This window comes from Microcebus murinus, chromosome 26, assembly GCF_040939455.1.
Source record: "Microcebus murinus isolate Inina chromosome 26, M.murinus_Inina_mat1.0, whole genome shotgun sequence".
Taxonomy (NCBI): domain Eukaryota; kingdom Metazoa; phylum Chordata; class Mammalia; order Primates; family Cheirogaleidae; genus Microcebus; species Microcebus murinus.
Genome location: NC_134129.1, coordinates 5,403,586 through 5,475,674, shown reverse-complemented (window position 1 = coordinate 5,475,674; position 72,089 = coordinate 5,403,586). Strand labels below are relative to the sequence as shown.

At 34.6% G+C, this 72,089-nt stretch overlaps 2 protein-coding genes and 1 pseudogene across 6 annotated transcripts in view; all 3 read right to left on the bottom strand.

Moving 5' to 3' along the window:
• Positions 1–13,992, bottom strand: part of UGT2A3 (UDP glucuronosyltransferase family 2 member A3) — a 15,403-nt gene extending 1,411 nt beyond the window's left edge. The window contains exons 1-6 of the mRNA XM_012785953.2: positions 13,236–13,992; positions 6,682–6,830; positions 3,127–3,258; positions 2,308–2,395; positions 1,691–1,910; positions 1–1,244 (exon numbers count right to left, since the gene is read on the bottom strand). The exon at positions 1–1,244 is cut by the window's left edge and continues 1,411 nt beyond it. Coding sequence (XP_012641407.1) covers positions 965–1,244; positions 1,691–1,910; positions 2,308–2,395; positions 3,127–3,258; positions 6,682–6,830; positions 13,236–13,959 — 1,593 coding nt within the window. The 5' untranslated portion in view covers positions 13,960–13,992 and the 3' untranslated portion in view covers positions 1–964. The remainder of the gene's footprint in view (positions 1,245–1,690; positions 1,911–2,307; positions 2,396–3,126; positions 3,259–6,681; positions 6,831–13,235) is intronic.
• Positions 13,993–20,843: 6,851 nt separating this feature from the next.
• LOC105864508 (UDP-glucuronosyltransferase 2A1) lies at positions 20,844–69,238 on the bottom strand. 5 transcript variants are annotated; one of them, XM_075997797.1, is made up of 8 exons: positions 69,175–69,238; positions 64,573–65,341; positions 55,530–56,159; positions 28,306–28,454; positions 25,763–25,894; positions 24,612–24,699; positions 23,928–24,147; positions 20,844–22,072 (listed from the first exon to the last, which is right to left on the bottom strand). In XM_075997797.1, exons 2-8 carry the CDS (start codon positions 65,285–65,287, stop codon positions 21,793–21,795), a joined length of 2,214 nt encoding a protein of 737 aa, XP_075853912.1. In that variant the 5' UTR covers positions 65,288–65,341; positions 69,175–69,238; the 3' UTR covers positions 20,844–21,792. The 5 variants fall into 5 exon arrangements, with proteins under 5 accessions (XP_075853912.1, XP_012641400.2, XP_075853914.1 ...); XM_012785946.3 differs by lacking the exon at positions 25,763–25,894; XM_075997799.1 differs by lacking the exons at positions 55,530–56,159; positions 69,175–69,238 and having other exon boundaries at positions 21,793–22,072; positions 64,573–65,287.
• Positions 40,213–43,432, bottom strand: LOC105883077 (casein kinase I pseudogene; annotated as a pseudogene).
• Positions 69,239–72,089: the final 2,851 nt, after the last annotated feature.

Below are 72,089 nucleotides of genomic sequence, written 5' to 3'. Positions count from 1 at the left end.
ACTTTCAGAGTAAATATCTCTTTATTTTCCCACAGTAAATTATATTTTTGATTATAACTAGTTATTAGAAATTATGAATGTTAGTGATTTTTAATGAATACACATTTAAATCTAGTTTATCAAGTATAATGTCAATTAAACATTTCATAAAATTAATTATTTTTATAAGTCTATTGGTTTCTTCTCTCAAAATAATATATTTGCCTTGAACATCTTGTTGATGTTTTCTCTTCCTGGGAAAAGATTGGCTCCTTTTATTGTTTGGTGGCACTAATGAGAAGTGGCTCTCTCATGTCAAGGGCAAAAGAAATATTGGTTGACCCAAGCCATGATAATTAGTGAGCTCTCTGGAAATATAGTATATCTCATGATATTTAGTGAGCTCTCTGGAAATATAGTAAACATTTTTAGTGTAATATGCTATCACCATTATTATCAATTCATGTTCTAAGCCCAGTAATGTTGGAAATGTAGAAGGGCTTATTATTATTATTGAAAAAGACCATTATATTTTTCATAACAGACTAATCTTGCAGGATACTTCCCTAATTTGTATGGTTTGCATCTTATGAATTTTACTCTTTTGACTTTTCTACATTTATTAAAATCAGTTCACATTTGTGCACTCCACAGGAATCAGCATATTGTGAGCCAGCAAATCACTTACTTAAACAACTGGTGACTTCATGAAAACAATGATGTCAGGAATAAGGTGTTTTAGAGTCATCAGTGTGCATGTGTCAGCCAACTATGAGAAGAGAGTAAAGAAACCAGGAGAAGAAAAAGAATGAATGGGAAACAATTGCAACTTGACGACCTTTTGAGGTCTAGGCTATATAGCTAGTATAAAATATTAGAATGGAAAATATAAAACATAAAAGAAGAAGACATGTTCTTTTTAAATTCTTTGCAACAGGAATTAAAAGAATTTTTGCATTTAGGCCTTTGCAAAACTTGGAAAGATCTATTCCCTCTTTTTCTTCTTTTCTGTTTTACCAAATTTTTGACAGGAAAATAAACAGCATTTTGTGATCAAGAATATAACAGCTGCCACACAGGCCAGCAGGAACCCAAGCACATCCAAAGAGTGGTACTGGAACCAGGAGAGGTTGTGGGCAGCTGGTCGCAGGTGTTTGGCTCCCTTGTGGCGCATGACAAACTCGATCCAGAAGACGGCCCGGTCCAGGGGCTTTTTGGGTTGATCATGGTGAATTCTTGATAACCTCATAGCATTCTCTTTATAACTGGAAGGCAAAAACACGTATAGAAATTAGAAAATTTTAGTTTTGTTTTCGTTAAAAACAAGTAGGTAAAGCGTGGTATATGTTATTCTAGCCAAAAACTTGTTGCAAGAAAAGATTAATTCTTGTGACATGAACTTTGTTGGTTGCATAGCATTTAACAGATATGGGGGGACATTGAAAATAAATATATTCTTAACAAAGTCGGGTAAAGTGAAGACATGGAAAAAATCTTAGCCATTTGTCAATCTAAATCTAACTTTTCTAAGAAGGAAATCTGACGCTGTATGAACTATTATTCCTAGAACTATTCTACCACCAAGATGATGAATGACCTAAGACTGTGGAAAAAGATCCCTAAACGTGTACAAGCATGGTCTCTAACATTTTCTGGTAGGATGTATAACATAAGGAATGACAGGTAAGCCTTTAAAAGCTGGAGTACTCACGAAGGATCATTAATAACCTCTTTCAAAGCCCCGAGCAAATCTGCACTTGTTATTGTGTTGAAGTTCACCTCCACGGCTGCTCCTTTGGCCTTCATGTGAGCAATGTTATCAGGCTGATCACCAAATATGGGAATTCCCACCATAGGGACCCCATGGTAAATGGCTTCATAGATCCCATTCATTCCACCATGAGTGATAAAAGCTTTGGTTTTGGGATGACCTATTGGGAATGGGATGAGAAATGGTAAGATGTTTATCATGAAGTGTTAAAAGAATTTCAGATACCTAGGGAAAAAAACCTATGGGATAACTCACTGAAAAAGGCAGCATTTTCAACAAAAGATGACCATATAGAGCATTGTTGCCAAAGAAATTTGTTATCTGAAGAAAAGGAGGTATTAATTTCCACTGCATTGTCTGAAAGTTTTACCTTAACAGTGGAAAATGTGAATCTATGAAATAAATGGCCAAGTCCTTAATTATATCTACTTTAAAATTAGAGGTAAAATGATATACTTCTATAATTTTTAAATATTTGTTTGAATATATTAGCTGTTAAAAAGATATTCAATTTGTCTCTCATCTACTTGCATGTTTTTAGTTTCTCATAGTCTTACCAAGAAGATCATTCTGGGGTAACCAATCATAGAGCTGGGTATTGGCTCCTAATGTGGCTGGTTTTTTTCCTTTGTAGCGCCACAAAACCTGTGGAATAAAATGTATGTATTTCATAAGTTGAGCTACATAATAATAACACTATTGAGTTCAACGTAATTTAATCAAATAAAAAATAAAATGATTTTTGGATAGTTCATAAATACCACTATCTAAAGAGTAGAAACATATATTTTTAGTAATAACAAAGTTAAAATTAATTGAATAACATGAATTATTATGTGCAGATTGTGAGTCTGTAATATTAAAATTATAATAGACTTTTAACTCTAGGAAACTCTAATTAATTAGAAAAAGTGCATAAATTTAAGCTTCTACTTCTATGCCTAACCCTATTGGATAGAGTTCTAATACAACTGAATATGTAGAGAATATTCTTAAGCATAATTCCTCTCTATCTTTGTTATATTTCTTTTCTCATTTTTTGTTCCTTGGAGCTAAGACACTTCAGAACTTTCTCTGGAATAGTCAGCACAGGCCCTAAAATTTCAAATCCTAAAATGTGAGGGAAGAACTCGATGTTGCATTTATATTGCAAACAAATGACAACAAAGTGAGGTCTTTCCATAGCAACAGCAGGCTCAGTAGAACAATGATCGATTGCACCCAAATACACTATTGTCATGTTTTATAAAATCTTTACTTAATATTAACTAATGCCTGCTATGCTAAGTGGAAAATGAGATTCAAGTTCAAATGGAAAGTCACATTTTTCTTCACAGTTTGAATAGCTACTTATCAGGATCGGAGGTGGTAGTTACCTTCTGTGGAATCTGGGCAAGGGCTGAAGCAATGAGATTACTTTTTTTTTCTGTAAGATTTTGGACAACTGACCCCAGAGAAAATACCACAACACCATCTTCACCTGAGCTCTGGACAAATTCTTCCATTTCCTGCAGAGAAAAAAAATTTTTTTTGCATTACAAAGGTGCAATATCACAAAGAATAAGATAGAGTTTGCATACATTTGTAAAATAAAGATTTGAGGAAGTTTTCAGGTGTGCAGTTTCATTGTACGTGTAGGCTGGCATGTGTTGCCATCTAGTCTCTTTAAGAAGTCTGGATGTGAAACATATAGCCTAAGTATATAATTATTAATTACTAGAAAAGAACACAACCATTCTACAAAAAAATAAGTGGTAAGAGTACAGTTCTTCTCATGTTTGGTTGACATCAAATTCAAAACACAATGGTTTGCTAACTCATAAAAATATTCCTTGAGGATTAATATCAACAAGATGGAAAAATAGAAGATCTCCCAGTATCAATTCTCACCACTAAAGTATAACTAGTAACTATTCAAATTCAAGAATGCCACTCTGAGTAAACCAGAACTCAAGGGAGGAGAAAAATCCTCAAACTCATTGGACATGAGAAAACCCATGATCAGTAAGAAGAATGAATATTTTGGATCACATTGCCCCCTTCCCCATATCAAGGCGGCACAACACATAGAGAGAATCTTCCTGTACCTCCAGTTACCAAGGTAGGACAAGGAAATTGCAGGTGGGTATTTGATCTTCTCATGAGTCTATAAATCTCCGTGGAAAGAAATTAACCCTTTGCACTCGCTTGCTTTTTTCTCGATTCCTTTATTCTCCTAGGGATTTAATTTTTTAAATACCCCACATTTTACAAAGCATGGCAGTAGAATACAAAACTGGAGTTTCTTTTCATATAAACTTATTTATTTGGATATTTTATATTTCAAATTATTGATACATTCAAAGAGTAATTTTAATCTCTATAATTTTTTGTGGTGTAATATTTTTTGAAACATTCACCCACAGGAAGACCTGGTTTACATTCACAAGTTTCGCAAATATAAATCATCTCTCTTCTTCCTCCTTTGATTTTTCTGTTAGAACAAACAACACAATCTTTGTGGGTTTTGTTAGGGTGAGGTGTGATTATATGGAGCTTTCCATCTAAACGTTGCTCTAAGTTAGTGGATAATAATCTACCCCTGGAAGTTAGTGGACCATCTCTGAATTCTCCAACAAGATCATGTACTAGTTTCCTAATAAATTTTACATGTGTTATCGGTTTTTCATTTTTTCTTTTTTGGTATTCTTTGTACAATATATAGGAATGTACAACACTGACCTTAAGCTTCCAGAAAAACAACATATGCCACCGTTTTAGAGTCAAAAAGCTCAAAAAGGCATGATGCAACGACTCATGCCTTGGACATTCCTACTCAAGACTGCTGCAGATGCAAAAGATAAGCTTAGATGGTGGCACCAGTTGAGACAGCATTTACATTTTACTTGTCCTTTCATGCTAATGAAAACAAGAAAAGATACTGGGAAAATAGACAAAAATCCCCCTTCCCCCCGCGGTGAAACTATGTGTCGAGTGTGGCTCGACATACGAGCTGCTACTAATGCCAACCGTGTAGAGTCACACTTGACATCCGAGTGCAAAGGGTTAAAGATGCTCAAAAACAACAAATGGGCCTATGAAGACATTTCTTGAGATAAATAAAAATGGAAACATAATATACCAAAAACTTATTCTAAGGTTGAATTTATATCAATAAATATCTTCCTCAAAAATGTAGAAAGATCTCAAATAAACAATCTATGATAACACTTCAAGTAACTAGAAAAATAAGAATAAAACAAATTCAATTCAAGATTAATAGAAGGAATAAAGATCTGAGCAGAAGTAAATGAAATATTTAAAATAATATAATAGATCAACAAAACAAAGAGGTATTTTTTGAAAGACAAAATTGACAAATCTTTAGCTAGATTAAAAAGATAGAAAAAAAACTGAAATAAAATGAGAGAAGAAAAAGGAGACATAACAACAGATACCACACAAAGGAAATACAAATAACAAGAAAGTATTATAAACAAGTATATGCCAATAAATTTGAAAATTTAGAGGAAATGGACAAATTTCTGGACACATACAACCAACCAAGATTGAATTACGAAGAAATTAAAAACAAGAACAAAGAAATACATAAGAAGATTGAAGCAGTAGTGAAAAGTCTTTCATCAAAACAAACAAACAAACAAAAAAAAACCCAACTCATTAACTTCTTTTTTCTTGCTCATTTTCCTTAGTTCTATATAGATTCTAGTTATCAGCCCTTTATCGGATTTGTAGCATGCAAATACTTTCTCCCAGTCTGTAGGGCATCTGTTTGATCATGTGATAGTTTCCTTGGTTGTGCAGAAGCTTTGCAATTTGATCAGATCTCATTCATTGATTTTTGTTGTTGCCTTTTTGGTCTTCTTCATAAGCTTTTTCCCTAGGCCAATGTCTATATGACCTTTCCTAACAATTTCTTCTAGAATTCTTACAGTTTCATGCCGTAGGTTTAAGTCTGTTATCTACCATGAGTTGATTTTTCTGTGAGGTGAGAGGTGAAGATCCTGTTTCTGTCTTCTACGTGTGGCTATTCAATTTTCCCAGCACCATTTAATGAATAGGGGTTCTTTTCCTCAGTGTATGTTTTCATCTGCTTTGTCAAAGATTAGATGGCTATATGAGGATGGTCTTTTTCTCTGAAGACTTAGGAATGCAATATACAATTTCCTTTTTTTACTCAAAAAGAAACCTGTTTTCAAGCTGGAGAAAATTAATTGAAACTTTGGTTTCTCATTTCCATAAGCTCTACTTTATGCTGATGACTCAGTGTTTCTATTGCTGTCCACTGAGGTTGAGATCTTGTTTTGTTCAAGGTATATTTATAAAATTTACCTGAAACTCCCACTGGCTCTTCTAAGCGGATAGTCACAAAGCAGAACTCATTGTATAATCACAAACACATTTTACCTTAAATATTTCCCATTTCAGTAGAAACCATTACTGTCATTAAACACTCAAAGTGAAAATCTAGGAGTCATGATTAATGCTTTTTCTTCCCTCAATACTTCTTTTCACTCACTGAACCTTGTGAAATATACCACAAACTGTCTCATGAAAGTATGTTTGTCTGTCTGCCATTATGATAAGTGTTTATTCATAACCCCAATATAATTGCAAGGAAAACTAGAGCAGTCTCCTTAATAATCTCCATGGTTCTAATTTCCTGTTACTCTAATTCACTATCCACAGTATAGTAACATTGATACTTTAAGATGCACTTCTTTCAAATCACTCTTTCGCCTAATTTTTCAATATAATGCCTTAAAAATATATTTAGTGCCCACAAGGATTCCTATGACATGGAAAATTCATATGGAGTGACAAACCGAAGGCATTCAGCTCATGTTTCTGAAATTGATGCTGTACTCTTTCAAGGAAATGAAGGTATCCTATCATAAAGTACAGAAAATCCCTCAACATAATAGTCTTACCTTGGGTAAAGGTTTGGCGGGTTTGCAGTGCAGTCCTCCAACAAACTCAAAATTAGGTAAGTATGGTTGAGGATACTCAAAATCCCAATACGTTCGTATTAGCCACATTTCGGCTTTCCCCAGAGTCTCACATAATGTAGTGGGTTTTCCTAAAAGAAATGAATAACAATTGGGTGGAAAGAATTAGTATATCTTTTTTTTTCCTTTTTTGAAACAGGGTCTTGCTCTGTTGCCCAGGCTAAAGTGCCGTGGTATCATTATAGCTCACTTCAATCTCAAACTCCTGAGCTCAAATGATCCTCCTGCCTGAGCCTCCTGAGTAGCTGAAACTACAGAAACATGTCATGGCTAAGGTGTATCATTTGAATGAAAAAAATTGGACCACTAATTTTCTAATAAACTATCAAGGGAAAAATAAATTTATGTCCTCTGGAATAATATAGCTTTTAGAAGTCAAATAGAAAGAGGAATTGGTGAAAGAATAAAAGAATGTAAGATGAAAAAGAGAAATAAAAAGAAAGCAAGAAAGAAAGGAGAAAAGAAGAAAGAAAATAAAGACAATTATATGTAAGTGTATTTTCACAATATAAAAAAAAACAATTAACCACAACTCCAAACTACAAATAAATTTATTATTCATTTTTTCACTCCACATAAATTGCAGATGATACATTAGCCCCATAACATTTGCAACATATCACATCTCTATGGTTTCTAATCTCTAGTCAGGGATATCTCATTGAAGGATCTCACTAAGATCAGTCCACCTTAACCTTCTGTACTATATTTTGTCACTTTAATTGAAGGATCACTATTTTATTAGTAATAATTTCCTGACTAATTTTTGCCCATGATGAGCCCTTCTCTGGGTTGTGAGATGCACACAGACATACTATGACTATCACAAACTTACCTTAGTTTTGCCCTCAAATGATGTGTTTTGAAGGGAAACACATTCTAAGTACTAATATTAGGTTTTTAATATAAGAAGGACTAACTGCATATAACCCAAGTCAATTATTTCTATTTACAAAAAAACAAAACAAAATTATATTTTGCAACTGATAGGGAAAAACTCAATGAGAATGTTTTTATCTTTAGAATTCTAATCAAAGTAGGTGGTGACATATACCACAGAGTGGAAAGCCTCCTTTCACAATCATAACATTTTAGTGATTGAAATTATGTCTGAGGTCATAAAATCCAATACCTTTAATTTGACAATGAAGAAGTTTTGGTGAGGAAGGTGAGTTTGAAATTGCCAAAAATTAAAGTAGAGCCACCTTTCAACTTCTAAGCAAGTACATTTATGTCTTCTAGGTTTCTTCTTCCCTATGCTTCACATACATCCTGAATAACCAACCCCTAGGTGATTTTAATTTACATGATCTTGGGCCTCATTTAAGAATGACTCAGTTTTAAGCAATTAAAAGCATTTGACATTTAAAGGATCAATTCACAATAACAAGAATAGAAGTAATCAAAGAAAAGAGAAGGAAATTAAATTTAGGTAGCTAAATAATATTATAATATTATTTGAAATGTCATACAGGTATACCTCAGAGATATTGCAGGTTCCGTTCCAGACCACCATAATCAAGCAAATACTGCAAAAAGGCAAGTCACACAAATTTTCTAGTTTCCCAGTACATATAAAAATTGTGTTTACAATACCCTGGAGTCTATTAGGTTTGCAATAGCATCATGTCTAAAAAAAAAAGTAAACACCTTAATGAATGCAAATGCCTTAATGAATGTAAATCTTAATTAAAAAATACTTTGGTGCTAAAAATTACTAACAGACATCTGAGCCTTCAGTGAGTCCTGATCTTTTTGCTGATGGAGTGTCATACCTTGATGTTGATGGCTGCTGACTGATCAGGGTGATCATTCCTGAATTGGAGTGGCTGGACCAATTTCTTAAAATAAGATAACAATGAAATTTTCCTTATTGATTGACTCTTACTTTTATGGAAGATTTCTTTGTAATATGTGATGGTGTTTGATAGCATTTTACCCACAGCAAAACTTCTCTAAAATTGAAGTTAATCCTCCCAAATCCTGATGCTGCTTTAACAGCTAAGTTTATGTAATATTCTATATCCTTTGCTGTCATTTCAGCAATGTTCATAGGATCTTCACCATGAGAAGACTCCATCTCAAGAAACAACTTTCTTTTTTCATCCATAAGCAGCAACCCCTCATCCATTCAAGTGTTACCATGAGATTGCAGTAATTAAGTCACATCTTCAGCTTCCACTTCTAATTCTAGTTCTCTTGCTGTTTCTACCATATCTGCAGTTAATTTCTCCACTGAAGTTTTGAACTTCTCAGAATCATCCAGGAGAGTTGGAATCAACTCCTTCCAAACTCCTATTAATGTTAATCCTTTGACCACCCCCCATGAATCATGAAAGTTCTTAATGACATTTAGAATGATGAATCCTTTCCAAAAAGATGTTGCTCAGGTCCATCAGAGGAATCACAATCTATGATAACTATAGTCTTACAAACTGTATTTCTTAAATGATAAAATTTCAAACTCAAAATTACACCTTGATCCATGGGCTGAGAAATGGATTTGATGTTAGCAAGCATGAAAACAACATTAATCTCCTTGTACATCTCCATCAGAACTCTTGGGTGACCAGATGCATTGCAAATGAACAGGAGAATTTTGAAAGAAAACTTTTGTTCTGAGCAGTAGGACTCAACATGGAGCTTAAAATATTTAGTACATCATACTCTAAAAAGGTCATTACTTTTGTTGATTTGAAGACTAAATTATCTGAAATCAGAACTGCTATGCCAGCATTCTCTTGGCTTCTATTTGCAAGAAATACTATTTCTACCCCTTCACCTTGAGTCTGAATGTATCCTTGTGGATTAGATGTGTTTCCTGAAGAAAGCAGATACTTGGCTTGTGAATATTTATCAATTTGGCCAGCCTATCTCTTTAGTGATCAGTTCAAGACATTTCATTTATTCAAAGAATTGATAAGTGGGGCAGATTTCTGTTCATCCTGTTGAGTTGAACTTTGTTGCATTGTTTTCCTTCTTGAGCCATTGTGGTATCTGGCCTTTGACCGTTAGTTTCTGGATGATTTTACAGTGGTGAATGCTTATTTTGCTGATCTATGTGTAACAGTGTTTTGAGTCCTTCCTGGAGGGCAGGTCTTATCTTGATGAATTCATTCACTATTTGCTTATATTAAGAATATTGAGAATCATGGCCAGGCGCGGTGGCTCACGCCTGTAATCCTAGCACTTTGGGAGGCCGAGGCGGGCGGATTGCTCAAGGTCAGGAGTTCGAAACCAGCCTGAGCGAGACCCCGTCTCTACCAAAAATAGAAAGAAATTAATTGACCAACTAAAAATATATATACAAAAAATTAGCCGGGCATGGTGGTGCATGCCTGTAGTCCCAGCTACTCGGAGGCTGAGGCAGTAGGATTGCTGAGCCTAGGAGTTTGAGGTTGCTGTGAGCCAGGCTGGCGCCACGGCACTCACTCTAGCCTGGGCAACAAAGTGAGACTCCGTCTCAAAAAAAATAATAATAATAATAATAAAAAAGAATATTGAGAATCAAATTTCAGCCAGGCATGGTGGCTCATGCCTGTAATCCTAACACTCTGGGAGGCCAAGGTGAGAGGATTGGTTGAGGTCAGGAGTTCAAGATCAGCCTCACCAAGAGTGAGAACCCATCTCTACTAAAAACAGAAAAAATCACCCGGGCATGGTGGCACATGCCTGTAGTCCCAGGTACTTGGGAGGCTGTGGCAGAAGGATTTCTTGAACCCAGGAGTTTGAAGTTGCTGTGAGGTAGGCTGATGCTATGGCACTCTAGCCCAGGTGACAGAGCAAGACTCTGTCTCAAAAAAAAAAAAAAAAGAAAAGAACCAAAATAAAAAGATCAAATTTCAACATGATATTTGGTGGAGATAAATACACCATATCTAAACTATAGCACTCACTAATCTTAATCATTTCTAGCTTTTGAATTAAAGTGAGAGACTTGCTACTCTTCTTTTCACATGAACACTTAAAGCCCATTATATACTGTATTGTTGTGTCTCAAGGTATAGGGAGGCCTGAGGTGGGCTAGAGAGATGGGAGAACAGCCAGTTGGTGGAATAGTCAGCATGCATACAATATTTATCAATTAAGTTCATCATCTTATATGAGCATAGTTTGTGGTACCCCAAAATCATTATAATAGAAACATCAAAGATCACCATAACAGATATAATAACATCAAAGATCACCATAACAGATATAATAATAATGAAAAACTTTGAAAAATGATGAGAATTATCAAAATGTGACACAGAGACACAAAGTATATACATCCTATTGTATTGACAGACACCATTGTTGATAGGTTGATAGGTGTTGATAGAGTTGCCACAAACCTAATTTGTCAAAAATGATGAAGCATAATAAAATAAAGCATAATAAAATGAAATATGCCTGAATATAAGGATGTATAAAAAACAGTAAATTAAAATGGACTGATACTCCTATTCCTTTAATATTTTTAATATACATAAATCTGATTAATAATCATAATTTATAACTCTGTAAAATATATGACAATAGATTATTAAGTTGGAGGTACAATATAAATATTATCCAAAAATATCTATTATTTAAAGCTACCCAATGATCAAGTAAAAAGGTTTTTTTTTTTTTTTTTTTTTTTTTTTTTGAGAGTCTCGCTGTTTTGCCCAGGCTAGAGTGAGTGCTGCAGAATCAGCCTAGCTCACAGCAACCTCAGATTCCTGGGCTCAAGCAATCCTCCTGCCTCAGCCTCCTGGGAAGCTGGTACTACAGGCATGCGCCACCATGCCCGGCTAATTTTTTCTATATATATTAGTTGGCCAATTGATTTTTTTCTATTTATAGTAGAGACAGGGTCTCGCTCTTGCTCAGGTTGGTTTTGAATTCCTGACCTCGAGCAATCCGCCTGCCTCAGCCTCCCAGAGTGCTAGGATTACAGGTGTATTCTCCTTTGACAACACTTTTATCATGCTGTTCAAAATTTGAATCTTACCAAAGTGCTTGAGTTATAATCCTAAAAATATTAAAGTTTTGTAGTTACCTACTTAAATTTATATATTTCAATTCATCTCTTAGGGTAGACTTGAGCCCAGGATCCTTGTACTATTTACCTATATTATAGAACCCACCAGGTTGTCTATAGTGATACAATCAGTGCTTAATGAATACTTAATTAATTAGAAAAAATCAATGCATATAAATTTAAATTATGTCTAAACCTGAGGATATTTGATGTGGGTTCCTGTGAACATTAATGCCATAAAACAGTTTTATCTTTTAGAATTCAGTGAATTAAATTGGATAATATTTTTGTCATATAATTTTTTGTTTCTTCATGTTTTTACATATTTTTCAAATATAGTTGGAGAAGAAACCTGCCTTGCATTGACCAGCTCAGATCACAGCTGTTTGTATAAAAATTGCAAATTAAAAACATTTTTTAGTAGAAAAGGCAAACAGTTAAAAGTAAGCCACATTAAAAACAAGTCAAGTAAGTGCACATTAGTGAAATAAAAGTTCTACTGCCTTTTACTTCACAAAACACAAAATATTTTCAAATCTACTTTTCTAATTTTTGCATAGCAATCATCCAGAAAGGCAAAGCATTTTAGAAAATGTTTCAATATAACCAGCCATTATGAAATGGTCCACAGAGGACTGAGACAGGAGAACCCTGGGAGTGGGACAGGACTTTGCCAAAGAGCAACCTGTGAACGCTGCTTGACCTTGAAGGAGACATTACACTGATCAGGGATGTCTGCAAACAGACCCCACCTTGAAGCCTGAGGACCACAGCATGGATGTCTGTAAAGAGACCCAGGCTTGTAATCCAAAGGCAGAGAGAATGAGCAAAGAATGTCAGCCCAGCAGATAACAGCAGTTTGCTGTTCTAAGCCTGAGGCTATGTTCCTGTCTCTCTCCTGAGTTCTCGTCTCAGTAAATGAGGAACTAGATAAATCCAAAAGAAGTACATGGTCCCTTTGTTCCTGTTTAGATTATGTGCTTTACTGCTGACTCATGATTTTTACCTTTAATTTGTGTATACTTAGCTAGTTTATTGTTACTTTGGGAGACCTTGAAACTTAAACTCAAGATATGTACATGTAAATTGGTGACAACTCCCGGCACAAATGCAATCTTTTTATTAGTGCTGATTAGTTGGTAAATATTCAAGAATATTTTATTTATTTTTAATTTTTTTGCAATCACACAAGAGGAGGTTTATTTTCTGGCTAGCCAGGGTCCAAGCCCCAGAGCACCAACGCAGTGGCCACTCTCGCAGGCAAGGACCAAGAATATTTTAGATATTACTGATATTAGGAAAGTAGCTTATATTACTGTTACAATAAATATTTTACTCTCTCTAGCAAGAACAGCTATAGCATCTTCTAATATGAGACCTCATTGATTGGACTCATATGTAATACTCTATATATTATAAGTTCTATATTTCTTTTGATAACTAGATTAAAATGAAGGGAAGATGCACTTACCTAATACTTCACTGTAAAACTGTTTCCAAAAATAAAAGTCATTATAATCGGTCCATAAGTTAAAGAAAACTGAAAACACTGTATTTTTTACTCTTTCCAGAAAAGTCATTCTGTTGGTTAGTCCTGTCATAAGCAGAGGTACATAGGAAAGTGGACTTGGAAGTTCCCCACAGAGTCTTTCCATAGTGTTTCCTATAGAAGCTCTAAGTGTAATTACAAAAGGGACTGCAAGCAACTCAGCCACCAGCTCCCCACAAGGCATTACAGGGTCTATAATCACTACATCATAGTTGGTTTCTTGCAGCTTCTTCATGAGCGTCTGATTGTAGACAACACTCTCACACAGAAGTTTAAAATATCCATTCAATTCAATAAAGAAATTATTCAGTTTTACTGCTGATTGCCAGGCTGGTAAGGGTGGCAAAACATTAATAATTAGGTCAAGAAATTTGTTATTTGCATTTTCAAAATCACTTTCATCTTGCGTTGTATAGATCACTTCAAATTTAATTGCAGAAGCCTTCCTATAATCAATGAGAATAGTCTGTTGCTGGGTTAACACAGTTACTTCATGGCCTCTTTCTATGAGTTCCTCCAGAATGCACTTGATATTAAGCCAATGGCTCATGTCACAGGGCCATACCAACACCTTCCCACAGAATCCACAGCCAGCACAGCAGAGCAGCAACAGCAGAACTGCCAAAGCCGACTTCCCAGGCATCATGACAGCAGCTCCCTCACAGGCTGTTCTACAGAGCTTGAGGCTTTACTGGGCACAGAATTGAAATGGTAATTTAGACAGAGAAGTTAAAAATTAATTTTTAAGATTAAAGTTCATGGGTTGATGCCAAGTTAAATATTGATCGAGAAAATCAGACATGAATCCAATATATTATGAAGGAGCTCTGAAAATTTCACCTCAAAATAAGGCTCCTTGGCATAGAGAGTATTTTGAATTAAAGGCTCTTAGAGATTAACTGGCCCTTGGCTTTTCCTCTACCTGCATAAACTGGACTGACCTGAACAAAGGATCAAAGGGAGCAAATGACTTGCCTTCCTCTGCCTGTTGTCTCAATACATAGGAGTAAAGAAGATCAAAAATGCAATCAGACCTGGCCCAAATTATTTTAAACACAATACCAGTTGCTCAGGTGAATTTAATTTGCAAAGAGAATCATTCACAAGTCAATCCGTCTGTCTAATCCATTTGTCCTCCTAGTACAACTAGTCACCCTTAAACAGAATTACCTGTACTCCACATTTACCCTCCCCTCCAAAAGATGGGTATGAAAATGTCTGAACTTCATTAGTTTATTGAGCAATGACCATGTGATTTTCCCCAGGTGCATGGCATTGTTAAATAAACCATCCTCTTATAATCTGCCTTCACTGTGAGTTGATCTGTCAGCAAACTGTTGAGGCAAAGGGCAAGCTTCTCCTCATCGCTACAATCAGTAATATGTTGACTCAGCATTCTTAAACTTATTAATATAACACATAGAGATATCTTTATCACCCAGATAGGTTATGAAAGAAATGGAAAAAAAGTATTTGGTGTTAATATTTGACACACAGAAACACACACACACAAACACACATCCACCCCACACTAAGCTCCAAGTGCAAAATGGTTTAGGAGAATATGTATGCTATATCCCATGCCCATGTAGAATACCCACTATTTTTTTTTTTTTTTAATTTCAGCATATCACAGGAGTACAAATGTTTAGGTTACATTTGTTGCCTTTCTCCCCCGCTTCCTCACCCGAGTCAGAGAATACCCACTGATTTAATAGTAATAGACTTGGATACCTATAGGGAGTATTTTGGTGGGTATTCTAGGGATCAAAAGCCACTGAAGCCCCCCAAGTTCACCAATCTACAGGTAGTAAAGGCCCCTAGCCCCATAAAAGTTCACTCAAAAATCACATAGGCAGATTGATTAATAGAAGGAACAAGATATGGATTTGTTTAATGTATATAATTGGACACCCTCAGAATGAAGATTCAAGTTTTAATGAAGTAAAAATATTTTACAGAATGGGAGCTTGAAAGTAGTAAAAGAGGTTTTTAGAAAGGAGGAAGGAAGTGGCTTAGTGGTCGTATTATGCAAATGAAACCTTATAGGTAGCAGCTCACAGAGAGTGTAGATGGCTAACTTTCTTTTCAGACCTTTCAAAGTGTCAGACTCTCAGTGAATTTTTCCTAGATCAGATAAGGATAGACCTGGATGTATTAATGAAGATTCTGTACAGATCTAAATTTCCCCTAACATAAGACAGGTTTTCAGTGTTACTTCTATCTGTGAGACTCAGCAAAATATCTCTAATTTCCTTCAGTCCTCACTTGGAAACTAAAATGTTGCATATATAAAAAAGCTAAGCAGATAGCTTGGGAGAAATTTGGGTTAGAGTTATTTAGAGATAGATATAGGAGTGAAGGAAAAAACAAATTGGTATAAATAAAAAAGAGCAAATTTAAACATCATCCTATATCTTCTTTTGTCAGCGTCTTAGTCCTGTGTACAGATCACTTCAATTAAAGTTCCATGCCCATTCCAGAAGCTGGCATCGCACACGAACTTTCAAACAGAATAAAAACCAAAGGTGATATTTGAATAAAAGTTAATATTTTAATGTGGTTTCCTTGGAGCCTGGAGAGTGTCCAGACAAGATGGCTAGATGTTAAATTCAAAATATGATCAGTTAAAGCGGAAGTAGGCCATGACAATCTGACAGGTTTTCTTGCTTAGAGTTTGTGTGCCACAGAGTATGCTTTCAGGACCTCAAGAAAGAGGTAGTGGCAATTTTATTGAGTCCAAGTCATAAAATATGGAAGAAAATTTTGAAAACATTATTTGGAGACTTGTAGCCAGAAAACAAATTCAGGACTAATTCCAATTTATAGGCAAATAATCAAAGAAGGCCTTAAAGAAAAGGCCGCAGTTAGAATTTAATAATGAATTTACTATAGTTTCTTCTGAAATATAAATCACATATTTATACAAATATAACCCAAAGAAATGTAAACACCTTTTCATAACTGACAATACTTCCTGTATGATTTTTACATGCAAAATAAGCCTAATATGTCTCTCTGGGACTTTCAGTGACTCTAATAGTTTAAAAAGCTAATTGTACTTAAAAAAAGTGAATTTAGAATTTTGATTTTTGGAAATATTGTCAATTGTCAAAGATTTAAAACACCTGTTGTCATAAAACAAGATCACAGGTTACTATAACATAGTCCTTCATTTAGCCAAAATGATGATTTGAAGATTTAAAGAAAAACAAAAATTTTCTCTTTAATAGAGAGGAGATTCAATTTCCAAAACAATCATAAGACCTAATAATGGTAAACTAAATAATAAGAAAGGGGCAAACTAAATCTGTCACTCTTCCTACTTGTTTTCTTTTTCCAGTTTATTCGCAATTTGACTAAGACTTTTACTATATCTATTAATATTACATGAAAATCTTGTTTAAAAGAGAACCAAATTTTTCTGAGGTGTTTGTGTTTTAAATGTTAAAGCTAATTTTAATACAACTTTACAAAAAAACTATTCAATTTTTATCAATTTGACCAAGAGGTAAGATTTTTATAACTCTTTTATAGTCTTTTATAATTTTTATCATTTTTCTTTTATATTCACTTAGTTTTATCTGTTTTTATTTACTTGATTTAAAACACTTTTTATTATAAAACATTTAAATTAGGTAATATTTTTTTAACAAAAAACACATTTTTATATCTCTTTATAACCTCTTTATAAAAAATATATTCTACTTTTTTTATGTCTTTTGCACATAGAACTAGATTTATTTCTATCCAGTAGTTTTAATTATATGTATTAATTATAATATTAACTCTTAGTAACCCTTATTTTTGTAAAAAACTTAAGTAAATTGACACATCTAAACAACTGAACACAGGAGACCTGGGTGTTGTTCTGAGGCCTCACCATGATTATTTCTCTAGACCTCAAAATCGAAGGGCTCAAAACTAAAGACAAGCTCAAAGCAAGGTATGTGTAAGACTTTGGAGGAGCCCTGCAGTCAGCCCCATAGCTTTAACTCATAGACATGTTAAGCACATATTAACAGTGTTCCAGAAGCAACAATTTTATGGACATAAACCATCCAATTGAAATAACATAACAAGTAAGCTCAGGCAAAAATGTGTACATCAAATTTTGAGACATTTTAAATTTGTTTTGCCAATAATTTTAAACTATCTTTATTTACCAAAGCTTATTACAGTCACATGAACTTGAAAAGTTGGGCTTTTCAAGCATTTGAGCTTATTTACTTAATATAGGAGTATTCCATCATAAGCCCAACTCAGGACTGTCTCTGAAAGATAGTGGTAAAAACAAATCTTCCCTATGGGCAGAATATGAAATATTACATCAGGATATTTGGGGGAGGAGAGGTGGCTGCAATGCAATGACCTGTATTGCAGATCTACAGACTCATGGGCAGTGACTAATGAGTCGATCGCTTAGTCAAATACTTGGGAAGAATTAAAGTGGATGTAAGAAAATCTGAGGTTGAATTAGTGGAAACATCTTTGGAATTGGCACAAATTTTATAGATATTCATATTTTATGGGAATTCCCACCAGGAAGCATGCATTCCACAGGACTGACTCGGTCGTAAGGTGGACTAGATGCATTGCCATGTGGATGGCAGTATCTTCTTCCTGACCCTCTAGAATTTGGTACTGTACAAAGCTCATATACAAAGAAGCCACTGTGGCTTGGACAGAGACCATGAATGACTCCACAGCATAAATTTCACTTCACCAAGTTTAACCTGGCTAGCAAAGCTGCTACATGCTCAATCTGTTAATTGCAGATGGCTCCCCAATGACTCTCCAATGTGACATCACTCCCTAGTGTTCTAGCAAGGAATAAGGTAGCAGATTATACTAATGACCTTCTATCCTGGAGAATGCGTCAGTATTTGTTCACAGAAGTTATAAATGCCAAATAACAGATTTATTTCTGCCAGCATCACAATGTATACAAATGAAAAATAATTCATTTTGAAAATGATGTTGATCTTAAGATTAAGTATTACCAAGAAATACATTTATAGACAAAAATGCAGCAGGGTCTAATTTCAATGGAATTTGCTAATTTTAGCAAGTTTACAATACCTAATGACAACTCTTTAAAGTTTTGGCTAGGAAACAATACTTCAGGTATCTGAGGTGCTGTCTTAAAGGATGTGGGATATGTTTTAAATCATAGCCTGACATATAATTTATTTTTTTATTTTAGTTTGAATACAAGGGTCCCGAACTCTAGAAGTTGAAAGTGGGAATGGGCCCTATTAGTCTTTGCCTTGGATACACTTGGTTTTCATTATCACAATCTCTAGTCAGGTAGTTTGGAGGTTGTAGTTTTCAAGGGAGTAATAATTCTACCCATGCATACAGCCATGAATTATTAGATTGGAAGCTGTGAGTACTTTGGAATTATTTTGAGCTCCTCTGCTTCCAAATTCATTCAGAAAAGGCATTACTGTCCTGGCTATTTGTTGATTGATCCAAAATGCTAAAGGAAATCTATGTTGCTAAAACATGTTAACTGTAGGCAAAATTACGTGTAATATTCAGTAGATTACTTGCATGCATCTTAATTATCTGCTGTCCAGTAATAAAGGTCAGTGGAAAGCTGAGAGAAATTATAGATTTGGAGTTGAATTTTGAATCTACCTACCAATTAAAGAACCCTGACCAGAGAAGATGCTACCAGAGAATAATAGACACATGGAATGTTTCAGAAGAAAATAAGTTAAATAATCAACTTTAGCGTCTTGTGCAGCTCTAAGTGCTGAGAATGTAAGAGCTTTGTGACAGTACTGTCATTGATGTGGCCTGGCCTCTGCGTTAGGATTGAGAATTTCCTCATGGGAACAGTTTCACAAATGAATGTTAAGGGAAATCCATTCTCAGCTTTTTGTGATTTGTTTGGTGTTTGTTTCACTTTCAATCCAAGCACATATTAAAGTTACAGTGTGTAATGCAATACACATCACCCAGGAATTTCCCAAGCTGCAGCTGGCTTCTAATTGTATTTAATCAAAGGAAGAGACCAGCAGAATACCAGAAATTAGGAGGAGATAAATCCAATGAGCAGGTTCTAGTGAATGGCGGTAAGTCTCACATGCAATGAGTGGCTAGTCTCAGGCATCAGATGGGTGCCTGAGAGCCTATGCAGTGCTTATGCCCAGAGATGGCTACTCCACAACTCACTGGATCTTAGCCATTAGCATCATTCTATGTCAGGAAATAGGGTTAAGAGACATGGAACATTTCATGAGTTTTGCAGGGCTTTGCATTGAAGGAATCTGTGAGCGTGTTAGTTCACAGACCAGAAGCTTCTTGGCAACAAATGGGAAATTTCATCAATCAGGGGCGACTGCAAGGTGGCACCTGGAACTTGTGCAAGGCAGAGCTCAGGCTGGGGCCCAAGGCTAAGAAATTGATCAAGGGATGTAAGCTGACCAGACAATCTGCAGCTAGAACTATTGTAAACCTCAAGGCTATTCTTGTTTCATTCCTGACTATATGTCTCCATATCTAGAGAAATAGATTAGAATACTATACAAGCTCAGTGTTCCTGTTTTATGCATTTTTATCTCTCGCTTGTATGCTTTGTTAGTCTATTCTTAGCCCTTAAAATGTTTATCCTGGAGAAATTTGTAAACGTTTACTCTCATAGATACAATTAGGTAAGGGATTTCCTGAAACCTTTGGGAAACCTCAAAACCTAAAACAAATAATCTGTACAAATAATTCTATGACCAAAAACAACTGCTTGCTGTACCAATAAATACTGATGTGGGACTTCACTTAGTGCCTCCTGGCTCACAAAAATCCTGCAGGACCCATACTTTCCCATCACTTTAAACTACACTTTGTCTCTGTCTCTATTATTTTGAAATCTCTTGTGACAATCCTGCCTGGGACCCGTTTTATCGGGAGAGTGGTGAACTCCAGACAATTCTAATTGCAGAAAACAAACTGGGCTACAGCAAATATGCAGAGCTCTGATCAAAGTGTAATGAAACTTGTAAATCTCAAAACAGATGAGGGTAATCACTTTTTTAAAAAGTTAACATTGAACAAATATATTTCGAGTCTTCAAAAAAGTTTATGAACAATTTATTTCCATTTTCATTAATATACATATTTTAAAAGTTTGTGTTCCTGTCCTGTAGTTATTTTTTAAATGGAAGTAAATTTCAATACATCATTTAGAAATAAATGGAGATTTCAAAAGTTTCACTAAGCCAAACAATGTCATTGATGTTCTTGATTATATATCAAATACTGGAATTAAAACTTTAGCTAGACATGTCATTAAATTTATAAATGGTAAATAAAATGTAATCTTTAATATATTTATTAAATTAATTCAGAATTGATCCAAATATTAATATTTGCCTTCAGTTAGAACTTTGCATTGATAAATATTTACTATAACATATTACAAGTAGAATATATTTAAAATTTGGTCAAACTGGTAGACTAATATATACTTATTATAACAATTAATTGATGAAATAGGTAGAAGATAAAGACAGGAAAATAATGATCTCAAATTTCAACTAAATATTTTCCTATTTTTTCACATAAAATTAAATTTTTGATTATAAGTATTGATTACACATTATGTGTAATCATAATTTTTAAATATAATGAATTGACATTTAAGGTTATTATTTGTACTGTGAACTAAAAATTCTATAAAATTAGTATTTTTCTATATTTCTTATTGTTATGTCCTCTAAAAATGTCTGTTCATCTTTACCATATTGCTGACTTTCTCCTTGAGAGAAAAAAAAAAATGTCTCAATTGATCTGCTTTTGAGGACAGTGCTCAAACTTTCACTAAAAGAAACACAAGAATATTTGTTGAAGAAAGGCAGGCACATTAGACTATGATTACCTAGCTGTGCTCAATGAAAATTCTTAGACATTTAATAGGCATGCACTATCACAGCAATAAATCCACACTTTAATCCCTGTAACACTGAGCAATCAGAAAATTAGTTTTTATTAAAATATGAAATCATTACTCTTCTCAGAACTCACTTATCTCCTATGGTAGGTCCCTGATTTCTACAGTCTCTGGAAACTTGTGAATTTGACCCTTTTCAGCTTCCTAATATCTAACAAATTTTATCGATACTTTGTGTATTACCAAAGATCCAGTATACTGTTAGTCAGCACTTAAGGTTACATATAAGGAAAATATTGATATTATGAATAGAACATATTTAAAATTAGGTAGTGTCCCTGTGTGAGAAAAGTAAAAGGAAAGGGTAAAGCCAGCTAGGAAAAGACAAAGGAACAATGGAACACACTTATTAGTTAAAGATCATATTGAATTCTAGGCTTATCTTTAGGCTAAGGTAGAGAAATGGAAAATTTGAAAACAGGATGGAGATGTGCTTTTGTTAAGTTCTTTGTGGTTCGATTTAACAGAATCAGTCCATTCCGGACTTTACCAAATGTGTAAGACCTATTTTCTCTTTTTCTTGGCCTAGTCTCTCTTTTTCTTCCTTTTGGTTTTGCCAAATTTTTGACAAGAGAACAAACAACATTTCATGACTAATATTATACAAGTTGCCACACAGGCCAGCAGGAACCCAATCACATCCAAAGAGTGGTACTGGATCCAGGTGAGGTTGTGGGCAGCTGGTCGCAGGTGCTTGGCTCCCTTGTGGCGCATGACAAACTCGATCCAGAAGACTGCCCGGTCCAGGGGCTTTATGGGTTGATCATGGTGAATTCTTGATAACCTCATAGCATTCTCCTTATAACTAGAAGGCAAATACATAGACAGAAATTAGAGAATTTGAGGTTTCCTTTTACTAAAGCTAAATATGTGATGCATGTCCCTTTTTATGCATGTTAAAGGACATAGATGTGTTGAGAAAAAGTCTAACTCTTGCATGAACTTGCTAATTGCATAAGATTTTAAGAGTTTTAAATGGGAGGGCATGGAAGAAATATTATGTATTCTTAACACAATGAGGTCAAATGCAGACATAGGAAAAGAGTAGAAGCCAGTTGTGAATGTATAGCATAATTTTTCCAGAAATAATTGTGATACTATGTGAATTATAGTGTCCAGGATTATTTCAAGACCAAGATGGTACGTAACTCAATATTGTGGCACAATATCATTTAAAAGATCTATAAGCATGTTCTGTAATGGCTGGCTAGTTCATATGACAGACTAAAGAAGTTGGTAGTCAATATTAGTAAGTCATTTTGCAATTCTGAGATCTTGGCACTGTGATAATCACTCCTTTGCACACATGTGTATGTTTCTGATGGGAATATAGTGTCTCTACTGGCAATAGAAAGATTGAATAAAAATACTTAGGTAATTTAAGAACTCGTACATCCAAGTACATGGACTTTGTATTTTTAAGGTAAATAGAAACATCTCCCTAGAATTAGAACCCGTAATCAGTTTGGCATCACAATAGCTACAGCTATGGAGTTAATAGCTCTACAGGTTTCTCAGACAACACTGCTTGGGAGTCTATGTATTTCAAAGTCAAGTTATGTCTTCACTTGGTTTCCTAGTTGCTGTGCTATTTTTACAGGTCTGAAGGAAAGAAGTGGAAGTTAAGTATGTTACTAATATATTCAGATAAAAGTCATTCTCATATGAAAACAATGAGCAACAATAGCTAAACATGATCACAGGGAATTCAACATACAAGAGTGTTTATTGAAAGAAAATTACATATGCAACAGTCAGTCAAGAAATTAATCCAAAATATTTTGTAATAAAGAATCTCCGAGTCAATGGTGAACACCAATGCCCTTAAAGTATAGCAAAGAGACTAAATAAATGTGAGGAAAATAAGTGACATTAATCTTGACAAGTTAATTTATAATGTAAATAATACAAATTGAGGATAATTCCAAAGTGGGAATTCAACTGTAAATGGGTAAAATTAATATGCGTTGTCAAAAATTAAGACTCAAAATTGTATATGCATATACTCTATGAATTCTTTACACTTAGCGATATCTTTCAGAGAAAAAAATTAAGGCATAAGGACATATATCTAAAGTTCAATATAGCTCATACTTTCATTTCCATCTACTTTTCAAGTAAATTCAGATAAAAATTATATTTAAAATTGCATTTAAAAACTCACACATTGTATCAATCAATATTGACAAAATTATTTAGTATACTATATCTTTCCTCTCTGTATCTATGCATAGACTAATGAATGATATATACTCAGTATTAATAACAATTATTTCTGAACAATTAATATTAGGCACACTATCACTTCCATTTTGCACTTACTGTATGTTTTATAGTATTTAAATATTCATTTATTTACTTATTCACTTACTTATTTATAAAATTCAGCATATTATCCAGAAAAAATCTGAAAATTTATGTAATCATAGCATTATTTATTGTGAAAAACATATTGAAAGAATATTTGAAGTCTTAAGTTTTTTGTTTTATCCAATGTCAGCAAATCACTTCAACTGTTTGGCAAATGAAACAAATGGTTTTTATATTGATCATGTTGTGGTTGTTATTTCAAAATAAACCAATTCTAAATGTAAAAAACACTGGACTTTTTCAGGTATGACGCATAACATAGGTAAGCCTGTAAAAGCAATAGTACTTACGAAGGTTCATTAATGACTGTTCTCAAGGCATTGAGCAAATCGGCACTTGTCATTGTGTTCATGTTCACCTCCACGGCTGCTCCTTTGGCCTTCATGTGAGCAATGTTATCAGGCTGATCAGCAAACATGGGGACTCCCACCATAGGGATCCCATGATAAATGGCCTCATAGATCCCATTAGTTCCACCATGAGTGATGAAAGCTTTGGTTTTGGGATGACCTAGTTTGGGGATAGAGTAAGAAGTGGGTGTACATTTCATTAGAAGACCTTAGCACAATTTCAGAGATGGAAAGCAAGAAAAAGCTATGCCATTACTAAACGAAGATGGAAATATTTTCTACACAAGCTGAGCACATGAGGCATTGCTATTTCAGAAAACTATGACCCCAGGAAAATCAGGATTCACACCCTCTGCACTTTCTGGGAGGGCATTGCTGAGGAGGCGATATCTGAACTGAGAATGAAACTTGAAGAGCGATGAGAGGCTTCCCTGACAGTACTCTTTTGAGGGACAGCGGGAGCACGAATCTGTAACATTAATGGCTCATTGTTTAATAATATCTCCTCTTGGGTGGGTGTCAAATTTTAAATTATTCAAAACGGTATTGAATTTATTTGCTGTTAAACAGTTACTTAACTTGTCTATTGTCCAAGTACACAGCTTTTCTTTGCCCATATCTTACCAAGAAGGTCATTCTGGGGTATCCAGTCATAGAGACGAGTATTGTTTCCTAATGTGGCTGGTTTCTTCCCTCCATATCGCCATAAAACCTATGGGAGGTGACACTTTAATTTTGCAAGTGAAATAAATGATTACAAAAAAGCTTGTGTTTTCCTAGTACTGTCAAGGCTAAATAACCAATGCCCACACAATGAGGGCATTTTAAGTCATTATAGAATATAGATGCCACATAGCCACCCTACTTAGGTGACAGTTGAGAGGGTGTTACATAAATAGCAGTTTGCAAACATTGAGATGTACAAGAGATTTGTTTACATCTACCTTTTTGTAAAGGCTTGTAGTAATAGGCTGTTAAATATAGTATTATTATTTCAATATTGTTCATTTAACACTGTTTAGAAGAGAGATTGTGAGTGAAGAAAAGGAAGATAAACAGGACCAGTTAATTAGAATATGGGGGTAAAAAATCATTGTAAGATTTATGTACTTTAACCAATATATAAACATAAAGAGTCCTTGGATGTTTCATGAAAGGGAGTATGAAAAGAGAAGTAATATGAAATTGTAGTGACAAAAATTCAAGTTAATTTAATATTGTGTAACATATTTGAAAATGCATTTTCTTTGAAAACAATGTTAGAATTTTACTTGTTTTTAGCTGAAGATTATTCAATTCATTAATAGAAAAACTAAGTGAACCTATATTTCTATTTCTAAACCAAATATACCCTGAAGGAGTCTAAAGAATACCTGTGCATTCAAAGTATATTTTAAAGCATAATATCTACTCTGTATGTAAACTCTCTCCCAGGACTGTGGAGCTAACATATCAGAACTTTTAGGAACAGTCAGTGTAGAACAGTGATTTCTAATAGTAAAATGTCAGTGGGAGCTTGCCTTCATATCTACTTCATATGAAAATAAATGACTACGAAAAAGCATACGTTAGTATTAGTGCCAAAGCTCAGTAAGCAAATGATTTACTGTGCTTAGACACACTATTTCAATGTTTTACCAACCTTTACTGACAGCTGGTGCCAGTGATACTGAGTGTATCCTGAATTTCAACTTTCACCTGGAAAGAGCTCTATTAGCCACACCGTGTCTTGAATTCCTAAAATGCTGCCTACCAGGATAAGGGGCTGTACTGACCTTCTGTGGAATCTGGGCGAGGGCCGAGGCAATAATATTGGCCTTTTCTTCTGTGAGGTTTTTGACCATTGATCCCAGAGAAAACACCACAACACCATGTTCTTCGGAACTCTGGACAAATTCTTCCATTTCCTTTAAACATAACATTCTTGCTATTATATCAGTGCAGCATCATAGGGGAAAAAAGCTTTACTTACACATTTAGATAGGTAAAGTTAAGAAATGTCTGAGGATATAGACTAGCGTGTCTTGTGACATGGAGAACCATCTAGTCTCATTAAGAGGAAACATGTTTCCAAAATTTATGTCTTTAATATTATCAGTGATGACAAGCAAAAGCATGGAACCTAGACCTTTATAGAAATGGACACCAAATAAAGTATAGCTCCTCTCATGTTGGTGGAATTGCCACCAATATATAGCTAATAAATTATTAATAATTTGATATGCCTATTCCTGTGATGCAAACATTTAAGATCATTTTCTCAAGTTTATACTTTCCAAGTTTATACCAAGTTTAAGAATAAATTTTTTAGATATATGATGTATATAGTAACATATGTTACAAGAAGAAAATAACACAGTTAGTCTTCAATTATCTACAAACTCATATATGAGTGTGCCAGTATCATTATGCCCTTCGTTTGAGCCTACAGACAAAAGCAAAATATAAATTCCTCTGCAAATAAAATTCCCTGGGTCATCACTTAGTGTTCTGGGCCCTGGAAAGTTTGGGATTGGGGCCTTTCACATAACAATGTGCGCCACCCTCTAGATCCACAGCCTGCAATCCCTGGCAACTATTATATTCGTGATTATCCTGGGTCACTATATTTCTTAATTTATGACTAGTGAAGTTATTAGGGGGAGGATGATATCTTAGGTGAAAGTTGACTGTTACTTTTAGATTAGTTAACATCAGTAGAATGGCTCTGAAATTCCAGGAATTGGTGTCTTACCATTCTGATTCATCTTCCAAACAGATAGCCGATTGAGTAAAATAACACACAAATGAAACATGTACACCTACCATACTGATTTGCATCTTTTATTTGACTGTCTCTCATTGCTTTTCATTCTGTGTATCCAAGGACTGGCATAATTCTTTCATCATAAATACAATCCAACATGGGTATTAATATTTCCCAAAGTCTATAATAATAGATAATTTGAGTTTGGAATGAAAAAACTCTCTCTGATAAAATATGTCTTTTTCTTTGAAATTGTGTTTCTGTGTTTGTGTGTGTGTGAGAGAGAGAGAGAGAGAGAGAGAGAGACAGACAGACAGACAAAAGGAGAGAGAGAGAAGTAGGGGTGGGAGGATAAAGATAGTGTGACATGGGTTATCATATAGTGAGCCATGGACATCACAGATATGTCATTTCTCTTATGTGTTTTTATTTAGATATTGGAATATTATTTCCTCTAACAACAAGACTCAATAGAACTTGCTTGCAGTCATAACTTGATGTTAAGAAAAGAATATTCAGAATACTAAAATAAAATTTTAAACACAAATGTACCTTTTACCATAAGTAAAAATAAAGAACTCTTCTGAGAACACCATTTATCCTGCAACTTTCCAAAGAGATTATGTTTGCCTACAAATGAAATAAATGAACATCTGTCTTCTAACTCCTTATTGATGATTAAATGCAATGTTCTTAGCATGTTTATCTATTACTCTCTTTTGCTTCTCAATATTTTTTCTGTCTAATATTTCTGGCATTCACATTTATTCTTTGAAGACTTTGGTATGTGGTATATATACACTTTTTCCACTCCAGAAAAATCCTCTAATATTATGCTCATATAGAACCAATACGATATATGAATCTTTCAGTTTATGATTTCTACTTTATGCTGATGACTCTGAATTTATTTCTAATGCTCCCTGCTGAGATTGAAACTTTGTATTACCAAAATAATTTTAGAAATCACCTAAAAATCATTTTGTCTTTTTAAAGTAAATAGGTCAAAACTAAATGTATCATCGTCAACTCAAGGGAATTTTTCTACCACTAACTGTTTGCTGACAGAAAAAGTCACCACGATCCAATAAACCCTCAAGATTAAATTCTAGGAGCCCTACCTTATTCCGTGACTTCCCTCAACACTGACTTTCTCTCACCAAATTCTATGGAATTTACTCAAGGATTCTCATGGAAGCATCTGTATCTCTCAAATGGGGTAAAATGTTCCTGTTTATAACTCTGCCAGGCTTGTTATCAAGACTATGGCGGTGTCCTTAGTGATTTCCACGGTTGCTTTTCTGTCTGTTTTCCACCCACTATCCACATTATAGACACACTGATATATTTCACCATTTAATCATTTCATTCTTCAGTTTAAATTCTCAATTTTACATCCTAAGGAATAAATAATACTCATAGAAGACCCATATGCTGAAGAAAATAGATTTGGAGTGGTAAACTGAAGATTTCCAGAAGCATTTATCTTAATGTTATTAAGGCTATAACATTAAAGGAAAATCAGGTATTTTTTTATAAGGTACATAAAGTTCTCCACTGTCATACACCTACCTTAGGTAAAGGTTTGGCAGGTTTGCAGTGCAATCCTCCAACAAACTCAAAATTAGGTAAGTATGGACGGGGAAATTCAAAATCCCAATATGTTCGGATTAGCCAAATTTCAGCTTTCCCCATAGTCTCACACAATGTAGTGGGTCTTCCTGAAGAAAATGAACCAAGTTGTGTTAAGAGAATTAGCATACATGCTTGCTGAGAGAAAAATGTATTACTAATTTCCTGATAAATTATTAAGGAAAAAAATTAATTTAGATGCATCTAAAGGAAGAAGGAAGAAGGAAGGAAGGCAAGTAGGAAGGGAGGAAGGCGGGATGGAAAGACAGGGTGAGGGAGGGAAGAAGGAAGAAGGAAGGAAGGAAAGAAAGAAGGAAGGGAGAAATAAGAGAGAGGAAGGAAAGTAGGGAGACTGAAATGTAGGACAGTGGGAAAGGAGAGGGGTTTTGGTTAGTGAAAGAAAAGTAATATGTAAGTGTCATTTCACAACATAAATCAACTAAAACCTTAACTATGAGTACAATTTCAACTACTGATGAATTTAATACTCATTTTCTCTCTCCAATTAAATGGCAAATAATAGATTACCTCCACCATATCACAACCAATTCATCTCTTAATGATTTTCCAGGTTCCAGTCAGAAAAATATCTCCGTCTTTTGCATGAATTGTGGACTCACACAAATTTTTGAAGTATCCCTCTATCCTCAGTCCACCCTTGCTGCCTGAGTCAAATCCCATCACTTAAATTGGTGTGCCATTATTTTCTTAGTATGAATTTTATGACTAATCCATAGCCAATACAACCCCCTTTGGGTTGTGACACACAAACACACATATAACCATTAACACCATTTACCTTAGAGTTACCTTTAAATGATTTTTTTAGAGGTACAGATTCTAAGTATTAGTTTTAGGAGTTTTGTGGAGAATAATGAGCATCTGCAAATGACCATGTCAACCATTTTTACACATAGAAAACATGTTTTGTAACTGACAGAAGAAAATCTCAGAATACTTACTTATAAAAGATTCTAATCAAAATCAGTGATCACATACATCCCAGGGTGAATATCTCTTTCTAGAGTCACCACTTAGTAGTGTGTCAATTTCTGTATGAGGTTTCAGAGCCTAAAGCATTAATTTGATAATTAAGAAGCAATGCCCAAGGACACTTAGCCTGAAATTGCCAGAGTGGATGAGAACTCACCTCACATCTTCTACAATGTATTGCTGTCCTCTAGATGACTTATTCCAAGTGTACTATAATATATCCTGCCTTGATTACTAAATCTCTAGGTGAATTTGATGAACTATTAGCACATGCCACCAATGGATGAATCTTAGTAACATTATTCACACAGACACATGATAACATTACATATTATATTTTTAAAAGAAAATTATAAATATAAATTTAATATAGTGATTACATCTGTATTAGAATTATGGGAACAGATAGATGAGAAGCATAAAATATTTGTAAATCATAAAGTTCTAGTTCCCCACTGGTGATAGGTAGCCAGATGTGTACTGCTATTAAATTAATATAAAGAAACAAATATAATACATTTTTCATGTTTAACCATTGATGGTAGTGTAATTTAAACCACACAAAATGAATAACTCATTTCTGCACAACAAAGATCTATAAAAATGTATAAATAATTATCAAGAAATACAAGCTTTATGTAAAATCTAAAACCTAGGGAACAATGAAATTCTGCAACTGACACATACATACATAATATTACATTATAGAAGGCTATCAGGAAATTATACAGTTATATGAAAAATTATATTAACAATGGATGACAGCCCTCATATATCAATTATACATATATGTACATGCAAAAATTATTATATTGTGATGTTTACTGAAGACCAGATGACTAAGTGGCTGAGCTAAAAATATGACCTAAATGCTATTAATAACTTGCATCTGGTCTCCATAAACGGATTCCTCAAATCTCTATATATAGAAAACAGTAATATAATATTCTCTACTGTTAACATTTTGTAAAATAATAGTGCTATTTGTCTGTTTTATAAAGAAAAAACAGTGTTACCTGTCTGAATAGCAAATGATTTGTTTTTGATTTCACATTGACTTCTTTTCTATTTTTTTTTATTTTTGGTTTATTTATTTATTTTTATTTCAACATATTATGGGGGTACAAATGTTTAGGTTACATATATTGCCTTAGTCCACCCAAGTCAGGGCTTCAAGTGTGTCCATCCCCCAGACAGTGCATGCTGCATCCATTAGGTATGTATGTAGCCATCTCCTCCTTCCCCCCACCTGTACAACACCCGATGAATGTTATTACTAAATGTGCACATAAGTGATTATCAGTTAATACCAATTTGATGGTGAATAAATGTGGTGCTTGTTTTTCCATTCTTGGGATACTTCACTTCATAGAATGGGCTCCAGTTCTATCCGGGATAATACAAGAGGTGCTAGATCACCATTCTGATCTGGCTCAGTAGGAGTCCATCATATACCACATTTTATTAATCCACTCATGTATTGATGGGCACTTATGTTATTTCCATATCTTTGCAATTGTGAATTGTGCTGCTAGTGCAGATGTCTTTTTTATAGAATGTCTTTTTTTCCTTTGGGTAGATGCCCAGTAATAGGAGTGCTGGATCAAATAGTAGTTCTACTTGTAGCTCTTTGAGGTATCTCCATATTACTTTGCACAGAGGTTGCTTTAATCTTCTACATGTGGCTATCCTATCTTCCCTAAACCATTTATTGAATAAAGATTCTTTTCCCGAGTGTATGTTTTTGTCTGTTTGTCACAGATTAGATGGCTATATGAGGATGTTTTATATCTGGGTTCTCAGTTTTGTTCCACTGGTCTACCTACATCTCTGTTCTTGTGCCAGTTCTTAAACTATACTGTTTTAGTTACTATAGCCTTGTAGTGTAGCTTGAAGTCTGGTAAATTGATGACTCCCAATTTTTTCTTTTTGCTTAAGGTTCCTTTTGCTATATGGGATTATCTCTGGTTCCATAGGAAGCATAGAATTATTTTTTCTACATCTGCAAAAAAATTATGTTTATATTTTAACAGGGATCGCATTGACTCTGTAGATCACTTTGGGTAGTATAGACATGTTAACAATGTTGATTCTGCTGACCCATGAGCATGGCATGGTTTTTCATCTATTTACATCCTCTGCTATTTCTTTCCTTGGTGTTTCCTAATTCTCCCTGTAGAGGTGGTTCACCTCCTTAGTTAAATATATTCCTACGTATTTTATTTTCTTTGTTGCTATTGTGAAGGTTATTGAGTCTTTGATTTGGTTCTCAGTTTGTCTGTTGTTGGCTTATAGGAATGCTATTGATTTTGTAACCTGAGACTTCTCTGAACTTATTTATCAATTCCTGTGGTCTTTGCAGTCTTTGGGGTTTTCTACATTTAAGGTCATCTCATCAGCAAAGAGCTATAGTTTGACCTCTTCTGCCCTTGATTTTATGCCCTTGATTTATATGCCCTTGATTTCCTTTTCTTGTCTGATTACTCTGGTAGGACTTCTCACACTATGTTGAATAGAAATAGTCATAGAGGGCAACCTTGTCTGGTTCCAGTTCTAAGTGGAAATCTTTCAGTTTTTCTCCATTCAATATGATGTTGGCTGCATATTTGTCATCCATGGCTTTTATCATTTTTAGGTAAGTCTCATCCATCCCTATTTTGTTAGGCATTCTTAACATGAAAGGGTGTGGAATTTTGTTGAATGCTTTTTCTGTGGCTTTTAACTTGAAAGGATCATGTGGTCTTCATTTTTACTTCTATTTATATGTTGAATTACATTTATAGATTTGTGCATCTTGAATCTCCCTGCATCTCTGGGATGAAGCCCACTTGGTCATGATGGATATTTTTTTGATAAGCACCTGAATTTGGTATGCTAGGATTTTGTTGAGAATTTTTACATCTATATTTATAAAGGATATTGGTCTGTAGTTTTCTTTTTTTGTTGAGTCCTCTCCTGGTTTTGGTATCAGGGTCATGTTGGCTTCATAAACGTGTTGGAGAGGATTCCTTCCTTCTTGATATTATGGCGTTTTTTCTGCAGGGTAGGCACCAGTTCTTCTTTGTAGGTCTGGTAAAATTTAGGTGTGAAATGATTTGATCTAGGACTTTTTTTCAAGGAAAGTTTTTTATTGCTGCTTCAATTTCAGTACTAGATATTGGTCTGTTCAGGAATTCTATCTCTTCCTGTAATAGCCTAGGGAGGCTGTATGTTTCTAAGAATTTGTTCATTTTTTCCAGATTTTCAAGCTTATGTGCATAGAGGTTTTTATAGTATTCATAGCTGATATTTTTTCCCATGGTATCAATTGTAATTTCTCCTTTTTCATTCCTGATTGAGATTATTAGAGTTCTTTTTTCTCCTTCTAGCTAATCTAGCAAGATGAATGTCAACTTTGTTTATTTTTTCAAAGAACCAACTTTTTGTTTTATTAATAGTTTCTTTGTTAGTGATTTCATTTACTTCTGCTCTAATCTTTGATATTTGCTTTCTTCTGGTGGGTTTGCGATTCAATAGACTGTTGATTTGTGATCCTTCTGTCTTTTGGATGTAGGCATTTATGGATATAAATTTTCCTCTCAGGATTGCTTTAACTGTGTCCCATGGATTTTGATAACTTGTGTCTCCTTTATCATTTAGTTCAAAGAACCTTTTCATTTCCATTTTAATTTCCTCCTTAACCCAACAATCATTCAGCAAAAGGTTGTTTAGTTTTCATGACTTTGTGTAGAGATGAGAGTTTTTGTTGCAGTTGACTTCTAAGTTTATTCCACTGTGGTCTGAGAAGATGTATAGTATGATTTCTATTTTTTTAAAATTTGTTGAGGCATGCTTTTTAGCCTAGGATATGGTCTTGGAGAATGACTCATGAGCTGATGAGAAAAACTTAATTTCAGTGGTTTTGGAAGTAGAATGTTCTATAATTGTCAGTCAGACCCATTTGTTCTAGAATTATATTTTAGTCCATTGTTTCTTTGTTTATTTTCTGTTTGAAGCATCTGTCCTGTTCTTTCAGAGGGGTGTGGAGGCCCCAGGTACTATGATGCTGCTGTCTGTAATTTTGTTTAGATCAAGAAGGATTTGCTTTATGAATCTGGGTACACCTGCATTAGGTATGCAAATACTTAGAATTGCTACGTCTTCTTGTTGAATTGTACACTTCACAATTATAAAATGACCATCTTTGTCTTTTATTACTTTTGTTGATTAAAAGACTAAATTATCTGAAATCAGAACTGCTATACCAGCGTTCTCTTGGCTTCTATTTGCAAGAAATATTGTTTCCATTCCTTCACCTTGAATCTGAACATATCCTTGTGGATTAGATGTGTTTCCTGAAGAAAGCAGATACTTGGCTTGTGAATATTTATCAATTTGGCCAGCCTATCTCTTTAGTGATCAGTTCAAGACATTTCATTTATTCAAAGAATTGATAAGTGGGGCAGATTTCTGTTCATCCTGTTGAATTGAACTTTGTTGCTTTGCTTTCCTTCTTGAGCCATTGTGATATCTGGCCTTTGACCATTAGTTTCTGGATGATTTTACCATGGTGAATGTTTATTTTGCTGATCTGTGCGTAACAGCGTTTTGAGTCCTTCCAGGAGAGCAGGTCTTATCTTGATGAATTCATTCAGTGTTTGCTTGTATTAAGAATATTAAGAATCAAATTTCAGCCAGGCATGGTGGCTCATGCCTGTAATCCTAACACTCTGGGAGGCCAAGGTGAGAGGATTGGTTGAGGTCAGGAGTTCAAGATCAGCCTCACCAAGAGTGAGAACCCATCTCTACTAAAAACAGAAAAAATCACCCGGGCATGGTGGTGCATGCCTGTAGTCCCAGGTACTTGAGAGGCTGTGGCAGAAGGATTTCTTGAACCCAGGAGTTTGAAGTTGCTGTGAGGTAGGCTGATGCTATGGCCCTCTAGCACAGGTGACAGAGCAGGACTCTGTCTCAAAAAAAAAGGGGGGGATCAAATTTCAACATGATATTTGGTGGAGATAAATACACCATATCTAAACTATAGCACTCACTAATCTTAATCATTTCTAGCTTTTGAATTAAAGTGAGAGACTTGCCACTCTTCTTTTCACTTGAACACTTACAGCCCATGGTATATTATATTTTTGTGTCTAAAGCTATAGGGAGTCCTGAGGTGGACTGGAGAGATGGGAGAATGGCCAGTTGGTGGAATAGTCAACATGCATACAATATTTATCAATGAAGTTTATTGTCTTATATGGGCATGGTTTGTGGTACCCCAAATCGTTATAATAGAAACATCAAAGATCACTGATCACAGATCACCATAACAGATATAATAATAACGAAAAACTTTGAAAAAATGATGAGAATTACCAAAATGTGACACAGAGACACAAAGTATACACATCCTATTGGAAAAATGGTTTTGACAGACACCATTGTTGATAGGGTTGATAGGTGTTGATAGAGTTGCCACAAACCTAATTTGTCAAAAATGAAATATCTGTGAAGCATAATAAAATAAATCATAATAAAATGAAATATGCCTGAATATAAGGATGTATAAAAAACAGGAAATTAAAATGGACGGATACTCCTGTTCCTTTAGTATTTTTAATATACATAAATCTGATTAATAATCATAATTTATAACTCTATAAAATATATGATAATAGATTATTAATTTGAAGGTACGATATAAATATTATCCAAAAAATCTAATATTTAAATCTATGCAATAATCAAGTGAAAAAGTTTTTAAAGAATTCTTGGGGATTTCCTTAATGCCTGGCTGGACTCTCCTTTGCGGGCTGAAGGAAATGCCCTTTTCTGTGTGTATTCTCCTTTGACAATACTTTTATCATGCTAATCAAAATTTGAATCTTAGTGAAGTATCCCAAGAATGGAAAAACAAGCACCAGATATATTCTCCAGCAAACTGGTATTAACTGAGTAGCACCTAAGTGGACACATAGATGCTACAGTAATAGGGTATTGGGCAGGTGGGAGGGGGGAGGGGGGTGGGTATATACATGCATAATGAGTGAGATGTGCACCATCTGAGGGATGGTCATGATGGAGACTCAGACTTTTGGGGGAAGGGGGGGGAATGGGCATTTATTGAAACCTTAAAATCTGTACCCCCATAATATGCCAAAATAAAAAAAAAATAATAATAATAATAAAAATGTGTAAAACAATACAGACAAAAGTACAAAATAAAAAAAAAAATTTGAATCTTACCAAGGTGCTTCAGTTATAATCCTATCAATATTAAAGTTTGGTAGTTACCTATTTAAATTTATATATTTTCAATTCACTCTGAAGGTAGACTTGAACCCAGGATTTTTGTGTTATTTACTTATATCTATAGAACCTAGCAGGTTTTCTGTAGCTAGGCAGTGCTTAATGAATACATAATTAATTAGAAAAAATAAATGCATATAAATTTAAATTATGCCTAAACCTGAGGATATTTGATGAAGGTTTCTCTGAACATTAATGCCATAATACAATGTTGTCTTTTAGAACTCAGTGAATTAAATTGGATAATATTTTTGCGTCATGTAATTTTTTTGTTTCCTCTTTATGTTTCTACATATTTTGCAAATATAGTTGGAGAATAAACTTGCCTTGCATTGACCAGCTTAGATCACAGCTGAATATATAAAAATTGCAAAGTAAAAACATTTTTTAGCACAAAAGGCAAACAATTGAAAGTAAGTCAAATTAAAACTTAATCAAATAAGTGCACGTCAGTGAAATAAAAGTTGTATTATCTTTTACTCCACAAACACAAAATATTTTCAAATTTATTTATCTAATTTTTGCATAGCAACCATCCAAGAAGGCAAAGCATTTTAGGAAATGTTTCCATATAACCAGCCATGATAAAATGGTCCACACAGGTCTTTTGGAATATTCTTCTGAAGTTTTTGAAAGCAATAGTAATGGTGGGCACCTTTTCCTATAGAAATTGTATAAAATCAAGAATAACAGTCTGTGTCTCCCACAAATTTGTGCCAAAGATTGGGACTATTTAGAAAAAGTACCAAATGTGTTGAGGGTTAGGGTTGAGACTTGAGGACCCAAGAAGTGGGCCAGGACTTCATCAAAGAGCAACCTGTGGATGTGTCAGTTAACTGAGCAAAACCTGCTTGACTTTAAGGACAACATTCCACCAATAAGGGATGTCTGCAAACAGACCCCACCTTGAAGAATGAGAGCCACCTGGATGTCTATAAATAGATCCAGGCTTGTAATCCTAAGGTGGAAAGAATGATCAAAGGAAGTCAGCCCAGCAGATGAGTAGTTTGCTATTCTAAGCCTGAGGCAATCTCTCTCTCTCTCTCTCTCTCTCTCTCTCTCTCTCATTCATGTCTCAGTGAATGAGGAACTCGATAGAGTAGAAAGAAGTACATGGTCTCTTTGTTCCCGTTAGGATTATACACTTTACTGCTGACTCATTATTTTTATCTTTAATTTGTGTATACTTGGCTAGTTTATTGTTACTTCGGGACACCTTGAAACTTAAACTCAAGATTTGTACATGTAAATGAGTGACTGATAATAATTGTTTTCTAAAAGAATAAATATTGATGCAGGACTCCACTCGTGCCTTCCTTGCTTATGGGATGTTGGAGGACCCCTGATTTCCCCATCACTTTAATCTATACTTTGTCTCTGTCTCTTTTATTTTCAATCTCTTGCAATATTCCTGCCTGGGACCCAATTTGTTGGGAGAGTTGCAAACTTCCGGCACAAATGCAATGTTTTTATTAGTGCTGATTAGTTGGTAAATATTCAAGAATATTTTAGATATTACTGGTATTAGGAAAGTAGCTTATATTACTCTTACAACAAATATTTTACTCTCTTTAGCAAGAACAGCTATAGCATTATCTAATATGAGACCTCATTGATTGGACTCACATGTGATATTCTATATATTATAATTTCTATATTTCTTTTGATAACTAGATTAAAATGAAAGGAAGACTCACTTACTTAATACTTCACTGTAAAACTGTTTCCAAAAATAAAAGTCATTATAATCAGTCCATAAGTTAAAGAAAACTGAAAACACTGTATTTTTTACTCTTTCCAGAAAAGTCATTCTGTTGGTTAGTCCTGTCATAAGCAGAGGTACATAGGAAAGTGGACTTGGAAGTTCCCCACAGTGTCTTTCCATAGTGTTTCCTATAGAAGCTCTAAGTGTAATCACAAAAGGGACTGCAAGCAACTCAGCCACCAGCTCCCCACAAGGCATTACAGGGTCTATAATCACTACATCATAGTTGGTTTCTTGCAGCTTCTTCATGAGTGTCTGATTGTAGACAACACTCTCACACAGAAGTTTAAAATATCCATTCAATTCAATAAAGAAATTATTCAGTTTTACTGCTGATTGCCAGGCTGGTAAGGGTGGCAAAACATTAATAATTAGGTCAAGAAATTTGTTATTTGCATTCTCAAAATCACTTTCATCTTGCGTTGTAAGGATCACTTCAAATTTAATTGCAGAAGTCTTCCTATAATCAATAAGAATAGTCTGTTGCTGGGTTAACACAGTTACTTCATGGCCTCTTTCTATGAGTTCCTCCAGAATGCACTTGGTATTAAGCCAATGGCTCATGTCACAGGGCCATACCAACACCTTCCCACAGAATCCACAGCCAGCACAGCAGAGCAGCATCAGAAGAACTACAAAAACCCACTTCCCAGGCTTCATGACAGCAGCTCCCTCATATACTGTTCTACAGAGCTTGAGGGTTTTTACTGGGCACAGAATTGAAATGGTAATTTAGACAGAGAAGTTAAAAATTAATTTTTAAGATTAGAGGTCCTGGTTTGATGGCAAATTAAATATTTATTGAGAAAATCAAACATGAATGCAAGATATCATGAAGGAGCTCTGAAAATTTCAAAATAAGGCTCCTTGGCATAGAGAGTATTTTGAATTAAAGGTTCTTAGAGATTAACTGGCCCTTAAAGGAGGCTTTTTCCTCTATCTGCATAAACTGGACTGACCTGAACAAAGGATCAAAGGGAGCAAATGACTTGCCTTCCTCTGCCTGTTGTCTCAATACATAGGAGTAAAGAAGATAAAAATGCAAGCAGACCTGGCCCAAATTATTTTACACACAAGACCTGTCACTCACATTAATTTAATTTGCAAAGAGGATCATTTACAAGTCAATCTGTCTCCCCAATTCATTGGTCCTCCCTAATACCACTAGTCACCCTTAAACAGAATGAGCTATACTCCACATTTACCCTCCCCTCCAAAAGACAGCTATAAAAATGTCTGAACTTCATTAGTTTACTGGGTAATCACTATGTGATTTTTCCCCATGTGCATAGTATTGATAATAAACCATTGTCTTAATAATCTGCCTTAACTGTGAGTTGATCTGTCAGAAAACTGTTGGGGCAGAGGGCAAGTTTCTCCTCATCACTACAATCAGTACAATGTTGATTCAGCATTGCTAAACTTACTAATAAAATACATAGTGATACCTTTATTACCCAGATAGGTTATGAAAGAAATGGAAAAAAAAAACCTTTGGTGTTAATATTTGACATACAGAAACATACACACACAAACACACATCCATCCCTCACTAAGCCCAAAGTGCAAAATGGTTTAGGAGAATATGTATGCCATATCCCATGCCCATGTGGAATACCCACTAATTTAATAGTAATAGACTTGGATACCTACAGGGAGTATTTTGGTAGGTATTATAGGGATCAAAGGTGACTGAAACCCCTGAGGTTCACCAAATTATAGGTAGCAAAGGCCCCTGGCCCCAGAAATGTTCACTGAAATATCACCTACATAAGAAGATTAATAGGAGGAAAAAGATGCAGATAAAGTTTATTGTGTTACAGCATTTGTCAAGTAAATTTCAAAGTTATGCAAGTATTTGTTCCATCTGGATTTAGTAAAATCTGGAAACAAAAGAGAAAATGTCACTTTATAATATAAATTATTTCTATTTGTCTGTAATAATGAGCAAAAACTAAAGAATGAGAGGCAGAAGAGGAAAGGAGTAGGAAGAAGTATTAGGAGAGAAGGGGAAGAAGAGTGTTTATATATATTTTTATATATATAAAAAGATTATTAACAGCAGTTATTTCTGGAAATGACATTTAGTGGTAACTTTTTTTTTTTTTTTTAAAACTACCTTTATTTTTTATTTCTTTTTCAGTTACATACTTTTAAACAGGGATGTGTTTCATTATTCAGACATTCAGGCAATGTTGACTTCATTAGTGTTGACAGAAAAGAAGCATAAAAATGCAAAACATTGTTGGCTTAACCTGAACATACCTGCATTACCTATTATTGACCAGTTTGTGTTGCCAAAAGACTTATTCTTTGGCATTAAAATGGAGCACTTAAAAATATTGCTAAAAAGCAAATGTCTACACACTGGTCTTTGCAGCAAATAAGGGTACTTATACTTTTAAAATATTTTGAGTCCATAATTGGATTAATATACACACCTTCTTATGTATAAGGAGTTCAGATCATATAAACACTGTACAATCCAAAAAACCCTACTGAGAATAAAACTAAATAGACTTATGATAAGAAATACAGATATCGCATGTATTTACAAATATCATTGACACACAAATTTGGTCAAATACTGTAAAGAAACAAGTGGTTTCACATTATAATGGCCAAAACATCCATCTACCTTGCTCAAAGCAAACGAAAATAAAAACTCAGTATGCAATTCCTGTAGTTTAAGACATCATGACAGTATACAAATAGAATGGAAACTACTCACCAAATTATACAGCAAATGTTCCCTAAGCTGAGTGTGAAGTCTTTAAAATCAAAAAAAGATCATTCACAGGATTCAAAGCAACAATGATAAACAATGTCCTGATTTGTGGTGTTCATATGGGTGCCTAATTCCTCAAAAACAATGCATTAAACTTTTGGCTAATAAGAAAAATAAATTACAAAATACAATTAAATCCCTGTAAATGCAACAATGAAGTTTAAAAAATGTGGATTTATTTACTTTAACACACATTTTAAATGTTACCTTGAGATAATAAAAATAAATACGCATGCCTGGAGACACACACTTAAAAACAAAGGAAAAACTGCATGGAAGGAGTAAGTAACAATTTTAGAAATGAAAAGTGAATATGAGATTTGTTCAACATAATTATCTTTGTGGCCTGTCTGTTTGTTTGTTTATTTTAATCCCTCTTAAAAATTCTGGCTAGTAGAATGTGACAAAAGTACATCTGTGTCTTTATGGCTTAAAACAAAGCATACTTGAAAAGTGGAATGGGCTTCCTTTTTACCAGAATTGTTTCTTTGTTCATATGCAGGCACTTCAAAAGACTATGGAGGCAAAGCACCTGACCCATCCTCTCCAAAATATTTTTCAATCATCAAAATTATGCTAAAGAATAGGAAAATTCCAGAGAAACAGCAAAGTTGAATACAAGAGACTAATGCTCACATAGGGCAAGAGAGTAACCCAGTTTTTATTGCTGGGGTCCTTTTTTTTTTTATCAAAGAGCAAAATAATTAATAAACAGACACCATTGCATGGCACATTCAAAGTTTTCTGCTTAAGAGAGAATGCAATCATTCAGCAGTGGGTTTCAGTGGGATCTCCTTAGGCTTCAACCTTATACATTGCAACGAGGTTCACATTTATTTCTTCTCCTTAGTGTATTTCTTTAAAACTCCAACATATATCATTTCTTAAAGTATTCATTTCTTGCTGTCTAACATACATTATTATCTGGAAGCATAAAGTTACATTATACAAATATTTTGCATTTTTAAAAATAAGCACTTTTGCCAATTCTGCAACATGGTACTTCACATAGTGGTGCAACAAAAGCAGAGCTCATATTTACCGCACTACTTACAATTCATTTTACCACTACCATCTGCCAAACCCATAGAGCTTTTTCCTCAGTACCTCTGGGCGGTGACTGTACCATGATTTCACAGAGAGAATGTTAATATGATTCATGAATAACAATACCATCAGTAATACTGAAATCAATGCAGATGTCACAAAATATGAACTTTCTCTTTTAAACATTTGGGCAATGCTGTTTTCTCTGTGGCATTACCCACTGGGGGAAAAATTCCTGTTCGATTATGCTCTTACAGAAGTTATAGAAAACCAAATTAGGCATATAACTGGTTGACATTTAAGATACTGTACTGCTTTTTACAATAGGAGAAGAGCTTCTAAAAAATGTTCTATAGAACTGCATTCATCAATACCACCTCACTGGTCCATTCCATTCATCGATGGGCAAAGTACTCATGTTTTGACAAAACTTTAAAGCTTCCATAAAAGTTAAATTAGAAAAAAAATATGAATGTAAGACAACCACAAAATGAAGTATGAAAGGATGACATTTTTGTTTCTAAGAGTGAGTCCTTGAAAATATACGTGGTCACTACAGAGATGATTTAATCACAAGACAGCAGATGAACGCGTAAGCAACTCCCTATTATCTGTCTGTGTCCAGAGTCATTTGTGGCGCTGTATGGTTTTCCTTTTCCTTTGTTTGAAAAAACAGCAGCACTTGGTTTCATCCATCACTTCTACTTCAGTAGGGGCTGTGATGGGCGCATTTGAACGTCCTGCAGTAGGGTCATCTGTGTTTAACTCTCCATTTGTAGAACTTACAACCTGTACCGAGCCACCATGTCTGTCTGCTGCAAGGTGAGCTCTCAAATGGTGGGGATTTGCCTGCTGGGAGTCCCAAGCTGCCCTGTGGTCTGCCGACTGGTTTTTGGATTGTTGCATTTTATCTCTGTGTTGATGTGCTTCTCTGTTTGATGACAGAGCAGGATCTTGCTGAACTGCACCCACTGGAGTAGACAACTGTTTACCAATCCAGTCATACTCATAATCAAACATATATCCTTTTCGATCAAACAAGTCAGTAAAAAGCTTTCTTAGGTAGTCATAGTCTGGCTTTTCAAAAAAATCTAGCCTTCTTACATAACGAAGATATGTTGCCATTTCTTCTGGAAAATTTTCACATAACACTTCTATCGGTGTAGCTCGTTTTGTATCTCCAATTTTCTGATATCTCTCTTTTAATGTGTCAGCCTTTAAGCCTTGCCAAGGAAGACTGCCTCTCAGAAAATACATGAACATATGACCTAAAGCTTCTAAATCATCTCTTCTACTTTGCTCTTTTCCTAAATGTGTGTTTATGCTCATATATCTAGCTGTTCCTGTAAGGCTCTTGTGTTCTCTATATGGTATGTGTTTCTTTGTCTCCGGATCAATATATTCCTTTGCCAAACCAAAATCTATAATATGAATAACTTGCTGGGTTTTGTTTCCTGGTCGTCCTATTAAGAAGTTCTCAGGTTTTACATCCCTGTATATCAAGTTCTTTGAATGAACATATTCCATGCGAGAAATCAGCTGTATAGCTATCATTAGAACTGTTTTAAGAGAAAATGTTCTGTCACATAAGTCAAACAAGTCTTCCAAACTAGGTCCCAGCAGTTCCAGCACCATAGCGTTGTATTTACCACAAGGTGAGGTATACCATCTCCAGATCCTAACTGCTTGCAGAATCTGTATTCCAAATGTAGCTGTGGTGCTCTGGATTTCATGGGCTCCAGTTTAATTGCCACATATTCATTTGTGTATAAATTTTTCCCTAGTCGTAATTCTCCAAAATTGCCACACCCAATTTTTTTTCCAACTCTAAAGTTAGGTCCAACCATTAAAACTCCAGATGATGAAGATCCAGTTCCTCGAGTATTATGCCCCGATCGACCACTAGGCCGTGCCATTCTATCATCTGATTTGTCCTTGTCTTTCTTTTTATTATCCATATCAAGTTTGCGGTACTCCACTTTGAATTCTTTAATCGAGACAAGCACACTGAAATAGGGCATTGTGAAAATAGGCACATCACTAGGTAACTGTACCAGGTGGGTAATGTCAACATTCAAATTGCAGAAGGTAGTCAATTAACTGGAGCGTGTTCATCCCATTCGTAAAATTTTTCTCAGTTGTCTTTTCAGCAAAACATGTCTTCAAAATTGATAGAAAGCTCCGAGGCGCGGGCGGCGCCCCCAGGCCGTCAGGCAGCGGCGGCGGCCGGAGGAGGAGAGCGAGCCACGCGGGGAGGGAGCGAGCGAGGCGGGGCGAAAGGAATGAGCGAGGGAGGTAACACAGCTCGGCTCGGACTCGGTCCCCGCACTGCTGCCGGCGCCCCCTACCGCCGCCGCTGGCCGGAGAGTCGCCGCCCGAGCCGCGGCTGTCGCCACCGATGCAGCCGGGAATGAATGCGCGGCGGTGCCTCACTTATCCGGAGGTCAGACATCCTTCTGCCTCAGGCATCCGGATCGACGCCGGACCCGGAAGTGAACACACGGGGAAAAAAAAAAAAAAATCTAGTGGTAACTTTTTCTTTCCTTCATTTGATGGGCAATATTTTCTAAATGTTGCATGAAGTTACTTTTATTATTCCAATAAATGAAAGAATAAATAAAAGGCAAACAATGTATTTTATAATGACATCATTTCTTTCTAATTTCAACACTGGCAAAGTCCAGAGTATGCAAGAGTTGGTCTGTTGAGCATTACCATAGGATAAATTAAGGATTTTATATCTTTTATTTCACAGGAAACAAGAATCACCTCAGAGTTCATAGATGAGTCAAGATTGAAGTTGATGAGTTATTGGTGAAGACAATATGCCTACATTGTGATTTCTTTGAACCATTCAATGGCTTCATCTTTTAAGCCAAAAAAGCACAGTTTCACTAAAAACAATTTCTACCCATGACAAATTAATAATAAGCAGCCAGCAAACTTCTTAGGCATGGTGGTATTAAGGGTGGAAATCAAAGAACAAACTACATTTAGCCCAAATTGTTTTTCTTTTTAAATATAGGAATACATTACGTTTGCCCAATGCTTGTATTAATCTATAGGTCATTTTGGATCTCTAGATTAAAAGGTAAGAAAAAAATTTCAAGTTTCTATTTCTCTTAATGTTTTAATTTTAACAAAAAAATGGGGTTTCTTTTTAAGACAAAATTAGACGTCTGCTGGATATATAAGTCTATGTATTCTGTTAATATCTATTAATATAATACAGAAAAATCTATCTTCACTTAAACACATTTTTCTCAATATCATATACAAAAAAGGTAACATATATTCTTCTAATAATTTATCTTCACTATGTAGGTCTATTATTTCCAAATTACCTTTGCACACATTGTTATACTATAGTAAATATTTTTAACAGTCTTTTATGACAAAGGTTATTTCCTCCAAATTGGACTATTTACAAAAAATACATGACTCAGCATCAGAACCTGGACTCTAAACCCAATGTCAGCTCAGTGCTGTTCTTCCATGAAATACTCTCCCCATATACATAATGAAATTTGGCAATAAAAAAAAATAAATATTGATATCACTTCCTCATGTCATCATATTCAACACTCAAGAGGATTAAATAAACAAAAATTCTTTTACTTAGACAATTACCAAACTTTTCAAATCTTTCAATTTGTTTTAGTTAAATAAACTAGGTTACAAAGGGAAGCAGTCCAAACAACAGCCACTGATTCTTTTCTGATAAAAGATGTTATTACATATCTGCTTTTTAATTGTTTTTTCGCTTCCCTATCTTAACTTTGTTAATGAAAATTCTAGGAAATGTGGAGTTGTTTATCCTTGGGACCAATGTATTTCTTTATGTACTAGATGAAATACACTTAGATTCTTGTTCAACTACACATTGTGTGAACCCAGGAAAATTACTTAATCTTCTTGAATTTCTGATGCCTAGTGTGTAAAATGTAGATAATGATCATTCTTGGATATGTTTTGTGTGTGAATTAGGAATGATGTCTGCAATGTTCCTGTCAAAACTCTTGATATGAGGTCGATGTTTAGTAAGAGTACATATTTAATAAATTAACAGTAAAGATGGCATAATAAGCAAGGATATTAGCTGCAAAACAACTGAATAGAAAGCTAATGAATCAACTCAAAGAGCAAGAAAAAGAAAAACAGATTGACCCCAAACCCAGCATAAGAAGTGAAATCAATAATATCAAATCACAACTAAATGAAATTGACAACAGGAAAACTATACAGAAGATTAATAAAACAAAAAGTTGGTTCTTTGAAAAAATAAACAAAATTGACACACCTTTGGCTAGACTAACAAAAAGCAGAAAAAAAGATATCTAATAAGCTCCATCAGGAACAATAAAGGAGAAATTACAATGGATGCCACAGAGATACAAGATATAATTTATGAATACTACAAAAACCTCTATGCACACAAACTGGAAAATGTGGAGGAAATGGACAATTTCTTAGAAACACACAGTCTCCCTAGGCTCAACCAGGAAGAAATAGAATTCCTGAATAGACCAATATCAAGTACTGAAATTGAAACAGCAATAAAACCCTTCCTAAAAAGAAAAGTCCCAGACCAGATGGCTTCACGCCTGAATTTTACCACACCTACAAAGAACTGCTGCCTATCCTGCAGAAATTATTCCACAACACTGAAAAGGATGGAAACCTCCCCAGTACATTTTATGAAACCAACATAACCCTGACACCAAAACCAGGAAAGGATGCAACAACAACAACAAAAAAACTATAGACCAATATCCTTTATGAATATAGGTGCAAAAATTCTCAACAAAATCCTAGCTAACCAAATCCAGGTGCTTATCAAGAAAATAATCCATCACGACCAAATGGGCTAAATCCCAGAGATGCAGGGATGGCTCAACATATGCAAATCTGTAAATGTGATTCACCACATAAACAGAAACAAAAACAAAGACTATATGATCCTCTCAATAGACACAGAAAAAGCATTTAACAAAATTCAACACCCTTTTATGATAACAATACTCAACAAAATAGGCATAGATGGGGCTTACTTAAAAATGATACAAGGCATATATGATAAACCCACAGCCAACATCATACTGAATGGGGAAAATTTGAAAGCACTGCCACTTAGAACTGGAACCAGGCAAGGTTGCCTACTATCTCCACTTCTATTCAACATAGTGCTTGAAGTTCTTGCTATAGCAATCAGAAAAAAGACCAGAATTAAGAGCATCCAAATGGGGGCAGAAGAGATCAAACTCTCACTCTTTGCTGATGATATAATATCATATCTAGAAAAATCCAAGGATTCAAGCAAGAGACTCCTGGAATTAAAAAATGAATTCAGTAAAGCCTCGGCATACAAAATCAATACCAACAAATCAGAGGCATTCATATACGTCAATAACAGTCAAACTGAGAACCAAATCAAAGACTCAATAACCTTCACAATAGCAAAAAAGAACATAAAGTACCTAGGAATATATTTAACTAAGGAGGTAAAATACCTCTACAGGGAGAACTATGAAACACTGAGGAAGGAAATAGCAGAGGATGTAAACAGGTGGAAAACCATACCATGTTCGTGGGTCGGCAGAATAAACATTGTTAAACTGTCTATACTACCCAAAGTTATCTACAGATTTAATACAATCCCTATTAAAATACTAACATCATTTTTCACAGATACAGACAAAAAAATTTTACACTTCGTATGGAACCAGAGAAGACCCCATACAGCAAAAGCAATCCCAGGCAATAAAAACAAAATGGGAGGTATCAATTTACCAGACCTGAAACTATACTACAAGGCTATAGTAATTAAAACAGCTTTTCACTAGCACAAGAACAAGGACATTGACCAGTGGAACAGAACAGAGAACCCAGATAATAAACCATCCTCATAGAGCCATCTAATCTTTGACAAAGCAAGAAAAAGATACACTAGAGAAAAGAATCCTTATTCAATAAATGGCACTGGGAAAACTGGATAGCCACATGTAGAAGACTGAAGCAGGATCTGCACCTTTCACTTCTCACAAAAATCAACTCACACTGGGTAACAGACTTAAACTTAAGGTATGAAACTATTAGAATTCTAGAGGAAAATGTTGGAAATACTCTTCTAGACATTTGCCTAGGCAAAGAATTTATGAAGGAGTCCCCAAAGGCAATCACAGCAACAACAAAAATAAATAAATGGGACTTGATCAAATTAAAAAGCTTCTGCACAAAGAAACTGTCACAAGAGCAAACAGACAACCTACATAATGAGAGAAAAATTTTGCAAGCTACACATCCGATAAAGGGCTGAGAATTAGAATATACTTAGTATTCAGGAAAATCCGCATGAAAAATCAAACAGCCCTATCAAAAAGTGGGCAAAGGACATGAACAGAAACTTTTCCAAAGAAGACAGAATAATGGCCAACAAACATGAAAAAATGCTCAACATTTCTAATCATCAGGGAAATGTAAATCAAAACCATAATGAGATATCATTTATCTCCAGTGAGAATGGCCTTTATCAAAAAGTCCCCAAACAATAAATTTGCCATGGATGTGAAGAGATAGGAACACTCCTACACTGCTGGCGGGACTGCAAACTAGTTCAACCTCTGTGGAAAGCAATATGGAGATACCTTAAAAAGATACAAGTAGATCTACCATTTGATCTAGCAATCCCATTACAGGATATCTACCCTATCTATATCTATCTATCTATATCTACCCTATCTATATCTATCTATCCCAATTACAGGATATCTACCCAAAATAACAAAAGACATTCTATAAAAAAAGACACCTGTACTTGAATGTTTATAGCAGCACAATTCACAATTTCAAAGATGTGGGAACAACTGAAGTGCCCGTCAATATATGAGTGGATTAATAAAATGTGGTATATGTGCACTACGTAGTACTATTCAGCTATAAGAAACAATGGTGATATAGTATCACCACTCTTGTATTTTCCTGGATAGAGCTGGAACCCATTCTACTAAGTGAAGTATCCCAAGAATGGAAAAACAAGCATCACATGTACTCACCAACAAATTGGTTCACTGATCAACACCTAAGTGCACATATAGGAATAACATTTAGGGGGAGTAGGGCTGATGGAAGGCGGAGGAGGGGATAGGTATATACATACATAATAAGTGTTATGTGCACCATCTGGGGGATAGACACACTTGAAGTTCTGACTTAGGGGGAGGGGGGCAAGGCAACATACATAACCTAAACATTTGTACCTCCACATTATGCTGAAATAAAAAAAGGAAAAGAAAAAAAAACAAACCTAGACCAGAGATTCCAGATGGATCACAAACTGAATGAGGGACAATGCAATCATAATGTTACTGTTAATGTTACAGTGATTATAGGATATACTAAGAAGCCCATAAAAGAAAAATCAAAGTGAACAAAAATGAAGAGGTCGGGCGCGGTGGCTCACACCTGTAATCCTAGCACTCTGGGAGGCCGAAGCAGGTGGATCGTTCAAGGTAAGGAGTTCAAAACCAGCGTGAGCAAGAGCAAGACCCCGTCTCTACTAAAAATAGAAAGAAATTAATTGGTCAACTAAAAATATAGAAAGAATTAGCCAAGCCTGGTTGTGCATGCCTGTAGTCCCAGCTACTCGGGAGACTGAGGCAGGAGGATTGCTTGAGCCCAGGAGTTTGAGGTTGCTGTGAGCTAGGCTGACCCCATGGAACTCTAGCCCTGGCAACAGAGTAAGACTTTGTCTCAAAGGGAAATAAAATAAAATAAAAAAATAATGAAGAGTGAGAACTAAGTGGTGGGACCTATTCAGCCTGTGTATGAAAGGTCTGGGTAGTGGTCTTTTTAGCAAGGAGTCCCAGAGATTGATTGTTCTGTTAGTTACACTTGTATACACGTTACTCAGAAAAAAATCACACCACCCATTTTATGTACTTTTTATCATATGAAATTATTTCATCATAAAAAGTATACACTACTTAATAAAAACCAAAATGGTTACAATGAAAATAAAAATCAAAAAGAACGATACCAAGTATTGGTGAGAATGAAGAACAATTGAAACCCTAGTATTTGGCCAGTGGAATTATAATTAAATAGTTCACACAAAGTTTTGGGAAAATAAATTTTAGTGGCATCTACTAAAGCTAAACATATGCATGCCACTCCTGTGTATATATCTGAGAATATGGCATGGAAGGTGTGTATAAGAATGTCTATAGCAGTGCTTATCATAAATAGCCAAAATCAAGACATCCTAAACGTCCTCAGCAGTAGGATAAATAAATAAAATGTGATACATGAATTCAATAGAATTTATACAGCTATGGGAATGAACAAAGTATACCTACATGCAACAACTTGGACGAATGTTAAAAACATGGCATTAAGCAAAAGAAGCAAAATATAGATAGTCCATGATGTGTGATTTATTTATTCAAAGTTTAAAGTCAGGTAAAATTAATCTATGGCATTAGAAATCAAGAAAAGTGATTCCCCTTAGATGGGGGCTGAAGGGATGGGTATGAGGAAGGAAAAGGAGTATGAGTTGTAGTAATGGTTTGTTTCTTGATGTGGGGTGCTGGGTGCAAGGGTGGGTTCACATTGTGAAACCTCGAGGAGCTATAAATTTGTGATTTATGCTTTACTGAAAGGTCACAGAAAATTTTTTAAAACCCATGGCACTGACCACGGGAAAGTTGTATGTAAAAAGGAATTAGAAGCTTTATGTGAGGAAGATTAACAGAAAGCTCCAAGTTTTCCAGGGAAGGAGTGGAAAGTTGGGAATGAAAATTAGAGTGGGGTTTGAGAACACAGAAAACCAACAAATCAAACACTGGGCCTGGGAAAATAATCATAGATCAAATAGAAACAAACAAATAAACAAAATGTTGCAATTAATCTAACTCAGTTCCAGACAAGTTAAATAGAGGGGTAATGTTAAGAAAATTTTCCTTCCTTCCTTCCTTCCTTCCTTCCTTCCTTCCTTCCTTCCTTCCTTCCTTCCTTCCTTCCTTCCTTCCTTCCTTCCTTTCTTTCTTTCTTTCTTTCTTTCTTTCTTTTCTCTCTCTTTCTTCTTTCTTTCTTTCTTTCTTTCTTTCTTTCTTTCTTTCTTTCTTTCTTTCTTTCTTTCTTTCTTTCTTTCTTTCTTTCTTTCTTTCTTTCTTTCTTTCTCTTTCCTTCTCTCTCTCTTCTCTCTCTCTCTCTATTTCTCTCTTTCTTTCTATCTTTTCCATGGGCTAGGAAATGGTAACGTTATTTGTAGGAATCTATCTAAAAGGTGTCTTCGGGGGAGGAGGGATCAGCATAATACTGATGGTTAAAAGCAGGCTACGTTGCATAGACTAATACGGGGCTTTCTGCTCTCCTGATTTCCCGTGCGCTGCACTGGAGGATGGGGAAAGGCTGGGAACCCAAAAGACAGAGGCAAAAATGGAGCTATCCCGTTGCCTTGCTTGCCTAACCATTTTTAGTGCAGCATTCATGGCCTTAGCCATTCTGTAGCTGCAGCAAAGGTTAGTCCCAAATCCTGCAGCGAGAACTATCTCTGCGTTCCCTATACAGCAGGACTCTCAGAAGTCGAGGGAGAGTCCAGTACAATTTGAAATTGCTATGCAGAGCATTGGCCTGCATGTATTAATTAATAGATCCACTTCTGGATAGGAGTAGCAATGATTTTCATATTCTCTAACATCCCTGTTCCATTAGCTATTGGAAGCGTTTTTAAAACAGTGATTGTTTCTATCTACTTCATCCATAAGATTTACAGTTTCCTCACTGATAAAGAAAACAGGATTTTTTAACCAGTGCAGTTAAATATGTCCTTGCTGTATAATTCTATCTCCTTCAAGACATTTGAGATTTTTCTTTACCACAATTCAACATATCATTTTTCTAGCTCTATTTTCCCACACAGATCTGAAAAACAAACATTGTAATGGAAACCCCACAGAAATTTGATGTTATTAAATTTCTCATGTTCAAACATAATAATGTAAAATATAAGGTGCCTGTATCAATTTACATTCACCAGGTGTTCGTAATACTTTAGGAATATAATTGTGAACAAAAGACAAATTGGATTTTACCAGCTCTTCTTCACAGTATACCTCAATGTGAGATAAAATATTCAAGGTAGTTATTTTTTGTTCAAATATGCTTAGTAACATGAGAAGCATAAAGGATTTCAGTAAATGCTATATTTAATTTCTCAAAAGGTGTGAATTCTGAAACTAGATTATTATCCTATAAAGACGAGAAGTTGGGAGCACTCTATTTTGCAAGCACTTTTTCACACATTATCTAATTTTCATGGCTTCCTTTCAAAAGGAAGACTTAGTACATACCAGAGAGCATTTATTTCTTGCAGATGTATATTGACTACTTGTTATTTACAGAGCTCCACGGTGATGTAATTGGAGTTTTGTCATTGCAACGCCTGGACTAGTTCAGTGTCAATAATATTTAATCTAATTCTTTACAATCGACATGGCATATCCACACAAGGCTCCCGAAGAGTACAGTGAAATCAAAACCCCATTTTAAACAGCAGAAAGCACCATAACTCAAAGAGTTCAAGTTACTTGTGTGCGACCACACAGTTAACAAGTGGAACCTGAACCCGGAACCTCTGGTGCTTTTTAAGACCCTTCACCATCCTGTCCTAATTTCCTTGCTTAAGAAATACAGACTGTCATCTCATTCATTACCTTCAATAGTCAGTATGGCTTTTACACATATGAGCAGGGATAATTATAGACCACATTTCAAATGTCCCGGGACACAATCATGTGAATAACAACTAAATTTAAAGCAAAATGTCTTTTAGAGGCATATGAAATTTGAAATCCAGAAAAAAGAAATATAGTTAAATTACATTATAAAAACAAGATTTTACTAATAAAATTCTGATTACCATACCTTCAAAAACATTCACACTTTAATTACCTGGCATGCTTTATTTATATGTTATATGTTCAACATCTTCCCTATAGACCAATTCTATGAAGAAGTTTAGAACTTTGACAGCAGTTGGATGAAGAGTCCTCCAGTATTGAGAGAAGAAAAAACATTATACAAATTCTACTTGTGAAAGTTAAGATTAAGATCAAGTTAGTGTAATCATATTACTGCATCTATGGCTTGCCATACACTGGTGTATGCAGTTGTTCTTACCTGTGCACGGAATGCTTCTCCTCCAGGGATCCTACTGGATCTCATTCTCACTTCCTTCAGTGTTTGATCAAACATCAGCCATCCTTTCAACTGGTACCTTTTCTCGCTGCTTTGTATAAAAGCATAACCCCACTCTCAGAACTATCTATTTTTCTTACTTTACTATGTAGCACAGTCTAACATTAACATCCTATATATTTTATATATTTGTTTTATCTAGTGTCTGTCTCCTCTTATTAGCTCCATGGAGCTAGAGGTATTGATCTGTTTTTCTCATTGTTGTATTCCTAGTATCTAGAAAAGTGGCAGGCACCTGGTTGATGTTCAATAAATACTTTTCTTACACAAAGAAGAAGGAAGGGAGGAAGGAAGAAATGAATGAAAGAAGGAGAAGAAAGAAGGAAAAACTAGAAGGAAGGAAAGGAAGGAGGGAGGAAGGCAAGCCAAAAGATGTATAAAAGAACAATAGCTTGCACATTACCTCTGTAAAAAAGTACCATTGGTAGCATCGACTCTGAATTCCTGCTATTAATTAATGCCTCTGGCTATTACTGACAGATCTGGATTACAAAAGCATTCAGGAGAGAAGAAAATAAAATAAAAGAAAGAAGGCTCATGAAAGAAAGAGAAATAGTATAAACAACAAATCAGAACTGGCCTTGGCAGTTGGGATTATTATGTTTGAACCTCATGAGTCATCTTTGAGGCAAGGAAACTTGAAGCTTGCCAAAGGATGCGGAGAAATCAAGCTGAGAGACAGTGATAGCCCAACACTCAAAGAAGCCTAAGGATAGAGAGATAGTGAGAAGCAGGGTAAGGTATACATTCAGGTTTTCTAGTGCCCAATTCTATGATTTTTAAAGTTATCTGCAAAGAAAATAATGAAGAATAAAGGAGGGAAAATAAGTCATGTATCACCTCAAAATATTTGTCAACATACTTTTTGGCAGTATCATAATTTATACTGGTAAAGGTACTTTCATTTACATTTGAAGAATAATTTACACATTGAAAAGCTATTACCTAAAAAGGCACTACATTATTTGCATTAAGAGACAATAGGACCAGGAGTGTTGGCTCACACATGTAATACTACCACTTTAGGAGGCCAAGGCAGGAGGATTGCTTGAGTCCAGGAGTTGAAGACCAGCCTGGGAAACATACAGAGACCCCCATCTCTACAAAAACAAAAAATTTAACCAGGGGTGGTGGTGGGTTCATATAGCCCCAGCTACTCAGGAGACTGAGGCAGGAGGATCACTTGATCCTCAAACTCAGTAGTTTGACATTGCAGTGAGTTATGATGATGCCACTGTACTCTAGCACAAGTGACAGAGAAAGATGCTGTCTCAAAAACTTAAAAATGAAAAAAAAAAGAATGACAATAATATATATATATATTAATACCACCATTTCAATATTTAGGAGTTTATATAAGAAGAATAATGAAGGAATTGTACAGAAATATAATAAATACATTTATTTACTTCAGCTTGGCACATGCAGTATGAGATGGAAACCTTTCGCTGTATGAACAATAAGAACAAATAAGATACGCCAACAACAATCAAATTGAGAACCAAATTAAAGACTCAATTCCCTTCACAATAGCAACAAAGAAATTAAAGTACCTAGGAATATACTTAACCAAGGAGGTAAAAGACCTCTACAGGGAGAACTATGAAACACTGAGGAAGGAAATAGCAGAGGATGTAAACAGATGGAAATCCATTCCATGCTCGTGGGTCAGCAGACTCAACATCATTAAAATGTCTATATTACACAAACTGATCTACAGATTCAATGCAATACCTATTAAAATCCCATCAGCATTCTTCACAGATATAGAAAAAATAATTTTACGCTTCGTATGGAACCAAAAAAGACCCTGAATATAAAAAGCAATTCTAGGCAACAAAAACAAAATGGGAAGTATTAATATGCCAGATATCAAACTATACTACAAAGCTGTAGTAATTAAATCAATCTGGTATTGGCACAAAAATAAGAATATTGACCAGTGAAACAGATCTGAGAATCCTGTTATAAAACCATCCTCATATAGCCATCTAATCTTTGACAAAGCAGACAAAAACATATGCTGGGGAAAAGAATCCCTTTTCAATAAGTGGTGCTGGGAAAACTGGATAACACTTGTAGAAGGCTAAAGCAGGACCCACACCTTTCACCTCTCACAAAGATCAACTCACGCTGAATAACAGACTTAAACCTAAGGTATGAAACTATTAGAATTCTAGAGGAAAATGTTGGAAACTCTCCTAGACATCGGCCTAGGCAAAGAGTTTATGAAGAAGTCTCCAAAGGCAATTACAGCAGCAACAAAAATAAATAAATGGGACATGATCAAACTAAAAAGCTTCTGCACAGCCAAAGAAACAGTCATGAAAGTAAACAGACAACCTACAGAATGGGAGAAAATTTTTGCATCCTACGCATCTGATAAGGGGCTGATAACTAGAATATACTTAGAACTCACGAAAATCAGTAAGAAAAAATCAAATAACCCTATTAAAAAGTGGGCAAAGGACTTGAACAGAAACTTTTCTAAAGAAGACAGAAGAATGGCCAACAAACATATGAAAAAATGCTCAACATCTCTAATCATCAGGGAAATGCAAATCAAAACCACAATGAGATATCACTTAACTCCAGTGAGAATGGTCTTTATCAAAAAGTCTCCAAATAACAAATGCTGGCGTGGATGCGGAGAGAGAGGAACACTCTTACACTGCTAGTGGGACTGCAAACTAGTTCAACCTCTGTGGAAAGCAATATGGAGATACCTTAAAGCGATACAAGTGAATCTACCATTTGATCCAGCAATCCCATTGCTGGGCATCTACCCAAAAGATCCAATGACACTCTACAAAAAAGACACCTGCACTCAAATGTTTATAGCAGCACAATTCATAATTGCAAAGCTGTGGAAACATCCCAAGTGCCCATCAATCCAAGAATGGATTAATAAAATGTAGTATATTTATTGAAACCTTAAAATTTGTACCGCCATAATATGCTGAAATAAAAAAAAAGAAAAAATAAGATATCTGGAGTTATTAATAAGAGAAAATTAGAAGGACTTACCTAAAACTTTGCTGTAGTATGAATTCCATGCTCCCCAGTAGGATTGAAATATGTAGTCTTGCAGTGGATACGATATGGTATTTTTAACCCTTTCACCAAAGGTCATGTGATCAGTGAGCTCTGACAAGGCTGCAGGTACATATGAGACTGGCGCTGGGATTTTCCCACAGTGTCTCTCTACTGTTGAGGCGGGAGAGAACCTCAAGGTGTACATAAATGGAATTCCTAATTTCAGAGCAACCAGTTCACCACAGATTGTTACTGGGTCTGCTACCAACACATCAAAACCACCTTTCTGAAGTCTTGCCATTAACTTGGGGTTGTTTAATACGCCATCACAGATTTGTATATTAATTCGAAAAAAAGTGTCTAAGAGTTTTCCTAGTTCTTTGTAGAAAGTCCACAGTGTAAGAGGAGTTGGTCTGTGGTCTGTCCACAGCATTATCATATGTTCAATTAAGGCATCTATATCACTTTTCTTAAAAAAAATAGGTATCTCTTCAAAATTCACAGGAGAATTCAGACTGGAATTGATGAATAGAGTTGCTGATGAAGCCAGTACAGTCACATTGTGATTTCTTTGAGTCAATTCTTCTAGAATGATCTTAATATTTAACCAATGGCTACCATCTGTAGGCCAAATTAGCACATTCCCACTTAGAATAATTTCAATCAGAGTCAAATTAAAAACCAGCCATTGAACAAACTTCTTAGACATGGTGATATCCACTATGGAAACCATCCTTATGTAGCTCTTTTAAGATAAGAAGAAATCTTCAAAGCACATTTGGGTAGATTTTTTTTCAAATAAAATAATATGTAATGATATGGTTACACTCAAACATAGGTTAATTAATCTACAGTTTAAAAGAAAAACAATATAATTCAAATTCTTATATGGATTAGCATGATTATTTCAACAACAGAAATGAAATCTGATCCTATTTTTTAAAAAAGAAGCAGGCAGGTAATAAACCTAGTGTCTGTATCTTCAGTAATAATAACTATGAATTATACAATGTGTCTTCAATATAATATAGCTTTCTCAAAATTAGACTAAAAGAAAAATAATAATCTTTTACTGAAAAAAGCACATTGTCAAAATTAGGGTACTTTCAAGTTGCATGTCTCCATTATCAGGGATTTTTGCATAGATTATCTTATCCAGTCTTCATCATGACTTTGTGTGGCAGAAGTCATTTCCTTCATTTCATGGATAACAAAACCACAGATGAGTTGAATATACAAAAGCATATGACAAAGTAGAACAATTGCAATTATAATAAAAAACATCACTGGACTCATTGCTGGACCATCAGTATAACTTCCTCATGGTTCATATTTAGAAAGAAAAATTAAAAAGAAAAACAAAAATGCTTCACTATGAGGTTTGCTCAAACATTTTAAGATATTTTAAATTAATTGGTTTATCGAGTAAATTGCTATACGTGTGATAGAGGAAAGGGTTCTTCTCTAATACTGCAAATTAGTCAGTGTCTCCTACCCCATTGTGACAGGGAATTTTTTCGTTTCTAACATATGAAATTTTCATATACAAATCAAGGGGACAGGGTCTGCCACCCTGAGGGATCAAACCCTGACGCTTTTTAAAAAATTTTAACTCACAGCTCTGTGGTATATTAAATTAGGTAGACACTGGAGTTCAATTTCCCCAAATTCAAAAACAGTCCTTTTATAAGATATGTGACCTTATATGTCAACCCTCTCATCCTCAGTTTTCTCAAAGGAACATGAGAGATAATTACACTAATCTGTTATATCATTTTGTAGATTATCAGTAATATTTGCAAAGCTACTTTGAAAACTTCTTTGTTAAAAACAAAAATGTAGTATTTTAGTAGTGTAATAAATTTGCCCAAATGTTGATGGTAAATCAGTGGGCCCCCTATGGAACAAGTGGGCAGGCATGGCTGTAGTGATATCAGTTGTGGATCCTAGTGGAACCCGAACTAAAGAATTGTAATTATATAATGATACTATTTTTAAGTCATTAGAAGCTACCATTCAAATGAGAAATAAGAACAAAGTAAGTGATTAGAAGGATAGAAATCAGAAATTAAGAATAAAAATTAAGTAGTGGGTTTTTGTTTCATGTACAGTTGCCCTTGAATGGTGTAATTGCAAGCCCTTGAATAAGAAAAGTACCAGGTAAACAAAGAAAGGGAGAGAGGGGAGAGAGAAGTAGTGCTTTGAGATTTATTGCATTTGTGCCCTTTCCAGAGTCAGCTTCGATTTGAACATAGCGGCTGTGCCTTTGAAATGAATTAGAGTTTTGAAACAAAACAGCCACAGAAGACTTTAATCTTGATGGCCATTAAAATAAGCCTCATTAAGGGAATTTCTAATAATATCTTTGTAAAGAAATCTGTGGCTGTCATGAGCTTATAATAAAAGATAAGGACAACATCATACAAGGCATAAACAGAAGTCTATCTGTAAAATATTTAGACTTGTTCAACTATTGAGGTACACATAAGCAAAATATAATACTGAATTATGGATTGATTACCCACTAATAATTACCAGGATGGTACTTAAAAGCTTAGTCTCACATCAGTGCTTCAGATTTATTTGACTTTCTTGATTGACATTTACTTAATTCTTTGAAAGCTTAAATTTAGACGTACCTTCATATTTTTGTTTGTTTTAATACCAGAGTCTGACATCAAATGATTCACTATTTTCTAGAGCGTAACCTCAGGCAAGTTGCACAGCCTCCTCATTTACGAAATGATGAGAACAATGACACCTTTTTCCTATACTTGTGAGGACTAAGTGAAATGACACGTGTGAATTATTCAGAACAGCATCTGAGCTCAATAAATATTAGCTGTATATGATAGTATAGGAAGAGAATCTTATTATTTTAATGATCGAATTAGTCAGATCTCACTGCCTTAACCTTCCTCCCCTCCTCCCACAGTGGCAGATGGGGGCGCTTAGGCAGAATTTGGGAAATTTGATGCAGAATTTCCCAAACTATGAGTTTTCCAAAAAAAGTCAGTCTTGCTCAGTATTGAGGTACACATCACAAGTGATCTGTTATTAACAATGTGTAGAGTACCAAAGTCCACAAATGATTTACTTTAAGAAATATACAGATATAATACTCAAGATTATACTAATTAAAATGGCAACCTACATTTCCTTTTTTTCTGATACACTTTCATAAGTGGGAGCAAAAAAAGATAGAATGATTGCCATCGATGGGAATTTTTGATGTCCCACAGACAATCCCATCTCCAGTGAAATGCCTGTGGCTGTCACCTTATGGGTTATCGTAGAAAAAGGAATGCCACCAGAGGGTCTTTTAAAAGATTCTGACCATTCAAGACTAACTTCAATGGTTTTAAAAATGAGAGAGGGTGAGAAGAAGGAAAGAGAGGAGAAAGCAAGGGAAAGATTAGCAAGAAGGAGAAAAAAGAGAGACAAAGAATGACCCAAATAGAAATTATTATTCTTCAGGAAAAGGACTCTAATATGTTGTTTCCTCCTTTAAAATTACTACTGAAAATCAAGCACAATCAATACATTTCTAGAACTTTATTTTACATTGTGCTCAGTGAGCTTCTAGTTTATGCTGGATATAAGGGTCATTCTTTTTGAAGATCTTCTGGTTTTCCTATTTAATTGAATATATTTGCAAGAAGGTTTATTGTTATTATAATGTCATTAGCTCCTAGAGATTATTCACCTAGTTATTTATTTATAATAATATTATAGATTCTTACATATTTATATAAATCTAATATACAAATATTATTCACAAAAAATATACTAGTTATTATAGGGTAAATCTCTGTTTGTAACAGTATGTAATGCTTATGGATTATAAGTATTATAAGTACATTTTATATTTTAAGTATATAAGTATTTTTACTGTCGTAAGAATGTTACATTATTCTCTCGTTAAATGTGCCCAAAATTTTGGTAGCTTTTTTTGTTCATATGAAAACAAAACCAAACTTTGCCTGGTTCGATTTTAAGCATACATATTTGAAATCTGCTGAAGACTTTTCTTTCTTACCTTCAGTTAGAGGTTGCTTATGAAACTGTCTTAGAGGCAGAAAGATATCCCCAGACAAACCACCCCAGACAACAGTCACATGGAGACCTACACCGTAAGGAATAGTTGCCTAGTAATAACATAGCCCAGTTAAATTCCATTCAGAAAATCAAAATTAGGCAAGAAATAGAATAACAGATTCCCAAAGCTAAATATATTGTCAAGAAGAAAAGTATCAATTAAAGGTTTAACCTAGGCCGGGCGCGGTGGCTCACGCCTGTAATCCTAGCTCTCTGGGAGGCCGAGGCGGGCGGATCGCTCGAGGTCGGGAGTTCGAAACCAGCCTGAGCAAGAGCGAGACCCCGTCTCTACTATAAATAGAAAGAAACTAATTGGCCAACTAATATATATAGAAAAAATTAGTCGGGCATGGTGGCTCATGCCTGTAGTCCCAGCTACTTGGGAGGCTGAGACAGAAGGATCGCTTGAGCCCAGGAGTTTGAGGTTGCTGTGAGCTAGGCTGACTCCACGGTACTCACTCTAGCCTAGGCAACAAAGCAAGACTCTGTCTCAAAAAAAAAAAAAAAAAAAAAAAAAAAAAAGGTTTAACCTAAAATATTCTCAGTAATGAATAGATGTCCACCTGAAATTTTACAAAGAGAATAAAAAATTTCTAGAACTAGGAATATGACATAGAAGCTTTGGTATAAGAAAAATTTAGGTTGAATACTGTTTTCTCAAATTAGTAGTTGCATGATTTTAACATGCTTGATATTTTCAAGCCTAAGTATTCTCATCTTGATAACAGGTTTTTTTCCTCCAATAATCTGAAAAAAGGTCATTGCAAATATTAAGAGAGAATGCAAAGAAAGTGATAGCATCCATGGGTTTGAGATAAATACCCATGATCTGAAACAAAATGAGTAACTTCAATATTATAATATCCAATTCCTAGCAATTAGCAGAGATTAAGGACTCATTCTGAGGTTCTGATTGCAACCCACTGCAGTGAGGTAATCTTAGGGCAGTAGGTCTATGTATTTACTCAGGTATGAAAATTTGAGAACTGAGTATACATGGATTTGTTGCAATAGTTTTGATTACAGCATTTTAAGCAAAAGTAGAAAATCAATCCAAATTGTAAATTGGATGACATTGCTTTTACAAGTCAGTTTCATTTATCATTCTCATTTTTCATCCCACATGTACAAAGTCTTGCACAAAAAATGAGTTACTCCATCATCTTGGTAATTTCATTTCTTACCTGACCTTTTGAATGTAAGTGCTCGGGCCCCTGGCATCGAAAAGAATATTGCATTTTAGGGAAGACAAATTTAAGTAGTCATTCTAAGACAAAAGAGTGTAATTTGATTAGAAACATGATATATCACAGTCGGAGGGTAAGAACATCTCTATAAATCTTCATTACATGCTCATGAACAAATTGTTAAGAAAGATTAGTCTCACATCTTAAGACTGGGAGAACAATGTGCTTTTATTACCAGCATTAATTTACAGGCAAAATCCACTGGGACAGGTGATTCTGAGACTGACAGCTTGGGGAAAGGTTAACTGGTGGATAGCCTCACAAATATGAATAAGGAGCACCATAATAGTGAGAATCACAATCCCAAGGTGGAAGATGAGTAGTTGAAAGAAACAGAAGTGATGGGCTAAAAATGTAAACGTATTGTGACCAAGGAACAGTCCATGTACGTTTTGCTCTTACATGAACTAAGGTACTGCACACACTGAGAAGTCACTGCTATCTGCCACATGCATGAAGACATGGGGGCGGGGTTTTCAGTCTTGACAGTTTCATTGCTTCACACCATTTTCAGTTTTTCCTCTTCTTTCTTCATTGTTATTAAGATCCAGCTTTAGCCCTATGCTGTTTCTTTTTTACTATTATTTTCACAGGACACATGCATGTTTATCTATAATTGTATTATGCTCTTTTTCTCCCAATGACAGAAAAACTAGGTCTTCTTTTACATCCAAGAAGAAATAAACTCTGTTTTTGAATTTGGGGCAAGCTAGTTAAACATACTCAGAGGAGAAAATGACTTTTTATCAGTGTTAGTTTAGTTACAAGAGGCTCAGCAGGTTTTGATCATATTCATTCACCCACTTTTAGTATCTCACATCCTCATGCACAGATTAATCTACCCAAATATATTTTGATTTATATAGATCAACTTTACAACTTTGTAAAATAAAGGTTTGTAGAAAAAAAGTCAGTATGTCAATAACTACCATTACACTGGAACCTCAAATTTTTCTCTTTCCAACATTTATGGAACCCACTTTTTGCACACTGCACTTTATCATCTTTAAATTATTTTTAATAGCATTTAGGATTCTCATTCATTAACTAGTAATCTCTAGGCCTTGCAAGTTTTGCATAGAAACAATATTGGCATTTCTGCAGTACATACATGAAAATGTTTGATTCTTTAAATATGGTTTGAATCTTGGTTTTATTATTTCACTAAAATAAATAAAAGCCCAAAAATCAATTTGTTAATGTTGATGAGATATTAAAGCCTCAAAACTTAATAACAGTCTGGAAGAGGGGGAGAGGAAAATTTGAGATTAATAAATGGGTACAAATATATCATTAGAAGAAATATGACCTAGTATTTAATAGTCACTGTATCAGTAGAGTGACTATAGGTAACAATAATCTATTGTACGTTTCAAAGTAGCTTGAAGAGAATAATTCAAATATTCCTAAAGTGAAGAAGATAAAAATATTAAAGATGATGGATATTCCAATTACATTCATACATTATATCAAAATATTATATGTACCCTAAAAATATATACATCTTTTATGTATTAATAACAAATTTAATAAAAGCCAGAGAAATACCACCTGTCAAAAGTAGAAAACTTTCCACTTCTATCTGTTTATTATTGAGTTTAGGTCTGTATTTTTGAGGTTTATCATGAATATAAAGTAAAATATTAAATACACAATGTCTGAGATCATATATAAACTATGAGCTGTAACGGAATTATGAAATAGCTATTTGGGAAGATAATCTACCATGTAAGTGCATTTCTTGGACAATTCCAGAAATATGTTAGGTATGGAAGCAGAAACATAGCAAACAACTGCATGCAATAGGAGAGCAAAAAAGAGAAATGAAGTTACCATCAGAAAGACATATGTATTATCAAAAAAAGATGATAAAACCTTAAAGTGTTTTATTTATTTAGCAGTATTAATGTTTATTAAGCAATAATCAGACATTATCAATATATATGTATATTCTTAAACACATACATACATGTTGATATTAATAATAGGTTTATAGAAAGTTTAATCTCTCCCAGCTTTCTCCACACACTGCTAAAGTTTCTAGACAATTTGTGTTTTCAATGTGATATCTACATCAGGTTCAGTCCTATTTTAAAATTAAGATATTTCACTATATTTTATCCATAAAAGAACCTGGATATAAAATTATCCTCATATAGCCCCCTGATCTGTGACAAAGCAGACAAAAACATACACTGGGGAAAGGAATCTTTATTTAATAGATGGTGCTAGAAAAATGAATAGCCACATGGAGAAGACCGAGACAGGATCCACACTTCTCACCTCTCAAAAAAATCAACTGATAATTGATAAAAGACTTACTCTTAATGCATTAAACCATAGAATTCTAGAAGAATATGTTGGAAAATCTCCTATAGACCTCAGCCTAGGGTAATAATTTCTGAAGAAGATCCCCAAGGAAATCATAGTAACAACAAAAATAAATAAATGAGATCTGTTCAAATTTAAAAAGCTTCTGCACAGCCAAGGAAACTGTCCTTAAATCAAATAGACAGTCTACAAAATTGGAGAAAATATCCACATTCTACACAACTGATAAAGGACTGATAACTAGAATCTATATAGAACTCAGGAAGATCAGCAAGAAAAAATCCAACAATCCCATTAGAAATTGACAAAGGACATGAACAGATACTTTTCAAATGAAGACAGGCTAATGGCCAACAAACCTATGAAAAAATGCTCAACATCTCTAATCATCAGGGAAATGTAAATCAAAACCACAATGAGATATTACTTAACTTCAGTGAGAATGGCTTTTATCAAAAAGTCCCAAAATAACAGATGTTGACATGGATGTGAAGAGATGGAAACACTCTTACACTGCCAGTGGGACTGCAAACTAGTACAACCTGTATGGAAATTAATATAGAGATACATCAAAGAACTCATAGTAGAACTACCATTAAATCCAGCAATTCCACTACCGGATATTTACCCAAAAGAAGAGAAGTCATTCTATAAAAAAGACATCTGCACTCAGATGTTCATAGCAGCACAATTCACAATTGCAAACCTGTGGAAACAACCCAGGTGCCCATCAATACATGAGTGGATTAATAAAATGTGGTATGTGAATACCATAGAATATTACTCAGCCATAAAAAATGATGAACTAGTACCCCTTGTACTATCCTGGATGGAGCTGGAGTGCATTCTTCTAAGTGAAGTATCCCAAGAATGGAAAAACAAGCAGCACATGTACTCACCAGTAATTTGGTACTAATTGATTAACAGTTAGGTGCACATATGGAAGTAACATTCAAAGGGCATCAGGCAGGTGGGAGTGGGGGGGAGAGGATAGGTAAATTCACACCTAATGGGTACAGTACATGAGGTCAGGGGGTTAGGCATATTTGTAGCTCCTACTTGGGCAGTGCAAAGGCAATATTTGTCACCAAAGCATTTGTACCTCTGTAATATTCCGAAATTGATTTTTTTTAAAAAAACAACTTAGTTGGTACCTTCACATTCATAAAATTAGAAAACAGCACCCTGTAGTTCTGAAGAGTAATGTCTTTTGCTTTCTTTTCTGCTATCAAGTGCTAGTAATATATAGTAGATTAATATGTGAAGTGATAAAAGAGTAGACACAGGGAATTGAAGAAGAGGTGACACATAGTTATGTTTGTTCAAATTCAAATAATAAAATGAAAATTGTTACCTACCTAAAGCTTTACTGTAGTAGGAATCCCATTGTTTCCAAAGAGTTTCAAACATGTAGTCCTGTAGATGGTAGGAGATGAAGTTTCTTATTCTGTCAGTAAAAGACATCTGGTCGGTGAGTTCTGATAAAACAGCAGGAACATAGGAAGGAGGGTATGGGACCTTCCCACAGTGCTTTTCTACTGTTGAGGCTGGAGAAAACCTCAAGGAGTATATAAATGGAATCCCCAGTTTTAAAGCTACTATATCACCACAAGGAAATACTGGATCTGACACCAGAACCTCAAATTTGCTGCTTTTGAGCTTTTCCATCAGCTTTTGGTTTTTAAGAACACCATCACAGATCTCTCCTGACACCATGTGGAAGTCCTTGATAACTTTGGCCATCTCCTGATAGAATCTCCAAATGGTTGAAGGAGATGGTCTATTTTCCAGCCATGTCAAAACAAAGTTCTTGATGACGCCTTCTATTCTTTCTTTGCCAAAGGGCACCTTATAAATTTCAAACGAGAGAGATGGCTTAGAGGTTGGTGTGATAAAAAGTGCACCAGAAGCAACCAGGACGGTCACATTGTGTTCCTTTTTAATCAGCTCATCTATAATCATCTTAACATTTAGCCAATGACTACCTTCCATTGGCCAAATCAGAATATTCCCACCAAGAGTACTTCCTAGGAGACTCATCTGAAGAGACAACAGCAGAATCTTGTTTAGCATGATGTGGCTTGATGCAGAAGATTTGATGAGATGTGAAGCAAATGGGTCTCTTTGCTTTTCAAGTAAAAAGGAAGACAAAAACATTATCAGTTTTGGTGAAAACCATTCATACCTTTTAAGAGCATTCTCTCAATCAAATAATATTAGTCAAATTAGCCCCACATTTTATGGCAATTGCAGGGTCAGGGGTAATGTGTTTTTACCTCTCACCCTATTGCTTTAACTCCTGCTCTCTAATCCTTCTCTCAAACTTGATCTTTCAACCCTTTCTTTGTGTCTCATAATTGTTAAATTCTTATCATTAAATTACATGAAGCCACTGTATATCTCAAGTCTAAACTCACACTTGGTTCTAAAATTTCAGATAGGACCAAAACTCATTCAGAAATGTAAGAATTTTAATTCTGTAAGTTTTTCAATATTTAATACTTTCATATAATTCAGATTATAACAATTAAATATCATTAGGAACATTATTATAGATAAGACTATTACAAAGAATATAAAAATGTGAAGTATTAATACATATACTAGATGTAATATTTATTACTATTTTAATAATATGTTTAGGAAAATATTTTATGTTAATCACTGAGAAAAAATATTATAAATAAATCAATAAAATATATACAGGTAATATACACAAAAGATTATGGCTAATGTTACTAGTGAATATGGGCTATTTAAAGAGAATTACTAATTCAAGCATTTTTCTACCAAAAGTGCTACTCAAAAGTTAGCTAGCCTGTGTGAATAACATCTACTCTACATCTAGACTCAGACTTTAGTGCTTACTAGCACTTATGAAGCCTTTGCTATATGTCAGACACTGTGTGAAGTGTTTTACATACGTTAATCTCATTTATTTCTCATTTTAAAGTAACAAATTGGGCAGGTACTATACTTATTCCCACATCAATGAAGAAGGAGCCACTGACAAAGAGATGGAGTCACTTGCCAAGTTCATATAGTAATATAAGACAGAAAATGGTGGTAGCACTCCCAAGTATGTCTGGCTTCCAGAGCCTAACATATCAAACATTAGGAGAGATTGTCCATCAGAGTGTACCATGTCCCCTTATTAACTGTAAGGGATCTATACGAACCACAGACTGCTTAAAACATGCTGACACAATATCAAATGTGTACCACACATTGGATGATATTAGATCAAGTAATCATGGCAAAATGATTTCTATGAAAATTGTGCATGTATATACATATATCTGTGAATAAACAGAGTGACTCTTTTTTGTTACTAAATCTCTTAAAACAAGAAATTCTATATTTTTAGTGATGTCATACAATTATCTCTTCTGAGTTCTCCTATCCCCAAAGATAATCTGTGAAGTGTTGGCTGTTTCATAAAAACGGTTACTTTTACAAAGTACTGTTAAAGCTTAGCAGAGAGATCACGCAATCACTGTGGATGGATTTCAAGGCTTTCTGGAGAAGATTTTATGGTGTGTACGTAATTTCTGCCTGCTGGTGTAGGCCTGGTCCACAGTTGCTTGACAGAAAACTTTAAAATAGTTATCAGGATCCACTAATATGGTCACTTGGTTATAATTCACTGTTGCCATTTTATTCATTTTATTTACTGGCAGAGAATCAAATCTAGTTTTAGATTCAGTTATCATGTGTAAGCACAGCACCCCCTACTAGGTGAAAGATGAATACAAAAGATTCATTTTATAGTCTATCAGTGGAACACAAGAAAAGTACATACATAATTGTAACAAAAATCAGCGTGGTAGAGTCAACATAATATTATGGAAATTATTATTATGGAAGTAATTTAGATTTTAGAATCCGTTAGGCCAAAGAATCCATTTAACATTATGCTGTTTAACATTCAATAGACTTGATCTTCTCATTTGTAAAATGGAAATGAAAAACAACATAAGAGGATTTTGTAAATATAAAGTAATACAATAAAATAAACAACATAATATTTTTAAATGTATAATATAAAAAATGACACCAGGCCTGGTGGCTCTTGGCTATAATTCTAGCACTCTGGGAGGCCAAGATAGGAGGATGGCTTGAGCTCAGTAGTTGTGGACCCAGCCTGAGCAAGAGTGAGGCCCCATCTCTACTAAAAAAAAAAAAAAAAAAAAAAAAAAAAAAAAAATTAACCAGACATCATGACATGTGCCTGTAGTCCCAGCTACTAGAGAGGCTGAGGCAAGAGGATCACTCGAGCCCAGGAGTTTGAGGTTGCAGTGAGCTACAATGATGCCACCACACTCTACCCAGGGTGACAGAGCAAAGCTGTGTCTCAAAAAAAAAAAAGTAACTATACAAATAAATATCATAAAATAGTATGTAATACGTAAAACATATAACAAAAAACATTTAAATAAATAAAATTATATTGATTAAGCAACAAGCATATTACCTGGAATAAAAGAGAGGTTTAACATTTATCTTTCTTATGTACTCCCTTCTTCTCCTAACTAGAGAAAATGACACTTGTCTTCAGATGAAATGACACAGGGAAAATGTTTTCAGAGCTCTGTAGAGATTGCTTTAAGGTTTCTTTTTGGGGGGAGTGGGAAATACAGTATGGGACAGAGAACAGGAAAGTCTTCGTGAGAAATGTGATATTTGGTGCCCATCTTGGAGTGTGGAGCACCCATATGATGATCAGTGGGCACAGAGGTATCCAGTATGATGCCACAATAAACTATGTTTTTTATACATGTCATAAATATGACCAGTATTAAGAAATTAAACTATTGGGGTGCAATTTTAGATTGATTGGTGTTTTTGAACTTAATAGAAAACTAAATGAAAAGTTATTTTGTCAAAAAAGTTTTAAAGAGTTTGTGAAAAACAAAAGTTTTTTTGCCAACAGTGTGGGACTGAACTTGTGATTTTATCTCTTCTGATATATCCTACAGGTAAGAAATAAATAAATAAACAAATTAATTAACTAATTAATTTAAAAATGAAAAATATGAACTTGTAATTTTAATTACTCTGATCTTAAGATCACTTGAAAGCTGATTGCTCTTGCCAGAAAATTTTTGAAAGAGACTATAGCTAAAAATCTAATATATTGGTGAAATCTAGTGAGTTCAGAGTAAAAGCTAACATTTGAAAGGAAGCTAGCATATTCAAATATTTTTATCATAGAGAATGATAATAAAAGATGTATTTTGTTTAATTACACACAGAGGGAGAGAACAAGGCATTTACATTACCAAAGCTGGTTATGGCTATTACAATAGAATTTTCTGCAGAGAAATTTTGTTTCCTATCCCTTTCTAAATAAGTAAATTAGATTTTGAATAAAATTTATTTGAGATATATGTTTAAAATAGATAAATACTTAAAATAAAATAAAATTTTTTAAATAAATATTCAAAATTCCATTACACAGTATTAAGAGAATAAGGAACCCACCAAAGATTGACATCTTACATCCTCTTATACACATGTTATTTTAAAGAGCTTAGTGGTCATTTGTGAGATTCATCTTGTCTTCACCCTATATCAGTATAAATTTTATTATTTGTTACTTTTTCTGTCAACTAATGAAGGAACAAATTCACTCTCCACTGGTAGGAACCAAAGATATGAGATGAAGCATTAAAGAGGCCAATGAGATCACACTTAGACAAAACTCTCAATTTTCTGCTCTCTCATACAGTTCCTTCAATTATTTATAAAATCATTCTGAAGTGTAAAATCTAGAAAATAAAACCCCTCAAATTATTTTGAAACAGAACTGAAATTTTTTTTCAATTGGAAGCATTGAAAAAAACCAAAAGTTAACCTGCAACCTTATAAAGATTAATGTTTCCTTTAGAGGAAAATAAAAAATAAGTCCAAATGTTTACATTATACATTGATTATCATGAGGTTTTCAAGTTTCTTACCTGAAGTTTCCTACTGGTACTTCATTTGACATTAGCACTCATTTGACATTATGAAAAAGTTGAACTTAAATAAATTCTCACTGGATAAGTATAATATGATGAGGAATATGATCTTAAATGGAGAAAAGATTATACAGATTTTTGTTTATACTTAGTATTCTCCACCCATTACATTATGAAGCACATTAACCTTTTGTTAAAGGCTTAACCATCTATTAGTTCCTGCCCAACTATTTGCTTTGAATTTGTCTTTGCTATCAGAGAATTTACTCCTCCCCAACAATGAAGTATATCTGAATGTATTTGAAATAATGACTGACAATAATTAATAGTCTTGGGGTGAGATGATTATTAAAAAGTATGTGAAATTAATATCTCTCAAACTTATGCAATATAAAATTATCTTATTAATTATACAGAGACTTTTTAAATGAGTGTCTTTTTATTTATTTATTTATCTGAACTTTATAATGATAGGAGAGAGTAGTTTCAGTGTTCTTTGCCATTTATTAAAAAGCTAGAAATTCGGATCAATAAATGTTTTAAAATTGTACACCTTCATTATGCAATATCCTTGAGAAAGCAAATTACTCTCATGTTTCTTTGTGCAACCAATACCAGGACTCATTCTTGACACTGGGAACCAGGGGACCAGGAAGCACCCACATAGACAAACCTAACAAAAGCACTTCCTTTTTCAAATTAAAGTTATCCTGAAAAGCAACTAACCCAACAGATCTGCAAACTTCTTATACATGCATATGAGGGCTGTCTGGAAAGTATCCAGCCTTCCTTAATAATATAATTTTTCATATTACATGGCTGGGTACTTTCCAGACAGCCCTTGTGTACTATCCTTCTTTCTTCATCTTTTACAATGGGGCATTGTATTTTATCAATTAACTTTCTAGTATTTTGCTGGAATTAAATTATCTAAAACAACACAAAGATAAGTCTTTTAATGATTTCTCAAAAATAAGACATAAACAGTGACAATAAAAGTTTTGAAAGCCCTGAGTAATCAGCCCTTAGGATTCCGTCTCTTAGAAGGGACCTCCATAGAGCTCAGGGATATTTGATGCCAGACATAAACTGACTGACTTAATCCCCACTGACTGACTTAATCCCAATATCAGTTTCTTTTCCATTTTTTACTCTGCCTAGTCTCTGAAAAGCATCTGCATATAGATTAATCTAAATTAATACTGTTTTTATCAGAAGAATAGTAAATGTTGAAATTGCCTTGCTCTTTCTTTAAGTGTAATTGACCATTTATAAATCAATAGTCATCAAGAAATATATACTTTAAATCACACATTTTGGAACATTTTCTAGTTTTGCCTGCTTCACTGTTCTCAGTCTAATTAACAACTCTTAATATTTATGCACCCAACTCAGGAGCATCCAGTTACATGAAACAAACCTTGTCTGATCTATTAGAATGAAAAACAATAACACTATACTAGCAGGGGGCATCAACACCCCACTGAATGAACTAGACAGATCTTTCAAAAAGAAAATAAGCAAAGAAATAATGAATTTAAAGAGACCTCTAGAACAAAAGGGTCTGACAGACCTCTACAGAACATTCCATGCAAATAAAGCCAAATATACAGTCTTCTCATCAGCCCATGGAACTTTCTCCGAAACTGATCACATAGTAGGCCACAAATCAGACCTCAACAAATTCAAAATAATAGAAATTATACTGTATATCTTCTCTGATCATAGTGGTATAAAATCAGAGCTCAATTCCAGCAGAAAGACTCATCACCTCACAATGTCATGGAAATTAAACAATCTATTGCTGAATAACTATTGAGTCAAGGAGGAAATACAGAGAGAAATCAATAATTTCTTCAAACTAAATGATAACAGAGACACTAGTTATCAAAACCTGTGGGATACAGCAAAAGCATATCTGAGAGGAAAATTAATAGCATTAAATGGTCACATCCAAAAAACAGCTCAAAAATTGACAATTTAATAAACAGTCTCAATAAATTGGAAAAACAACAGTAAATCAATTCCAAACCTAGTAGAAGAAAAGAAATAACTAAAATCAAAGCAGAACTAAACTCATTAATAAGAAATGACAGTGATCTAGCACCTCTTGAGAACAAACGAACTATACAGAAGATCAAAAAAACCAAAAGCTGGTTTTTCGAAAAGATAAACAAAATTGACACCTTTTCTTGTAAGATTGACAAGAATTCAAAAGGAAAGGACAATAATAAACTCAATTAGAAATGAAAAACGGTAGATCACAACAGACACCTTGGAAATACAAAACATCATTTTTGATTACTGTAAAAACCTATATGCCCAAAAACTACATAATGAGGAGGAAATGGACAAATTCCTGGAAACATACAACCTCCCTAAGTTCACCCAGGAGGTAATAGAATTCCTGAATAGACCAATCTCAAGTTCAGAAATTGGAGTAGCAATTAAAAATCTCCGAAAACAGAAAAGTCCTGGACCAGATGGCTACACTTCAGAGTTTTACCAAACATACAAAGAAGAACTCATATCCATAGTACAGAAATTAATTCACAACACTGAGAAAGATGGTATTCTTCCCAACTGATTCTACAAAGCCAATATCATCTTGATACCAAAGCCAGGAAAGGACACAACAATAACAAAAAAACTACGGATTAATATCCCTCATGAATATAGATGCAAAAATCCTCAACAAAATTTTAGAAAATCGAATTCAGCAGCATATCAAAAAAATAATTCACCATGATGACATCAGCTTTATTCCAGAGATTCAAGGCTGTTTCAACATACATAAATCTATAAATGCAATTCACCTCATAAATGAAAGCCAGAACAAAGACCATATGATTCTCTTAATAGATGCAGAAAAAGCATTTGACAATTTACAGCACACCTTGATATAAAAACTC

Coding starts and splice junctions, on each gene's coding strand:
- LOC105864508 (XM_075997797.1), bottom strand. CDS start 65,287: ATGCTAAACAAGATTCTGCTGTTGTCTCTTCAGATGAGTCTCCTAGGA. Junction 56,160..64,572: donor CTACTACAGTAAAGCTTTAG/GTAGGTAACAAT, acceptor TTTGGCCTACAG/ATGGTAGCCATTGGTTAAAT. Junction 25,895..28,305: donor CTGCCAAACCTTTACCTAAG/GTAGGTGTATGA, acceptor TTATGTTTAAAG/GAAATGGAAGAATTTGTCCA.